Consider the following 51,608-nt stretch of genomic DNA (forward strand, 5'->3'; position numbering starts at 1 on the left):
AGTTAGGAGAGAGATGAACCCATCTCCTCCTTTGGGAGCATGCTCACCACTAGTCAAGTAGAGAAGAACTGAGCAGTGGAGACAAGCTCATGGCAGCAAGTGGTCAGGGATTTGGAGTCAGGCTGAGGGGTTTCTGGTAAATGGAGGGGCTCTGGGCCTCATAAGTCCTTCTTTGTTTTAGCTTACACCCACAGTGTAAGCTATATTTCATGGGCAGCATTGTTTTACTGTTGTCTCTCAATCTGAAATTGTGACTGGATTTTATTACTATATTTATTTCAGTGTAAGGGTCAAGAGAGGAAGAGGTCTATTAAAAACAAAAAAAACCCAGTTATTTTCTTTTCCTTCCTTTCTTCCTTCCTTCCTTCCTTCCTTTTCCTTCCTTCCTTCCTTCCCTTTTCTTCTTTTTCTTCTTCTCCTATTTAGTAGGAATAATAATACATTTTTGGTATTACTATAGACACTGTGGCTAGATATTTCTCTCAGGTCAGTTTCAACTGGGACTAGGGTAGTGCAAGTTAATTATTTTTCCAATACATAAGCTGGCATCTGACTCTATTGCAGATGCCTAGTTGGATTACTTTATTAGAGGGGAAAAAAGAGACCCCTGTGGAAATGAACATAACAACATAACGGATAGAGCTGTAGGGAGCATGCTAAGTAATTCTGAGGGGTGATGCCCCCCTACAAACACACCTCAATGGAGCACTCATGCAGAGAGCTGATAATGACAACATAGCTGTCAACAACAGCAATTTCATTAGAAAAAAATGTCTACTAATCTGCTTATCCCTTATTAACAGATCCTGCAATACCACATGGTGGGGAAGGTGCTTTTGTTTAAAGCTGGGAACAAAGAATTCAATATTCCCCACAGGCTTTTCAGTGTGTCTTCCCCTCCGAAGACGATGTATTTATTGCTGCTTGCTTCTTGGGGACCAAAACAGCCATAAAGCTGACCACGTGTTGCAAGTAGAGAAAACTGTGCAACTGCCAGGCTGCCAGTCCCCTCACAGTCCTTTTGTCATCTCTCACAGTGGCCCTTTTTCTTTTGGGACATTGGCCCTTTTGCACTGCTGCCCTGCATACAAAGTTAGAGTCCATGGGTCTGTGTTACATCTGTTCTGATCCTTCCCCAGCTGCCATCAAAAAGCTACTCCTGTTTCTCCATACCTTGCCTGTACCTGTAAAAGGCTGGTGTTGTCTTCATATAGCTGAAGTTATTACAGATCCATGGAAATGTCGGATGCAGCTCAACATAGACTATAGGGCCCTGGCTCCCAAAGTGGTAGAAAGAGAGCACTCCTCCTCACAGCGTTATCACAGTGTGACTGCCAGACAGAAGAGATGGTGTTTTGTTACATCACAGACACATGGCACACAAAAAACCCCAATGGTTGACCATCTTTAAAGGAAAATTCAGTTGGGTGGAAGATGTACTGAAAACACCAAGGCTTCCTCGGCACTGCAGCTCAGTCGCAAGTTCAGTCAAGATTTGATTCTCTTACTGCTAGTCTTCACATTCTTGCTCAGAGTGAAAACAGACCTTAGATTGACTGAGATGTGAAGTCCAGAAGAATCAAGGATTCTCTGGACACAAGCAAACTAGGTATAGTCTGTGAGAGGCATACCAGAAGACATAGTGTCTGCTCTCAGGACATCTTTGGGTCTGCCCAAACAAGGGATGGCAAGCTGCCCACCCCATGCTTAAGCCTCTCTCTGACCATACCATGGATGCTGGGCACTTGGTACAACTGAATTAAAGTCAGCAGGGTCACTGAAAATGTGTAGACTACAGAGTCACTGAAATTTTGCTGTGAATTCAGTACAATAAAATCACACTTGCTGCCCTCTGTTGTTATTTTCTTTTTAAATTTTTTTTCAGTGAAATACCCATGTGGAAAAATACCAGTGCTGGCAAAAAAAAATTCAACTGCACAAGGGAGAATAGTAGGTGGTTTAATCTGTCCTCCAGGTGAATGTCCATGGCAAGTGAGTCTTCAAAAATTTTTCATTGCTTTTATTTTTTTAACTTCCTTACAAAACTGCTATCTTAAATTCATTGTTTTAAATCTGTTATGTTACAAATTCATTAAAAGTACGGTGTCTGGATAAGAGAATTCCCTCTTCATCCATAGCCAGCAGATACACCTGTTTCAGTCAAGCATTTCAGCTTTGTTTTGGAGTGCTTGGTTTCATTGGAGTAGAGTAATAACACAGCCACCTCTGTCGTCTGATACCTTAGTCCTTAACGTTACTGCTGGCAGAAATTATAGTTGCAGCTTGCAAGGTTATACGCTTGGCCATAACAGGAAAGGTCCATACTACAAGATGGAGACAAAGTCAACTTAGGAAGACTCCCTCTCATAAATTCTCAATAAAGTCAGCACAGTATTCTCATACACAGTTGCATACAGTGTCAGAAAAAAGCAATATGAAACCCATCACTACTGAGATTCAGATCAAGCACGTTTGATGTAAGACATAAATTTGCTTTATGTTGGCAGGCCCTTATAATGCATGATAATAAAGAAAAGTGTGGTGGTACCCTGCTTTCCCCGGAATGGGTGGTCACTGCAGCTCACTGTTTGGACTATATTCACCTTAACCAGCTTCGTGTGAGACTGGGTATGTATTCTCCTCTCCTCATCCTGTCAAAGTGGTGGCAGCTTCTCATCCTGATAAAACCAGAGTTAAAGGCTTTGGTAGTATTAGGGAATTGTCCTTCACAGGTGTCAGACCAGAAGCACCCTATCTCCTTAAACTTACAAGGAATCAATGAGCTCCCTGATATGACCTGCGATTAATAAATAACTTTTCCAGGTGAACACAAAATAAATGAAGATGAGAAAACTGAGCAAGAAAGTGGAGTTTCCAGGATGATCATTCATGAAGGATACACGATTGGACAAGTCAATAATGATATTGCCCTTTTGAGCCTGGAAACACCAATGAATCTCACCGACTATGTGGTGCCAATATGTTTGCCTGAGAAACGGTTTGCTGTGTATGAACTGTCCTCTATCAAGTTCTCCACAGTAAGTGGATGGGGACGCCTATTAGATGGAGGTGCCACCTCTTCTGTTCTGATGAGAGTTGATTTGCCACGTGTAAAGACACAAGAATGTGAAAAGGAGACCAATTTAAATATCACAGAGAACATGTTCTGTGCAGGAGACCTGTCTGGAGCTAAGGACTCCTGCAAGGGAGACAGTGGTGGTCCTCATGCTACGAAATACAAGAACACTTGGTTTCTGACTGGCATTGTCAGCTGGGGAAAGGGCTGTGCTGTTGAAGGCAGCTATGGGGTTTATACAAGGGTGTCCAAATACATCAACTGGTTGAAGAAGCACATGGACTAAAGATGTTGAGCCAGAGCATTTCCAGAGCGTGCTATTGTCCCCCAATCGCTCTGTGCCATTTTCCTGTGGAAGCATTCCTTCATTATCTTAGATATGTGATACCCGTGATACCCACACCACTATTAATGATTTGAAGCAAGCCCAATGCCTACTTGAATACATAAAATACATTCCTTATCAATATTGTTAGTAAACTTGTATCTTATCAAGCAGGCACAGAAGAACCATAACAAATCAAACTCAAAGTCCCTCTTGTTCTGCATCCATTTCTGCTGAAGGACACAGCTAGATGCTGAAAGATTGTCAGCAATACATCATAATCCTTCCTCCAGCTATCCTTTCAGCTTCTGGTAATCAGTGAAGTACAGACTTCCTGAGCCAGAAGTTGCATTAGACTGAACAGTCATGAATGAACCTGCTGTCTGTAATTGTATGCAATCTCCTTTGAACACATTCATGTGTCTGGCTTTCACAACTTCCTATGCTATGGATCCTGTAATATAATTATGAAATAGCAGAAAAAGTAGAAAAAATGTTTCTCTTAGATTGTGTTAAAGTACCTTTCTCCAACAGTTGCAGTGGCAACGAGATTTGAGAGATAGGAACCTTAGACATTCTCCAGAACAAGAAAGCTGGAAAAAGGTTGATTCCACATTTACGGGTTTGCTATGAAAAGTTTATTTCAGTCTTCTTGCATCAAGCATTATTGCTGTAAGGCTATAAAATGCAATATTTAACCCTATATTTATGGGTGGTGAAGAATACCATTGATTTAATCTTATCTTTGCCTTGCTTGTTGATACATAGAGCACAAATGAAAGGGAACATTTGTTTCATTTGTTGTCCAGTATAATCTAAACTGTATTCTCTATACTGAGATCTAAAGTCAGAATAAAATAATTGTCTGACTATATGAAAAACACTGACCAAATACCATTCACTAAAATCTTAAGGCATAAATGGTAGAACTTGAAACACTCTGAAAACACTATCAACTATAAAATTTAAAAATATACCTTCTAATCTAAGCATGAAACCTATGAAAAGGTAAGGGAGATAAAAATGTTTAGGAGATTAGAAAATGGTTTAGCAATCTTATTCAAAACTTATACCCAAGATCATTTAAATAATGTGGAATATCAACTCAATCACAAAAGCTTATCAGAGAGTAGGACAATCACAGTTGATCTTACTCTATTATTAAGGAAAAACATTGATATCATCTGGCACATAAACCATGCAATACTAAACATCCTATAACCTGTTTTACTGACACAGAAGAATGGTATACTGTTCATTTAAATAGTGAACTGAACTGGGAAAAGCAGCAAATTTCAGAGACCTGAGAAACAAGAGCTCTTACAGTATGCAAACATATCCTTACTCCGAAAAGAATTCCCATCCCAGGGAGGAAAGTGACTAGGAGTAGTGGCCAGCAAATAAAGCCTCATGTTCATTTAGACGAGTCACTCAGCATTGCAAAATCATCCCTGAAGACCCTTGAAGATAAAACAGTTTGGGTTTTCCATGGTCCATAAAGCGATTTCTCCTCTGTAACATTCCAGTGTAAATACTAACATTTATGAACAAATCATCATCTTGCAGAAAAACAGGTAAAACGCTGAAAGAAGTCAGTAGTAATAATAGCTGCACAAAGCAACTTTTTCAAAACAAAGCTGGGGTTTAGATATATTTTTAATATAACAGCCTGTTTAAGCAAGCCAAGAAGATGAAGGAGACCTGGCAGCTGGCTCTGGAAGCACCCAAGACAGGGGCTTCACAGCACACTATGAACTCCCCCACAAGATAGGGGAGATTGAGGCCAGCTCCCAGCGAGCAGCATGCCGAGGTCACCGATCCAAAGTGCGGAACCATCGGCTTACAGAGCTGGGATGTGAAACTCGCGGGTGGGAGCTGCCAAGGGTGTTGGGCTGTTTTGAGGTAAGATCCCGGCGTAGCCCAGAGCCGGGCCAGGAAAAAAAAAGGCTGCGGCCTTGGGCTTTGAAAAAAAATAAAGAAAAAAACGGAAAAGAAAAAAAAGTCTCATCCCCCCGAGTGAGAAATCCCGCCGCGGCTTTCCCCCTGCCCCGGCGCTTCCGCTATTTCTGGGCAGGGAAAAGCAACGCCGCTTCAGTCTCACCCCGCCCTAGGGGGTGAAGACTTCGGCTCCCGTCCCGTCCCGTCCCGTCAGTCCCTCCCGTGCCCCGTCCCCGCGGGGCCATCAGCGGGGCGCTCCGCGCTGCCATGGCCGCCCGCCTGCTGCTCCTCCTGCTCTGCGCCGCGCTGCCCGGCCAGCTCCGCGCTCAGGAAGGCGGTAAGGCGGCACCTTTCTCATTTTTTTGGGATGGGGGAATCCCTCTTCGGAACAGTCTTCGGGGATGGGGAGGAGCTGCCGGGCCGAGAGACGGTGAAAGGTCGATGCTGCGGGCCGGGGGCGCGCACTAGGAAAGCGCCGGCAGCAGCCGAGAGGTGCGCTTCGGGAACAGGGAGCTGCTGTGGGCATCTCGGGGTGCCAGACCCCAGGGATGCTGAGTCCCGCTGCCGTCTCCGGAGCCTTTCCTGGGCTACTTCGTCTTCCCTTTTTTCCCCCGGAAAGTGGGATTGTTGTCCCTCCCCGCCGTTTGCAACTGGAGTACAGCTGCCCTCACACTCTGGCATGCTCATGTGTGTGAAGGGAAGCCTGGCCAAGCCTTGGTTGGGTGTTTTTGGCCATGAAGGTGACTCCTCTGTTTGTGCCACCACCATGCTCAATGCCAAAGTCCAGGGCAGCATCAAGAAGTGGCCTTTCAAAAGTTGTTAACTCTGCCTTCGGTGATTCAGGCCACTTACAGTTTAAAACAAGTCTTTAGCATATTTCTGGAACATCCTACTTCAGTTGTCCAGTACCTGTTGCTCCTTGGTGTCTCTGAAGAAGGAAGCATGATAGAAAGCTTGGGAAAGAGAATGACCAACCTCAGAAGACTGATAAGCTAGTTCAAGTTTATAAAAACATCCTCTTATGCGGGTAGTGTGAAAGCAAAGGAATATAGAGGCGATAACCCCACCAGCTGTGTCCTGTCACTTTCTTGTTACTGCAGAGAGGGATTTAAGGGCAAATAAGAAAGCAGGTGAATGAACTAACAGTCACTGAGCTGCAAGTTACAAGCACTTTCTGCAAGCCTTCCTTGAGAGGAGCTGTTTTAAAGTAAGCAGGGCTTGAAATTAAGGATGGGATTGCTTAATATAAATAACACAAACGGAATTTGTCTCCATTTGGCTGATCCACCAATTTCAGTGAAAGCAGAATAAGTCACCTCTCTGTTCACTTGGAGGATATTTGGGTATATGATTACTATCAGCTATTTATTTATTATTGAATTAGGCTACATGAAGAACGCTCCTGAAGGTATGTGCAAGCTGTGCACTGAGCATAAGGCGTTGTCCTTGAGTCCCATCTGTAGCACAGTCTTCCACACTGTGGTTGGAAAGTATTTTATTCTACCATATTCCAGATGGTAGAACTTGATTAAAAGCCAACTTCCAAACTCTTCACACTTGCCTAGAACATATGCTTTTTACAGAGTAATTGGCAACTTATTTCACCCAGTGTTGGTTTTGTTTTTCCTGCTTGGTAATATGTCACTGGAGAATAGTGCTATTGCTCACATAGCCACATGCCTGAGATGAGTCCAACACCTATGACCCTCCAGTTCAAATCAACAGCTACCTGCATCTTTAACTTGAAAGCAGCAGGTCTTAGGCTTCTGTCAAACCAAGCTTTTAAGAAATAAAAACAACTCAGCAAACCGACTTCAGGCTGTACTTTTCTCCTAAAGCTGATGTTCATTTACTTCTGCCTTTGTTAAATCTTAGAAGGCAGCTGCCTTATCAGTACACATATCAGTAAAGCAGGAACATTTCTACAGGCACTTGAGAGGTGCTCTTAAGAGGGGCAGAGGATCCCAGTGCAGCACAGTGGGATTTAGGGTGGTGAAGGGTAATAGAACTCATACATGGGCTCTTCCCATCTGTTACTAACTAGATACATTGCTTTATCTTGAGTTTGTGTGGCATTTAGTTTCTGCGTCACAAGCCCCTAGATCAGGCGGTTATGTTGCCTGATGGTCAGCTTTAAAACGAAATTGAGGAATGCAATCTCCCTGGCCTTCAGGGAAAGTCATTCTGTTCAAGACTGAGTCTTGAGCAGGAGCAACAGAAATGTAAGCCCCCGCCCGATGGCAACCTGCATGTTCTTATTTTTGAGAATAAAAAGAGTAGGAGAGAATTTTGGGGACCTACATTTTGTCCTGGGGCTACTGATTCTCAGAGAGAGGTTACTCTGAGATCCTGGAATGTATCAGCCTGTGTGAGGACTAACTTTACAGGTAATGTTATGTACTGGTAGAGGGGTGAAAGAGTCTGTTTTGGTTTTGTTTCTGACTCACTTATTTCTAATGACTCTTTACCACCACTAAATGTTACCCATCTGTATCATTTTTCTCTTTTATCTAGTATTCATCAAGAAAGAAAATGCTGACAAGTTCTTGGAAAGAACAAAACGTGCTAACTCTTTTTTAGAGGAACTGAAGAAAGGGAATATTGAAAGAGAATGCGTTGAGGAGCGCTGCTCAAAAGAAGAAGCAAGAGAAGCTTTTGAAGACAATGAGAAAACTGTAAGGATGAAATAATATGAAACATAGATCTGTACATTTAATGTTTAAAAATTACCATTCAAGTCTTTTGAGCTGGACATCAAAACTCACAAGTTATTCACAGTCACTTAACACAAAGAAAAAATAGTGGTTGATTGTGGTTGGAATTGCTAAGGCATAGATGTCTGCCAGCACATCTTAAAGCCTCAATCCTTTTACTTGTTCTGATCTGTTTAATTGCCACTGAGAAGTATTTGACCTTTAAAGGCTTTGATGCTACCTGTCAGTGTTGGAAATATGTTCACCCTATCTGGTTGGCATAGCCGAGTGCCATGACTATGGTCAAGACAATCCATTGGAAGTCTGAGAAGGCAAATGCTGACATGGAACTTCATGGGGGAATTTAACTGAACTTATCTCAAGCGGTTTTGCAGTGCTTATCATCTTGTGGCTCTCTTTATCTGAATTGAGAGAATGTATACTGTGGACAGTTCTTAAATGCCTTACTGTTAATTGGAATGAAGTTTGTATGTGTGACTTTTGTGTCACCTACCTTACTCCAATGGCTTACTTAAGACAGAAATGTGATCTGTTCCCAAGCTCAAGGGAAAGTTAAAGCAATGGGGCAGCTGTGGAGACTGGAGTCAGTAGAATAGGTGGTATTTTAAAACTTGAAGTGACTTAGTAGTGGAGGAGAATAGGGAACATCGACTGTAGCTATGTGGCTGTTAAAAACAACCCTGAAAATGGAGTTAAGGCCAGATTCATTTCCCTTTAGCATTACTTGATGGCCAGAATGTTCTTGGAGTGGCACTGAGATGTCATGGGTGCATTACCAGTGTACTTCAGAGCGTAAATGTTGACTTACCTATGGCAGAACCAGCACAGCCTGTTCTACCTGGTGACCAGATGTCACTGGAAAGGACTGTCTTGGACAGGCAGCATACCTGGATTCCTCAGTGCAGAGGGAAAGGAGAACACAAATCAGACAAAATGTTTTTAAATGTCAGGATTTATGAGGTTTTGGTTGATGGGAGTATGGGGTGGGGATGGAGACTGAAAATTTGGCATTATGGGAAAATAAGTAAATTCAGTCAAAACTGATAGAAAAACACAGTTATGCAAGAAATGAAGTGGCTTATCCTGAGTGAATCACACTGTGGTTTCTCTAAGGAGTTCCAGACATTTCTGAAAAATGCATGAGACTTGTTTCTGTAGAGCTGGGCAATATGGTTTTAAGTTATTAAATGTCAATAGCAGGCTGCAAGTCATGTACCGTGCAATATTTCTTTTAACAATTCTTAGCTGCAAATATCCTGTGTATGAAAGGTCTAATATTTTTCTGAGGAATTTAGTAATTCTCATTCAACTCTTTCTGTTTCCTTTTATTCCCCATTTTCCACACCTACCTTTAGGAGGAATTCTGGAACATCTATGTAGGTAAGAAACACTTTGTGTTTGTTTAGTGGATTAAACTTCCTCACTGCAAGGATTGAAAGGATGCACCTCTTAAGTAACCCCTTCCTGCTCCCTTGCTTCATCTCTTTTCACTCCAGCAAACCCTCACACTGTGTTTCCTCTGAAAAAGGAATCTGACATACTGAGTGCTGTTGCTTGAACCCAGTCATTTCATTTGCAGACAGGGTTCAGCTGCCTCCAGTTGCTGGGCTGATCTTTGTCCTCTCAAAAAAAAATAGTGGCTCTTTGCACACTAAGGACAATCACAAGTAGAAACTGTCCGTGTGGCTCTGCCAAACAGTTTTCCTCCAGAGAGTCAGCCCCAGATGGGAGAATTCAGGATACAAAGAGTTACAGATGAGAGTGTCGCTTAAATGCCATAACCAACACTAAGTTGTGAAACTGTATCTCACAGTCACTTACCTGTTTCCTGTCACCTTCCATACCAGAGTGGTATTGATTCCTATATTATAGAGCATTTTGTGGGATGTGTTTTCTACAGAACGGTTTGGAATTCAAGGAAGTTATGGCAGTAGATCAGCAAATACTACCTAACAATCTTTTCAGGTTTTTTTCTAAAGGTGTGAGTTGTATTTATTATTTAGTGTTTGTAAGCACTATGCAAGGACAGATTTTTAATGTATTAGTGCTTTGTAACATGTTCTCCAGAAAGTATGTGTCCGGCTTGCATTTAGGAGGAGTATTTCAAAAATATTGGCCAAAGACAGCTCAACTTTGTCTTTTGGAATCTGCAGAGAGTTGAAAACAGTTACCACAAAGAAGATGCAGATTTTCACAATCCTTTAAGCAGGGGAAGAACTCTACAACCTACAGGCTGAAATTTCAAGGAAAGCCTGCGTCAAAGTTGCAGTAAACTGGATTGGAATATTTCAAACCATTTTCTCATGAGAATACAAGCAGCAGAACATCAGTGCCAGAGCTCTTAGCGGAAATGCCAATTTCATACATTTTAAACCACAGTTCACAAATGCTTTATGGGTGTTCAGAAGTATTGAAAACCACAGCTACCCTGAGCCAAGTTACTAGAACAATTTGTTCTAGCTTCCTTTTTTAGTAGGGGAATTTGTGCAACATTGACATAAAACTCACTACTCTGGCACTTCAGAGGAGGCAATAACTAGAACCTGTGATGCAGGCCTTGAGTCTGTCCTTCTTTTGGTTAATATTGGTCTTGCCTTCCCTCTTTTGAGGATGGACATCAGTTTTCAATGCCTCTGTGGCTGGAGCATTTGGAGATCTGTTGGTTTTGGGCACATGCAGGTACAGAAGGGATGATGATGTGTGAGTGCAGTCTGCAAAGCCCATCAGTTGTTCCCTGTGGCAAGTAGGGCTGTAGCAGCTGAGGTCACAGTCCAGAAACACCATGCAGGCAGCAAGCTGGATCCTTAGGATGAGTAGTTTCTTGCATATTGTCTCCTCAATGATCACTGATGTTTCAGCTACTCCAAAGGGGGGGGGCAGAACAGGTGGTAAAACACAGAAATTCAAAGAACAAATCTAAAGCAACAAATTATTAAGCAAGTGTCACTCTTCTGGATATCCTGCTTTTCTTATCAAACAGTGCAGCCCAGGGAACACATGTCATGAGGGAACACTAAATGGGAAAGACCATGTCAGCAAGCACCAGTGCAGGAGTAAGATACCTTTGTGGGGATGGGAGAAAGGGCTGCTCCACGGAATGTGTCTTCAAACACAGTGCAGCCTTCCTGTCCTCCAGGTAACTGAATTTGTGACATAATTGTGGCTGGGGCCCTGGAGTCAGGTCAGCCAGTATTGTCTAGGTCATGGAAAGGAAGAAAGGCTGCAGAACTACCTTTCAAATGTGGGACATGCCAGCGCAGATGTGGGCAGTGTGAGGTAAGAGCTGATATTTTGAGGCTCAAGCTCACACCTTACCAGATACAACAGGAAAATTTTGGTGCTTCTAAGCAGCACAAAACATGAATTTTGCAGGGCTTTGTAAACTGTTGAGGTTTTATTATCTTCTGATTAATATGCTGGTGGCTCTGTCTTTAAATGGAGAGCTCTACAGGCAAAAGACATTCACAAGGGATAAGGTGACCTTAAGGAAATAAAAGTTTAGGCTTTCTAGGCAGTAGTTGCAATGTAGAAATGTCCCATCTGCTTTTACAGGCTTCATTGTAAGTTATATATGCTCTTGACTACGATGTATTACTTTATCTTTCTACAAAAAAGCTTCTGTATGCACTGTCAACACCAAAAACAGATTGCAAAAGTGAGGATATGTGTATGAATCATTGCAGGTTTGGAATGATTGCAGTTAGACTGCAGTTAGATGATTTGTTCCATCTGGAATGTGGCAACTCACAGGACCTGTATTTTAAAAGGAAGGATAAAAGGTGGCTTCTTAAAACTGACACCCCTTCAGAGTTCACTGAAAATACTTGCACTCTTACAACAATTTGGTGTTTGGTTTGTTTTTGTAGATGGGAACCAGTGCAGCCCAAATCCTTGTCACTATGGTGGCCATTGTAAAGATGGAATTGGTTCCTACACTTGCACATGCTTGGATGGTTATCAAGGCAAGAACTGTGAATTTGGTAAGTTTCTACTTTAGAGAACTGTGGCAGTGAGTTTCCCAGGTAGCTGAAAAGTAGGGAGTTAATTCTTTCTTAACTCTTAATTATGATGGAGCCTGTCTACATGAACTGGAATCCCCAGAACATGTGGATAAAACTAAAAAGCATATGATTCTTATAACTCATGTCAAAAAGCCTTTATTCCAAGCTCAGAAGTACAGCCTCCCTGCTTAGCTCGCACAGAAAAAAACTAAGAAAACAGATTTCAGCAGACAATGCAGAGACTTCTTCAGGTTTGCAAGGAAGCATATTTTGCATAAAAATCCTTCCCAAGGCTCGCTTCTGTGGCATACAGCTGCTCCCCTGACAATGTCCCACCAATGGAGGTGCAGGGTGTATCAGCAGCCCAGAAGTAAGAGTGGTGCAGAACTGATGTTCAGGCCCGAGACTGAGGGGAGTGATGAGGAGTTGAGATTTTTAGGGCAGGAGGGAGGAATCATGTGAGGGTTTACTAGTGTCTTCTCTATTAGTGTTTTATTCATTTTTCCCCTGACAATTTGTCTCTGCTTTTCTAAGCTCACCATGACATGGCCACTGGGCCCACTTGGACTTGGCAAGTACGTTTTGTATGATGGATGTGGCTGCCTTGTAAGGCACAAGCTGGTGTTCACCACTCATGTTATTCCTAAGATGTACTTCAGATATTTTGCAGATGTAGAGACAGATCCTGTTTAAGTGTGCATTTTGTTTTGGTGAAGTTTGAGATCTTCTGTGAAGTCAGTGTTTATTTACAGTTTTTCTCCAACCGTCTCTTTTCTAGTCATACCAAAGTTCTGCAAAATAAACAATGGTGACTGTGAGCATTTCTGCAGCATCAAAAAAGATGGACAGAAGGATGTATTGTGTTCCTGTGCAGATGGGTATGTTCTAGCAGAGGATGGCAAACACTGTGTTTCAACAGGTATGAAGCCACATGATAAACCAATAACAATTATGGTGAGACTTTTTTCACAGTCAAGGGATGTCTTGGTTCACAGTTGAAGAATGTCTTTTGAAACATCGATATTCTACATGAGATAGATTTAACAGTGAGTCCAACTGATTTGTATTTCCAAAGCCTTCCATTTGTGAGGTGATGTGATGGACTTGATCAATATTTGACTGTTTTGGAACCCTTTGTAAGGTGTGTTTCACAGAATTACTACAGTAAATTCTGCTGTTGACAGGAGAAAAGTGATTGCAGTAATAAGTATGCCATATAAAATCTCTGCTTGCAAAAACTTACTACTTTGCTAGAAACTGACGATGTTAGATAATTATCATTGGTACTATTAACATTTGTTCATTTTTGGTTTATTTCAGTAGTCCTGGACAGAGGGGTCAAACATGGGCTCATGATGATGGTTTTAATATCCTTTATAACTAATAACACATTGCTGCTGTAAGCCATATTATTTCACTCATTTTCCTTAGTGTTTCCAAGGAGTTTTCTCTTGTGGGGTTTGTGTCCATCTCCAATTTTGACATTCTTCTCTTCACAGTAAAATACCCCTGTGGAAAAGTTTTTGTGAGAAGAAAGAAAAGGTCGGTTCTTTTACCTGGTGGTTATAGCAATGTAACAAGTGATCAAGAAGGCCCTCCCGCAAACGAAACAAGCTCAGAGGACGACGTTGTTATTACTACAGAAAGCCCAACCCCCCAGACTGTCAACAGAACAAGTAGCAAGAATCCATATGTTGATACCAGGATAGTAGGTGGGGATGAATGCCGTCTCGGTGAATGTCCATGGCAGGTGAGTCTGGTGTGTGTGCCCTGCATGTGAGCAGAGTGTTTTTCTGAGAGAAGGTGTGCAGTGGCTCCTTTCACCTGGCTGCCTTCTGAATGTTACCCATGTACTGCCAGTGGTAGTGAGATGTAGCTGAATTGTGTGAACTGGGCACTTAGATGTGCTGTTCTGCAACTTGAGGCCTTAAAGTGTCAAAATGAAAGGCTTTGTGCCGTTTTAGATGGAGCTGCCTAACCTATTCCCACACAGGGCTTTTGAGTCATGATGGTCTGCCAGACCATTTTTGCAGGTTACAGTCTGGTTCTGTTTGAGAGCATCCACTTAGGGAACACACCCAGGAGCATGTCAGATAAAGCGAGTGTTTTACTTTGGAAATACACTTCTGTGTTTTACTTTTGAGTTTGGGTCGGCCAAAATGAATTCCAAATACGTTCCAAAACGTATTTGGGAATAGTAAGGGGGAGACAAACAGGAACAGAACTTGGACAGAAATTCTTGGGGGTGGTAAGTCCGAGGGATGGGGTGATTTGGGGGCTGCACTCTGCCTGCTCAGTCAGTCAGTGTCTAAAAGACAGTACTAAGTACTATGAGTGCGGTAACATGGAATCCAAACATGTACTTCACATAAAGACAGTCGAGACTCTGTAGCAGTACAAGCTGATCTGTAGCCTCTTCACCCATGGATATAGTATTAAGAAAGACCTGGAGGGCCCCATAGGTGTTGCAGTAAGAAGCGAATGTGTGGTGTGCAGAGAAATCAGTTACCTGTTTATAGTTCATTCACATTAAATTGCACTTCTTAATTTTGCACTTACCTTTTTTCTTTCACAGGCTGTGCTGCTAAATGAGGAAGGAGAAGAGTTTTGTGGTGGAACTATTCTGAATGAAAATTCTATACTTACTGCAGCTCATTGCATGAACCAATCTAAAGAAATCAAAGTTGTTGTTGGTAAGTGGTTATTTATTTTACTCCTGCAATGTTTGAGCATGTGTTGCAGCTTCACCTTCTGTGCTCTAAATGTCATGCGAGATGTACTCATTATTTTATGTGTTATGGTTTGTTACTTTTTTGTTGTTATTTTGCTTTTTCTAATTTCTTGTTACCGTGGGAATCCTCCTTTTGAACAACAGGGACAGCAGATGTGGAAAATTATAATGGTGCATCCCTTTCTTTACCAATTAGTTGGAAGTGATTAAAAACAAATGTTTTATAAATGATGGCTATCAATGTTTTCAGCAGAGCAGTGCTTTTTCAGAAAGCTTGTCATTTCTGACACATCTGAATCATCCATCCTTCAATCATCACATTTGTTCCTGCAGGAACACTCAGGAAATCTATGACACATTCAGTAGAGGGCAAAGGAACAAACTCAGGTTATGGTTGCTTCACTTCTGAGCTGGGACACTAGATCAACACAACTTTGTCTTTTCACTGTTTTAGTCTTGACCCAGACCATGTTCTCGTCTCTAAGTCAGGGCCAAGCTCCTTTAAGAGATTCCATTGGTTTAGCTGGCTCAGTTTGTGCCTTTATGTAAACTGGTACAAAAACTCAGGACCAAAACTGATCCAGTTGCTGCTAATAAATATTGCCTACGTTTACTTGTATTGTATAAATGCTTAGGCTAAGTGTTAGGAATGGGTATACTAGTCTCTTTCTCTATCAAGGTTGTTCTTAATTTCTTATACTATCTCCACATTAATGACTCTTTTAATAATCTTGTACAGGTGAAGTGGACAGAGAGAAGAAAGAACAGTCTGAAACGATGCATACTGTGGACAAAATAGTTGTTCACCCTAAATATGTTGCTGCGACTTATGATAATGACATAGCCTTAATAAAGCTGAAGGAACCTATCACATTTTCGGAGTACGTTATCGCAGCGTGCCTTCCCAAAGCAGACTTTGCTAATGAAGTTCTGATGAACCAAAGATCTGGGATGGTTAGTGGCTTTGGGCGTGAATTTGAAGGTGGACGACTATCCAAAAAACTGAAAGTGCTTGAAGTCCCCTATGTTAATAGGAACACTTGCAAGCAATCGACTAACTTTGCAATAACAGAGAACATGTTCTGTGCTGGTTATGACACAGAGCAAAAAGATGCTTGTCAAGGAGACAGTGGAGGCCCCCATGTAACCAGATATAAGGATACTTATTTTGTTACTGGAATTGTTAGCTGGGGAGAAGGATGTGCAAAGAAAGGCAAATATGGTGTCTATACCAAATTGTCCAGGTTCTTGCGTTGGGTAAAAATGGCCTTGAATTTGTAGTGGTGGTGTGTCTCCTGATCCTTCTGATAGCTTCCTAGGTGCAGTTTTTGTAACAGAAACTTTTTTTTTTCCACATCTGCTAAATTTATTTTGAGAGCTGATTCCTTAAAGTTATGGTGCTGCTTCTATTTGTATTATCCCTGGCTTTAAATCACATATATGTGGATTGTGAGTAGTGTTTTGAATTTGTTGAATGGCAGAATTTCCCCAAACAAAATGGTTGCTCAGTGGGGTCTGTTGTTTGCTTTAGTTATTTTTATATTGCCATTTTGGTTCTTGTCTGTTGACTCAAGTGCTTCCACCAGGGGCTCATAAACATATTCTAAACAATCACTAGCCATGATGAAAGTGGGCAGGACAGGACTTCAATTAATCCTCGTATTGACACCATCCGGCTCAGCAGGGAGTTTGTTATTACTGGAACTATTTAGATTGTCCCTTTGGATGTATTCAGAAGAGTAAGGGAGCAAGGGAGCTTGCATGGTAAAAGCTGAGACACAAGTAAATATTCAATGTGTGATTGAATAATAACCACATGTTCCACAGAATGGCCTACTCAGGTCACAGCAGCTAATTAAAATAGCGGTTTGCTTTATATGGATTATAGTTCACCTTAGTTTAATGTAAACATTGCTGCTCATCAGAAAAAAAATTTATGTGCATGTTCATTGTTTGCTGTATTGTGTTGTGGATTGTGTATGGCTGAGGATTGGAAATCTGTTTTTCTGGGTGTTTCTGTCAGGTACAATATTGATGTACACCAGCATTTGAAATAAAACATTCTTTCGTCTTCGTTCCTTTTTTTTTTAACAAACCCAGACCTCTCAGCCTGTTACAGTTCATCATGTGCTCTACACCCTAACCATCCTGGTGGCCTTTCCAAGGCTCCTCCAATCTGTGATGTTCCCCTGTTCTCTGAGGAACACTGAACTTCACCAGACACCTGCCACTTATCTCTTAGGGTTTGAGCTGGTACTGGCTGGTTTTGTATAGCTGGTGCTGTGAGCAAACCAGGCTGACAAACTGGAAATACAACTCTGCAAAGCAGCGAGGTATTTCTGCAGTCAGCAGTGATTGTGGGCAGGAAGGTTAGTGAGCAGGTCAGTTACCCCATCTTGATGGTCTTGACCTGCATAACCCCTCAGTGGGCTAACTTCAGTGTTTACTCAGCAATGTTTGTTCCCTGGGTTCTTCTGTCCACTGGATTACTGTTCCTCTCCCTTGTCCCACTGGAGCCTACCCCTGTGCTCCAGGGTGAAACTTGCCTCTTCAAAAGAAAACCTCAGACCTAGATGCTACCAAAATTCTGTTTACATACTCTTGCTAAAGGCTTTTTTGTACTTTGTTGAAGCTTGAGGACTGAAGCAAAATGCAAACTGGGCTGTATGAGGTGTTGAGGCAGCTGAAGGCAGGACTTCCCTCTGGCAATGGTGGCAGTAGCTGGTGGGTGTATGTATGTTCTTGTTGAGCCAAGTGAGAGCAGACACAGAACAGGCAAGAGAGTGACAAAAGTCCACGTTTGTGTAATTATTTGTCATTATATTTGTGCTTTGTGGACTAGGGGACATGAGTGAAAACTGGGCAGCTTTGCTGTCTTGCCCTCCTTGCTCCCATTTGTCAGCTGCAGTGTAATGATACCCAGGTCTAAGGCTCATGGGTAATACCATTTTGGACTGAAAGAACAGTGTCAGTGTGAAATATGGGATCAGTAGGTTGATAAGCAGGGCTTTCAAATGCACAACACAAACAATGGGCCATTCTTCATGTTCTCAAGAGATGTGATAATTAAATAATCCTTCATATCCATTTATAAGGTACTGGGTGACAAAATGAACCCCACAAGATGTAACAATGAGGGGAGAACAAGAACCCTACCCCATCACTCATTGTGGTTGTCTAATGATCATCACATCTCCACTTGATGAAGCATCCCACCTGTCTTTCAAGTTGGACCCTGAGGTGCTTCTCTTCTCATCCAGTTTATGAATCATACTGCAGACATGATGCCTGCCTTGTTTAATTTTGCTGTAAAAGTCATTTGGGTATTACAGAGGTCTGGTTGGAGACAATGGAACAAACACCTGAGTCATCACCATTACAAGTGCTGTGAGTTAGAGGTAGATTTTGACATCCCAAAGGTGACGTGGGAGAGGTACTTAATGGGACATGGGTTGCCCTGACTGTCTTCAGAATGTTTCATGGAAAATTTTCTCATACAAGCACGTAGAAAGCAATTTTGAGTGCACTTGTTTGCATTTAATTTTAATCTATAAACAAGAAGTAGCTGGCAATACAAAGATGGAAGATGACTTTAATAAAAGTAACTGTAAAAATGACAGAGCTGATTAATGAGAATATATATATTTAAAAAAGAAAAAGAAAATAAATGTATTAATGTATTTTTAAAAGAGAGGCTATTTCTAAAAACCCCATAAAGCCCCAAAGTGTTTAAGGCAGTGTCTTAACTCTCTCAAGGTCAAGAAAGGGCAGGAGGATTGATTAAAACTGTGAGCTCTTTCACGACCTCCAGAAGGAAGCACAGAAATACCTAGATCTGTATAAAGAATTGTAACCATCTTGGCATAAAACTAGAAAAGCTAAGGAGTAAGCACATTAAGATAAACATGATGTGAAAATCAATAGCTGATCTAAGTACAGAGATAATGGAAAAAAGCCCAAGAATGTTAGTCTGTGCCCAATGGAGAAGTCTTTCTTCCTTAAAGTACCAGATTACTTGAGTCCACCAGGAGAAAAGAAACTGAGTTGCACTAGTCAGGAAAAAAAATCACATCAATTACCTCCAAGGACAGAATAACAGGCTGGGCGACTGCAAAAGATGCAGTCCACCTCAGATCTCTCCATTAAGGGAGGCTTCTAACACCGTTTTATATAATGCTTTTATTGCAACAGAAAGACAAACACTGTTCTGGATGAAACTACTGTAAGTTTGGTGCAAATCTGGTTGAGAAACTGCGCTACTTGACTGAAAGACTATATGGAGTGCAGAGCTCCACAGAGGTGAGCCTGAGGACCTCTGACGCTGATATTTTACACAGTGACATGCAAGACAAAAGAGAGTGTTTACTCACTGTATTTAGCTCATTCCGGACTGGAAGGATGACCATAACTTGAGATGAGAGTTCAGGCAATCTTGTGAGACTGGAACAGTGATTCTATGTAAATAGGAGCCAATTATGTAAACACAAAACCAAAATTTCACCTTTGGTCTCACAACACACAACCACAAAAATTTATAAAATATGTAATAAAAATAAGACATCTTCTCCATTTTAATGAGGACAAGAAATAATGAGATCCCATCACTCCAAGGGACACTCAGATTAGATATTAGGAAACACTTTCTAGACATTGTAAGGCTAATTAAGGAGTAGATTAAGCTGCGTGGGTGAGCTGTGGAATGTCATTGTGAATCTGTAAGAACAGGTTAGACAGCATCTGTTAGGACCAGTTTACTTGCTCTCACACTGTTAGAGCCAGGAAGAGCTCTCACATTCTGCCTGTGATCTTGCAATACCTGAGCTAAGGTAAGTAGCATGAACTATATACAGATGGAAAAGGAATACTGCAAGGATCTATCAAGAGTACAATACTTCATTTATTGCTGATGCTTTAGTTGCTTATTTTTGCCTCTTATCCACACTTATGTTCATCTTTCCCTTAGTATGATGGCTGTTCTGGAAATTACAGATTATGCCTTGATTTGCCCTCAAAGAGCTGTCAGTTATAGCTGGGAAACACAGCATAAGATGTAGAATGATGCTGGTATACCTAATGTTGACGGCTTACCATTTTTAAAATAATTGTAGTTACAATTGCTATGGTTATTGAGGCCTTTGGCAGGAATTTCACCATATTTCCCGAAGTGGTGGGGTGTTTGATTCATGTTTGCAAGCGAGCTTTTATGAGCTACTCTTGTTTTTATGAAGTCACCATGAATCTATACATTTGACTCCTTTGCAGTCATACCAAGTGCATGAAAGGTCAACTCGGGAACTGTGAGCAGTTCTGCAAAACTGAAGATGAAGGAGTCATATGTTTATGTGCTGCTGGCTATGCCCTGGACAATGACAAAACCTGTGTTTCTGTAGGTAGGAAGCCAGAATTAAAGTTCATTCTATGGGACACACATCACATCTGCACCACGTTTGGGAAGTGCTGGTGTGTTGCGGTGCTGTTGTAGCATAAAAAATAATGTTAATTGTTCAGACCTTTCACATTGCTTGAGGTGTTGATAACAAATTTAATAAGATCTTAGTTAAAGGTCATAATTTAAGTAATATCAAATTGTTCAACTGTGAGGGACGTGTGGCAGCAGAAATAGCTCAGGTAACTGTTCTATGCAAGTAGGTGCATTCTCTCAGGTGACTGCAGAACCCGTGTCCCAGCAGGGACAAAGCCATATGAGATATGAGTGATTACAATGGGCCCAGATTCCTCTTCTCCCACAGACTGAAACAGATCCTTCATGCTTTGGAGGATTTTGTTAGAAAGCAATAAGTTAGATTTTTGGTTGGTGAAAACTGATGTCTATTTAACAGACCTGAGTTGTGCTGAACATCTACAGATACAAATGAATAGGAACCCAAAAAACTTCATCCTTTACAATATATAGTTTGCAAGGACTCATCATTTCAGTGGTAGTAACATAATGTGACTGCAGTTGTATCTCACTTGTTTCTTCTCAAATATCACCTGTTTCATCACCTTTCATATCACATATCACCACCTTTCTCTTTTCTTCTAATAACAGGTTTTCTGCAGTTACATACAGTAACCTAAACACATTAATAAATACTGACATTGAATTTAAATCCATCAGTTTTGCCTCTATTCAAATTGAACATTAACAGTTATTAGTCTCAGTCTATTCTTCTGTCTGTCTGGTGATATTTGTTATAATGCCTTTTGTAATTTAATACCAAGATATTGTCATGAGTTGATGATTCCAGACATGGAAGACTTTACTCTATTTTTCAATTACAAAAGATTTAATAACAGCAGGTACCTGAAAATAATTATACCAATAATAGAAGATAGGTAACTTGTTGTAATGAAGCCCAAAACTTTATATCAAAGTTTTCATTAAGAGCATTATTCTGCTTGCAAAGTTCTGATTTTCTACTTGCTTGGCATTTTGGCAGCCCTTTAAAACTCCTCCAAAATGGGTATAAATTGCTACAGCTTCAGGATATAGGACTGGTCTATTTTATTTGTACAGTACAATACCTACACAAAGTGCAAGGAACGTTGGTTCCTTCTTTTATCCAAAGGATTTATCCCTTCTTGAATTCCCGTAGGATCTCCATTGAAGCCTCAGATTATAGTTTATCCCTAAAATATATATTGAGAGAGCCAAATCTAATATATGAACTGTGGCCATGCTCAGATGTGTCCCAGGGACTACAGGGAGGCCATTGCCCAGGGCTTGCACTTGCTGACCTATCCCTTCATTGCTATCCATGTCTCCTCCACACAGCCCTGCATTACCACTTGCTCAAGCTCTTCAGCACTCCTGGTTTATTCATAACCAAGTATAAAAGGCCTGGATCATCTTGGAAGATGGACTTTGGAACTTGAATAGGCTTTTTTGCCATCTTTTTTCAATATGGACAGATTTCTTTCCCCTGTCATAAATGCAGAAGTCAGCCCCCAAAAGCAGTCCGGCAGTGTGGCAGTTGCACACATCCACAGAGTCCATGTCTCACATGGCTTGGGAGTCAAGTTTATGGCAGAAGCCACTTCCACCACCCACTTCCATCTGTTTAGGCCATGGGCGGAAGCTGTCAGGTGTAGACTTTCCACTGGTGCTGCTGAGGTCAGATCAGGACTTCCCTCCGGTCTGAATTCCAGGTAAAGTCTGAACACTTCTCTTCATTACCCACTTCAGACTGTGTCAGTGTTACAGGAGTTTGCCTGAAAAATCCACTGCTTAGGTTTTGCTGAGAACCATTTTTATCCTGAAGTTCAGCATAGGGCAATGAGGAGATGTTATCAGAGAAAATTGGAGAAAAAATAAATCCTTATCCAAATGGCACAGACTCCAAAGTGATTTTTCTTCATTTTTAACAAGGGACCAGAATATTCCTCATCTCAGAGCAAAATCAAACACCTTACTAACCCCCCTTATCCATCCTTTAAGCTATCAATTAGGAGCTGAAGTGCTACAGTGTCCTCTGTGCGTGTGCTCTGCCATCTTCTGGTCAGTTTTATTGGTTGCACTTTTGGTAGGGAAAAAGATATTAAAATAAAAGTGGGGGGAAGGGGATAAAGAAACACGAAGGTGGATGTAAAGAAAGAATGTATTTTAATAAATGAAATATTAACAACAATTGCTATTTTTAACAACATACGCACAGAAATAGAGAATGTCAGAGCTTGCACCTACACAGATCATAGAATCATAGAAGGGTTTGGGTTTGAATGGACATTCAAAGATGACGTAGTACAGCACCACCTGCCATGGTTAGGGACACTTTCCACTAGACCAGGTTGTTGAAAGTCCCATCCAGCCGGGCCTTGAACACTGCTACGGGTGTGGAAAATGTTGGAGTAGTTACAAGGTGTATTTTGTTTTCACTGCCAGGATGGCAGGAGACTTGCACATCCTTGTGGCTATGCTCACGGCCTTGTTGTGAATGCAGCATCCGCAGGAGAGAATCAGAGCTCTCTGGGATTACATTCCTTCCCCCTGTTCGCTCCTCCATTGCACATTTTCCTGCAATCTCTAACAAAACCACAAAGACAGCACTGATGCTCTTTTGAAACAGCTGCACGTTCCTCCTGCTTTTAGAAGTGCTGATGCATGTTGGATTTGGCAAGAAAAACTTTTGGTTTTTGTCTGCAGGTGGTGAACAGACCTGGCTGATGGCAGTCCAGGTGTTTTGCTGAATCATAACCCATTTTAACTGTACTAAGCATTAACCCTTTGCAGAGTATGTGTTTCCTTTCTGCTGGCTGGAGAAAGTGCATCTGACATTTTTGTAGCTTCTCTGCACACAAAGACCTGTGCTGCCTATAAGCATGCATGCTGATAACCACGTTTCACATGAGGAGAATGGAAATGGCATTAGCTCATGTCACTCATGGCTAGCTCTTGACCGAGACTACACAGTCACCTGTTTGGGATAGTCTGGTGTCTAGTCAGGGCTGAGGGATGTGCTCCCATTTTGTTGTTCTAAACAGTTGTCTGCAAGGGAGCATTTCTTCTGTAATTTGAAAAAGCTCTCCCTTGTTCCTGAATCTGCTGCTTCCACTTGCATATTGTCTATGCAAAGAATAGCCTCAATCTCCACAACATATTTGCCCCAAAGATCAGCCCTCTGACAGAGGAATTACTGAGTTAAGCCATGGTAAAACCTGACCTCTGCCCTCTCCATCTCTCTGGAGCTGACAACAATTGCTGTGATTTGCCTGCAGCTTCTCCATGGTCCTTCTCTGTGGGGAGAGACCAGCCAGGCAGTAGGCAGTCAGTCCTCATCCCCTCCTTTTCCTTATGAGAAAAGATGTTGCTTTGGGGATCTGTCAACACTCAGGGCACAGGGCAGTTTATCTCTTCAGTTTGTCAGGCAGGAGATGAGTGACCTGTGTGGAAAACGACAATGTGGAGTAAAAGGAGGTGGCTTGCTGTAGCCATGGGAGGTTTAGCAAAAGGTGTAACAGGGCTGTGGAGTTCAGCAACATTTTGTCTGTGCCATATGGGATGGACAGGTGTTGCCCAAGGTGGGCTGCAGCGGAGCTACAGTCAATCACACCTGCTCTTACCTCCTCACCCTGCTGGTCAGGACTCTGGGTAACCTGGAGCAAGGACAGAGCACAGAGGAAGCCAGTAGGGTGCTGAGGACTGTGCCACAGGCAAAATGGGGAAGGAGGGGAGGCAGAGGCAAGAAAGTCACCAGGTCTACCAGCAGCACAGATGGCTCGGAGCAGAGGGGCTTGGAGGGGCCCCTGCTACCACCCCACTTCCAGTGAGTTGGTGGTTACTAACCACCAGCACCACAGTCCAGTTCTCCTTGAACCATCTTCAGTATCCACAACACACAATTAACTGCTGTGTCTGTGTGCCCCTCAGAAGGAGGGAGAAATGTGGCTGCAAGCTCAGCCATCAGCTTTCGTTATTTGCTTAGTGCAGAGGTGATGCTTTCTGGTAAATAATAGCTGTCCCCTTTCACTAGCTGAGGTACGCATTTCCAAAAAGCATGTGACCAGTTACTCAGGACAGCTGCCCTTGACCTCTCATGCTGCAGCAGGGCTGATGGCCAGCCAGGGTCCAGTAGCATGAGGTGGGTGGCATTGGCAGGTCCCCATCACTGCCTGGGCAGCTGGCCTGCAAACCCACTTTCCCTGGCTTACTGCACTGGGCAGGAAATTACTTCCATGGGAACTGGTTGCTAGAGCAGGAACAACTCCCTCAGTTACTCCATCCTGAGGAACTGCTAATTTCATATCTGACACTGTCTGCAGGCTTCATCCTGGAACCAGGAACCCTCCAAGCTAGGGGCAATCCTTAAGCAAGGCTACAGGAAATAGGGTGTGAGTCTCCTTAATGAAACACATCACCATGTGCTCACTGTGGTAATTAAAGGAATGGAAGAAGAAATCCCAGTAACACTTCATAAGGAAAGATGTGCAGAAAGGACTGCCCTTTTAAAACCCTCCACAGTCATACAAAAATTAAAATATAAAGCCTGTTGCATTGATACCAATACAGAAAAAGCAAAGTCAGTGCCATATTACTGAGTACACTGTGTTCTATTCAGAAGGACAGAGCTTCTCAGTCAAGGGATACTTTTTTAAAAAAATACACAGAGTCAGAAAAAAAATGACCATGTAAACTAAGATCTGGTGAGAATACAGCTTCTGAAGCTCTGTGTTGTTAATATTAACCCAATTTGAATAATTAACTTATATTTAAATTGTTCCTTAATTGTTTTGCAAAATGTAAACAGTTTCTAAAACTTGTGTTTTAGGAAGTCCTGTGCTGACATCAAGTGGTGACATATTTTTCAAGCCAAAGGGAGCCAGACTTGCTAGGCACAGGATGATATTATTACCAGTGAGTAGGTAAAGGCAAGTAGTCACATGTCACTGGCAGGTGCTTCCATGGGGATGGACAGACAGAAGAGTTTGGAGAAGCAACACAACCACTGCTGTGCAAGGCAAGAAGGGAGGGGTGAGGTGAGCTGAGGTGAGCTGAGCTGAGCTGAGCTGAGCTGAGCTGAGCCTCCACAGCAGCTCCTGGGCACAGGAGGTACTAGCTGAGCCTCCCAGCACCCACCAGATGTGACCACTGGCAATGGCCCTCCCTTTCTCTAGCCAAGAAACTTCTGGTTGGGACAGGTACGATGAGGCTTGGTGGCCTCAGAGGAGCGAGGAGACAATGCAGGGTCCATTTACTAAAGAAAACTCGACACACAGTTAACCAAAGAGGATGGAAGGCTGTACTAAGTAGTTCTGCAGAAATATCAAGGTGGAAAAAACAAACCTGTAAGGTTATGAACTGACCGTGAATAAAATCAAGCTTGATATTAGAAGAGTTTTAACTCCAAGTGAACTTCTGGAGCAACAACCCTGTGGAAATTGTACAGGACACAATGCAGTTTTAAAACTGAGGTTGATTATTTGCTGAAGACATTAGAGTCTGTGATGTAAGTTGTAACATCAGCCAGGGACTGGCCTTGGTGAGGCATGTGGTCTGCTTCCCTCACTTGCCTCAGTACTCACTGAATCTTGTTTTAAAAGTTGAAATTGATGGGAAGTGAAGTTTTATTTGGGGATTTACCCATGGATGTGCAGATGAGTTATACTTTGTTAAAGGAACTGCATACTCAGATAATAGCTGGGGATTTATGACATGAAAACACACAATGGTCTCTATGATTAAAAAAACCCACTCTGTCTCAACAGCTGTTGCTCTGAATGTAGAAATCATTTCCTGTTCTTCCCAGAAGCCTGTCTGTGCTGGGAGCCAAAAGACTCCCTGCAGTACCATTGCCATTACACACCAATGGGTTTATCCTTCCTCTTGTCCAGGGCTGGGAAGCAGGGTCGCCCCAGCCACTGGGTGCATAGCTCGGCAGCCCAGGGAGTGCTTTGGTCCTCTCTGTGTTTACACCTCCTTTCACAGACTCTGTGTGTTTGTGTGTCTCTGTGGGACTGGGATCCTGACATTAGGAAAAGTTTCACATGCTCTCCTTCATGGCTGGGCATTACAAACCTAACAGTGAAAAAGAAAAATGCCATATCCACTCAGATGCATTCCTGGGGGGAAAATACCATGCTTGGGTGCTGGGTTGTTCCAGAAGCTGGTGGGATTTGCCCATTGTGGCTAAGCCTTGGCAAATGTTTTGTGGGGACAGTGTATGAAAAAGCCATGTCATAAACTTGCTCCCTGTGGTCATCGTCCGGCTTGTGCTTTGATATGGCACAAAGAAATGTTCATATTGTTCATCTCCACCCACGCTGTGTTATGGTAAGTGAAGGCTGGGGCATAGGAGGAATATCCAGATCTTGGAGCAGCTCTCAGCCGCGCTGGCAAAGGTCTACACTGTCAGCCAGGGCACTAAGAGAAGGGGCACTGTTGCACCATTAAGCAGGGGGTTGGTTTTTGTTTGGTTTTTGATGTTTTTTTTCATGTGTTGACATTACAGCCAGGATTTGCCCTTAGAGCTTTTGTTTTCTCATGAGCAGCTGGACTTTAAACTTCATCTCTCCTGTAGCTGTTTTGCCTAAGAGCTGCAGAAATGCAGGCAGGCGCCATTAGGCTCAGAGGGTAACAATGACAAGGTGCTCTTGGATAATATTGTTCCTTCTCTCTCCCCTTTTTCATCAGACAGAGCAGACAGGTATGGCCTTTGTTTTGTTCTGCCTTTAATTCTAATTTGCGTTACCACTCCTCTAAAAACACCAGTAATTTTGTACTTTGTATCATGTTTACTTTGCAGCACGGGGTGACATCCCTGAAGAATGTCTCTTGATAATTTTCCTTATATTTCTCCTGTTTATTTCATGCACCTAAGTGAAAAATGCAGTAGGTTACTGAGCAATGTAATTTTAAAGTACCATCATTTATGCCAGGGTAATATTTTGTCTTTTCTTACAATTTTAAAGTACCCCAGATATTAAAGAAAACTTTGTTTTCTATTTCTAGTTGTTGGTGACATAAATATAAGAGAATTGTATGAAAGAGGCTGGTATGCATTCTTGTTATAGCTTGAAGAAACTTGTATTAATCCTTCATGTTTTGTCAAAAATAAGGAGGAGTCGGGCAAGGAAGAAAAAGATGGTGACCTCTTAAGAAGGTCAAAACGCCTCTGGTAGCAGTAGAAGTGCACTGCCAGCTGTGCTGGATGTGGCAGAGCCACTGCACAGCAGAAAAATATGTTGGGGGTCAGATAACCCTTTAAAATATAAATCATGGTCATGAAGCTTTTTCTTTCTTTAATATCATGTGCAAGCCAATTGCTTATGGGATAATCTTCAAAAAGATAAACATCTGTATGCAGTTTCAGAATAATTTTGTTACTGGTCTCACTTTTTCCGATTCTGTGATCATTAATTATTTAAATCTGGCGGTGTTGGGCCCCCAAATGCTGTATAAACGAAAAAAACAAAACAACCCAAGCATTCCCTGACCCAACACCTTTACTTTCCAAGTACAGAAGAATTGACAAACACCTGCAGACACACACAGCCACATACTGCCTAATGTGGGGGCAACAGTCTCCAGCACTTTGCCAGCTGCCCAGCGGGCAAGCGGTTTTTGTTGCATATATCATTGCAAAGAGGAGTTTTAAGATCTGATCACTCTCATGTCTTTGAGCCCTCCTCCTCTTTACTCAAATAAAAAAGATTATGGTATCTTCCACATAAAGGGTCGTATGTTATATAGCCCTCTTCAACACGAGCATTGCTGAGGGGTAGCTTTTATTTATTCTCCTTAAGAGAGAATTAATTGAGAACTCAGCCACGTCACAGCTTTGCTTCTCAGCAAATAAATTACCATGAACTAAGACTGAAGAGTGTCAGTTTGGATCCACCATCATAAGCTAACACAACTAATATTCACTTCTGCTGATGAGTTTGAAAGCCCTATGCAGTCTCACAAAATAGTCTCTGCCTTCATGTTAATGTGTTTCCCCTTTGCCTGGCTGTCCTGCAGCATTGCTGCTCTGTGTGGCTCATGCAGTAAAAAAATGTGTCAGGAAGGGCCTCAAATTCTCTCTGCTTGGGAGCAAGTCAGGCATTTCCTAAAAGTAAAAGGTCACAACTTCTCTGCTGAATTTGGGTTAAGAAAGTAGAGCTCTTTAGGTATGTAAGTTCATGGCTGAAACCATGGATGAGCCAAAATTAATTCTTTTTTAGAAAAGGAGATAAAAGTATTCAAGGAAATGAATCTAAGTACTTACATCAAAAAAACCTTACATTTTGTCATACAATGTTCCAGTGTTTATATCAGCTGACGAGGCAAACAATGTTATCAAGAGACAGAGGCGTGCCAGTTCCCACCTTCTGGAGGAGATCCTCCAAGGCAGCTTGGAAAGGGAATGCCTTGAAGAGAGATGTACACATGAAGAAGCAAGAGAAGTATTTGAAAATGATGAAATGCTTGTAAGTATTTTGTTTTCCTGTGTGCATAATAAAAATTTCTGCCTTGATCTTTTTCTTACTAAACACAGCTTCACAGACTGCTTCATTTGTTTGGGTTTCTCTCCCTGTAAAATCTTTGCACTTCCCACTTCAGTAGGTAGAAAGTAGTTGTCTTCCACGGTCAAAATGGAAGTGAGAAGGTCAGCTCTGACTTTTCAAGTCTCCTCCTGAAAGTTATGCGTCCTGCACCTTATGTTGTGAAATCACATGGTTGTTGTCCCATCCTGACCACACACAGAAATACTTCCTGCATGGATGAATAGGGAGCTTCTGGCCAAACTCAAACACAGGAAGGAAGCCTAGAGAGAGTGGAAGCAAGGACAGGTAGCTGCTTGGGAGGAATGCAGAGAAACTGTGAGCAGACAGGAATCAGGAAAGCCAAACCCCTGAGTGAATTAAACCTGACCAGGGATGTCAAGGGCAACAAGAAAAGTATATAGGTATGTTGGTGATAAAAAGAAGAGTGGGAAAAATATGGGCCCTCTCCAGAAGGAAACAGGAGAACTAGTTACTGGGACATGGAGAAGGCTGATGTACTTAATGACATTTTTACCCCAGTCTTCAATGGTAAGTGCTCCAGCCACGACCCAAGTCACAGAAGTCAGAAACAGGGACTGGGAGAATAAAGAACCACCCATTGTTGGAGAATATGCAGTGGTAGGAAAGGGGTAAGGTTTTAAACTGCAAGAGGGTATATTTAAATTGGATATTAGGAAGAAATTCTTTACTATGAGGGTGGTGAGGCACTGGAACACATTGCCCAGAAAAGTTGTGGATGCCCCATCCCTGGGGGTGTTCAAAGCCAGGCTGGATGGGGCTTTGAGAAACCTGATCTAGTAGAAGTTGTCCCTGCCCATGGCAGGGGGAACTAGATGATCTTTAAGGTCCCTTCCAATGCAATTCTGTGATTCTGTGATAGAGATGGAGGGAAGCAATGCACCAGCAAGTAGTTAGACCTATAGAAAGAGGTTCATTTGCTCAATAGCTGCAGATTCCCTTGTACAAGAAGCCCTCCTGACATGTACAGGTGGATGCTGTGCTCTTTAATGGGAATCTTGATGGAGATTTTGTTTTCAGGGCAAGCAAAGGAAACAGCTGTATGGCTGCCCATGCATAGCCATGGTGCTTCGAGGAAGGGAATGGTAGGGAGTGGTATCCCTTCGGAAAAAGCAGCATTAGAGTCAGCTGCAGTAGCAAGGGAAATGCAGGGCACGTGGTAGTGACTAGTGCTGACGACCTGTAGCTCTGCTCTGTGCTGACCTTTCTGCCTCCAGCAGCACCTCCTGGGGGCCAAGCAGTATGGGACAGGATGGGGTCACTTCCCAGGCTGCTGCATGCCAGGGAGACAATAGCCAGCCAGTTTTTCCAGGAAGCTGATAAAGGATTCAACTGTTCCTCTCTGGCCTGTGAAGTGTTTATTCTTCTTTATAGCTTATTAAGAAACAATAAAATAAGCAGGAGGCAAACCCCCCTCCCATCTCATGCATATTTTGCTAGTAGGGCAGAATTTGTAATTGTGCAACTGTGCAAACATCAAGCTGCAGTATATATTCTCTCATAGCATGTTTTTCTTTAATCAAAATATTTATGGGTTATGACATTATTTAAGAATTAAAATCTAATTTTCTTTTCTTTTTTTTCCCCCCAGAAAATGTTTTGGGATATCTACTACGGTAAGCTGGCCCCTTGATTTTTCTCCTTCATAGTACTGTTACATTGTGAACAGTATGATCTTATCCAGTGCTGGTTTTCTAAGAGTTTTTAGCAGTTTATTCTACAAGGAACATCCAGTCACTATTTGTCATGGAAAAGTCTTGATGTAAAAGGTTTTAAAAAGAGTAGTAAATAGGAAAAAAATTTAGCTACAAAAAAAGAATAAAAGTTGAAGTGAGCCAGTGTTATCATAGTAAATAGGCTACTTCTTTTCCTGAACTTAAAGCTGTTCTGAATCAACCTGGGCCATGAGAACATGTGTTTTGCTGATACAACAGAGCAGCACAGCTTTACCAGCAATATCTCCCAGACCTAGCAACTAAGCCTGAGTGAGATAAATAGGTGTTAAAAGCTACTGGGCTACCTACAAACTCTGGATGCTGGCACTGCATCATCCCCTGGCAGCTGTTGAGGCAAGAAACAAATCTGCAGAAACTGAGGGTCTGATGTAACTAGATGCCTCCTGAACAAGGAGCCTGTGGCACCAGCTTATGGTGACTATGCCAAATTCCCTCTCTTTTCTGCATGGCTCATTCCAAGCTTTTCTCTTGCTTTCACCTTAGCTTTTATTAATTTCTAATCTTAGGTTTAGACAGTAGATAAGGAGTGGCAAAACCAGCAGTCAGTATTAATTTTCTGCAGAAGCCACTAAAACATTGAGTCCAGGGAATCATTACACAGAAGAATCCCATCAGTGCTATATAAATTTTATGAAGAATGATGCTAAATATCTGGCATGTTATTACTTCTGTGAGGGTGGGATTAACTTCTAACTTCAGTCATTGCATGTTTGTACTAAGTATGTCATGCAGGCTTCCCCTCTTCTCTAGAAAGAGAGAAGGGCAGTCAGTTCAGAATGGTCCATGCAAACAAGCTTAGCCACAATCAGGACACATTACTGGCTTCAGCCTGAGGGATGGCTTCCTTGCTGTAATTAAAAGCCATATGTTCTGTCTTCTTCCTACAGAACAGCAGTGTGTGCTTCCTTCTTTGTGATGTCTTCTCTAACATTTTAGAGTGTTGCCTTTGAAGAGTGGCTTCTCTCCTCCTCCTTACTAAGCAAACACATTCTTCCATCCTGTCTTCCAATAATCTTGTTTTCTAGACTTCTGGTATCTGTTTTGCTTTTCCCACAAAGTCCAGAGTACAGTGGGTAAATCTGCATTGTGAATAAGAGTGTTGGGGAGAAAGGCTGAGCACCCACCCAACTGCTGGGTCACCCTTTGGCTCTGTTTTGTACTACTCCACCTTTGTCCTTCAAGTCAAAGCTGATGTAGTAGCATCTTGCTGGATGTCAGGGCACTTCAGCTGAGGTCATACTTGTCCCTGACCCTCTTTTATTAACATTATAAACTTAGCCATTGACAATCACTCTTAAAACATTACTTTTTTAACAGTTTTGTCCATGCCTTATAGCAGTGTATGTTTTCCTAACTCACTTAATGACAATGTCATCTGAGACATTTCTATTCTATGATGTTCTCTGATTCCCCCTAGATTCCTTATCCTATAATATGATTAGATTTAAATGGTTTGGATTATTTGATCTTGAAAAATGTATGTTGGTTGTTACTTAACACCTTTTTATTTTGCTGGGTGCTTACAGTTTAATCATTCCAGTAGCTGATTTCTCTATAATTATCTGTGTCTCCTCTTTCCTCCTTTAATAAAGGTAGGTGCTAGATTTACTGTATCCCCAGCATGCCTTTCAGAGGCTTGAAACCATCTAACTGCTTCAGGCTGCAGGCATAACCCTTTCCTAGCTCCAGCTACCCATGACTGCTCCTGGAAGTCCTCACTCCTCATCTCTGCCTGCTCAGCTGTGGAGACGAGACCCACCTAACCCACCCAAAAAACCCTCCCAGGAGGCCTAAATTGTGCTGGGGTGTGCTGGTGGCATCTGGCTGCAGATGGGCTGAAGGTGATAGCTCTTTCAGCCAGTATTTCAGTGCATTTAACACTCAAAGATATGCATGCCCATAACCTGAGAAGATGGTGATTGGTGCTTTTTTTTACAGTAATAGGTAGAGTTTTCATCTTTCTGTCCCTGATGTCACACTAGGGCAGCCCACTGACTGAGGCTAACCTCTCTGATGAAGTGTTAAATTTTAGAAAGTTTAGGCTTTTCTGGCTCGCTCACTGACAGTTTATGTCTACAATAAGCAGTTTTTATTTGGAGTATGTTTCCAAACTCTTTGGGAATCTTTCCAGTAGGCAACTTGAAGGGAAACTGGCAGCTTTGCCCAGTGCTTCACTTGTAGTGAACGGGACATCCTCTGGTTTCAGCATTTGGTTCATCAGAAAGACTAAACTTGCTAGTGTCTGAGCTGCTGTATAATAATTGTACAGATATATAAGAGGTTTCCTCCTATTTTGATGTTGCTTGCTGTATGCTTGTTATAGAATTTTGATGCCAACTTTTTCTATCCAGTGCATATCAACCTAACATGGGAGACCTAAAACACCAGTCTCATACTACATTTTTAACGAACACATGGAACTGTAACTCAGTTCTTTTCCCTGAAGCAGAGCATCCATCCTCCAGAACCAGACTCTGCCTCTGGGCACCTCCCAGCCTCTCTGTCATGGGCTGCAAGAGTGCCTCTGGAAGCAGATGGGCTAAAGTTACCCCTGAGGAGCAGTTTGGTGAGACTTAGCCCATTTCCTTCCAAACCACTTTCACAACATTTTTCTGTTGTTACTTACCACCTTTTTATTTTGCTGGGTGCTTACAGTTTAATCATTCCAGTAGAATGAGAAGCTCATGTGCTGGGAAGGGGGCTATGTAATTCGGGGTCAGTGGTGGTGGTGATTCAACCCTATCCATTTCTTCAGAGGGCAGGAGGTGCTCCTCGAGCCCCTGCCAGAACAATGGCGTGTGTGAGGACAGCATTCGTGGCTACACCTGCACTTGTGCTGAGGGCTACGAGGGAGAGAACTGTGCTTTCGGTAAGGCATCCCCCCCCTTCTAGAGAAGCCCTATCTTCTCCTTTCAGAGGGGGTTCCCATGAAACCATACGCAGGTGTCCCATTATGCCAGTCATCATGTTTTTGGTTAAAACACACAGTTCTTGGTAAAGCAGGAGTGATATGTGCTGCCCGGCTACAAAACATTACAGCATCCCAAGGCTATGCAGTCTGTCCCTGCCCCGAGTCTCCCTTCTCTAGAGATGCAGCAAAAGGGCTGAAGCAAGTCCACCTCATGGGTGGGCTGTAAAGGCAGCCCTGCCACTGCCACCTGTGCTACATGGCTGCTTGCCCTGCTGTGGTCCCAGGCGGCGTGTGGCCTGAAGAACCAGGGCTGCAGCGCTGGAGTGGCTGGCTGCCCAGGCAGCCCAGTGCCTCTGAGGCCACTCACACCCACAAGCTGGTCCCTTGGGACAGAGGGGCTCCAGAAGACAAACTGTTTCCAGTGGAACTGAAAGGCATAAAGCAAAACAGATGCTTTCTGGCACATGAAACATGCTGGGCCATATCCTACATTTCTACATCTGCCAGGTTCTACTTTCCAGCCCTTACATCAGTATTTCTGCTGGTTCAGAGGTCCCCTGGGGTGGGAGACGCCCTGGCTGCAGCAAGGCAGGGTAATTTTCTGTATAAGGGGTGTGATTGTGACCAGCTTCTGGGAGAGCACAGAAGGTGACACAGTTTGGACCAGTGCTGGGAACTGGATCTGTTCAGTGTGAGCCTTAAGGAGCCATGTTATATGAGGTTTTTTGCTACTTCTCCACATATGAGCTAGATCAAACACCTGTTGCTTTGTGCTAGAGCTTCAAGTGTTTGTTCAGCTATGGAAAGTTGACTGAACGTGTTTCTAAGTTTATACTTCCTTTCTTTTTTTCTTATCTTTGGCAGCTGATAATTTAAGTTTCTTAGAATGAGTGTGCAAAATAAGAGCTATGCATTTGTTCTTTCTGAAAAACAGAAACCTTGGCCGCCTTCTTCCTCAAGCGACAGTTGCCTTCTTAGCATGTGCAACAGTCCCCCTCCCTGCAGATACTGTGTTTTGTTTAAAAAAACCATGGCATCCTTCCACGGGTTGACATGAAAGGCCCAGGGCTAATGCTCCCCAGAACTTAAGAAGTGCAGAGAATCGGTTCAGGGAGATGCTGGGGGAACACAGCTTGCAATGAGTCTGTGGATGTTGCACTCGCTCTCTCAAATTTCTGCTTAACAAGGGAAAAATAGTGTGTTGGGAAATATTACCAAGCCAGAATCCCTACCTGTCTCCACACAAAGTGAATAAAAATAAAATGTAAAGAGGACTCAAGCTATGAAAGAATACTCGGGGTGAACTGTTCCCAATGTTTTTCCTCCCCTTGTTCTGTTTAGCTAAAAATGAATGTCACCATGAAGCAAAGGAAGGATGTCACCACTTCTGCTACCCAGGAATTAATTCCTACCACTGTTCCTGTGCTGATGGCTATGAGCTTGGGCAGGACACAAAACAGTGCATTGCATTAGGTAGGTGCGAGCATGGAAGTACAGGAGCAACCTGTTCAGGGCTGGGATGGGCAGGCCACCACCTCATACCCAGATATGATCAACCTGCTCTGAGACTCAAGCAACGAGAATATTACTGGGTAGAAAAAGGAGAAATCTAGGGACCACCACCTAAGATGCCAAAGTAACAGTAAAAGAAGTGATATTTGATCGAAACATTTAAATATGAGTCTGCAGAGAGAACTGGCATCATCTTACATATCACTCACCAGACCAGGTTTTCCACTCCTAAGTTTTGTAAAGAGTAAGTCCACTGAACACTGGTTTGTTTGGGAATGAGGTTCAATTGATTCCCATCAGGCATCTGATGATCTGATAAGTGAAGGTTAACATTTGCTGCCATATTAATTAGTTTAAAGCAGTAGCTCTTTTCACCTTTTCAGTCTCATACTAGGTATCTCATTCAATATCACCCCCTTATAAAGTCGGCCTACCAAAAACACAGAAGTATATTTAGACCCATGTCCGTATTAGCAAGTGGGGCAGCCAAATAGGAGTTCAGCTGTAGAGCCACTCTTTTGGTGATGAAAGCCTGATGCCCACACTCAGTGCACACTTCAGGTGGGCTTTACATCAAACTAGCTTTAGTTCAGTCCTGTGGACTAAGCACCAATTAGCTATGAGAGTATGTTATGTGTGCTCCTGGAGGGTGTCTTCTGGTTTAGCTTCACCAGAACACAATCCAGTCTGTGTGACCCAAAAGCAAACCACAAGGTGAACTGAAAGTGACAAATGCAGATAACTGGGTGATCCAGTTGTAGAGCACTCATGTTGTTTGAACCATAACAGAAAGGTATGGTTCAAAGGTCATTCCTAGAGTGACAGCTTTAACAAAGAAAACCTCAGATTTACCTTATCTGGACTGGGCCACAGCTATCAGGTATTTGGCACAATTCGAATACAGGACATAAAACTGAAAAAGCAAGCTGTGCTGATGCTTGGCTGGAGAGGAAGCCTCATTTCCTTAGCTACAGACACAGTGAAATCCGGTCACTACAATGACCCAAAATGTTCAGCCCCTTGCTAAACCGACTACAAATGCCAAGCAAATTATTCCAATTCTCATCAGCTGAGAAATTTGTCATTCTCCTTTTTCTTTGTTCAAAAACAAAATCCAAAAGTCAAGGTGGAAGCAATAAGGCATTTGCAGGTATTAGCTATCTTGAAATGGTACAGTACAAGATTTTGAATTTTTTTTAATTCATTTGCTAGATGAATGTGCATGTGGCAGACTTCAAGACAGTGATAATCTGATAAGTGAAACCAGGAAGAAAAATGACGAGCGATTTCCCTGGCAGGTATTTCTAGCAATTCATGAAACCCAGCACTCAATCTCACATGGACAGTGCTATCTATTGCCTTTTTGCATTTTCTTAGGTGCTACTGCTAAACTCAGAAGGGAAAGGCTTCTGTGGAGGAGTGCTGCTAAAAAGTAACTTCGTATTGACCACAGCAGAGTGTGCTCTTCTGCACAACCATTTTGAAATCAGGGTTGGTGCTGGTAAGTGACCCAACACATCTTCTCTTGTTGCAGCACATTTTAGTATTGACAAGATAAATTTAAAAAAAACTTACTCAACTTATTGCTGCATAAAAATATTGTAAAAGGAAACAAATATGCTGTCATTTCATTTAAGCACCTCAGTCAAGTATCTGAGCTAGAACTACAGCTGCCCCATACCTCCTTTACAAGCCAAGCAGAGACAAGTGCCTCTTGGACATAATGCAGAACTCAGCACATAGCGATAAGCTAAACATGGTGGATTCAGAGGTGGCTTTTGTTTCATGCCAAAATTTACTTCAGTGTTGGGTTTTTGTCCTTACTGCTGAAATTATGCATGCTTCTACGCAGCATTAAAAAGCCGTCAAGGTATTATTCCTACTTTCCCTTTACTGCAGCGGTTTTGAGAAACAGCACCTTCAGTTTCTCTGCCGCACGTGTTCCTCAGCACGACCAGGCAGTCTTGCATGCAGCTTACAGGTCTCTGATAAACTATTCCTAAGAGCAGTTGAAATGCCATTGCTTCACAGGGCCTAATGGAACGAGTGGAACTGAGAAGATAATGCAAGTTAGCGAGAAGCACATACACATCCGGTATGATGAAGACACTGGTGAGAACAACGTTGCATTGCTACAACTTCAAGAGCATGTTAAGTGCAACAACTACCAGCTTCCTGTATGCACCCCTGAAAGAGACTTTGCAGAACACGTTTTAATTCCAAAATTGGCTGGTACAGTTAGTGGCTGGAGCATGGAAGGTGATGAACTTAAAGTTGATGAGCTGCAGGTTTTGTACCTTCCTGCTGAGGACTGCAAACAAATACTCAACATCAGCCTCACAAACAGGCAGTTTTGTGGGCACCTCCAGAAGGCCGTAGACAAACGACTGGCTGGAGGAAGCTTTTTAGCTACCGAGTATAAGGGCACTTGGTTTCTGACTGGTATCCTGGGATCCTGGCCACTAGAAGACACTGACTGGGAAACACTTCTATTCACCAACACCGCAAGGTATATGATATGGGTTAAACAAAAAATGAAATAAGACACAAACACAACCAACTCTCAAGCACCAAACGCCTACCAATCATTGCAAGGAAACATACGGATGCAGCCAGTACACCCATTTGACTGTATCACAATTCACAGCAATGGAAGTTGCAATGATGGCACGTATTTAACTCCAAGTTATACAGAAAAGCCTGTTTGTCTTTCCTTCCTCTGCTGACACACAGTACTGTGGAAGTCATGATGCAGTAAACCTAGTTATTTTATGAAAAACTGATTTAACTTTAAATTTCTTAGAACTGTTCATCCTAAGACTCCAAACACTTTGATGTTTTTCTGGGATTTTAAATAGTGCTAGAAGGCAATGAGTCTTTTCAATTCTTGGTACCCTGAGGTTTACTTCAGCAAATTCATACTCTTATTTCAAGATTCATACAAGTAAAACTTACAAAGACCAGGGGAACTTCTTTTACATGTCTGTGTTAATGACTGTGTAAGGACTTGACACTTTCATCATGTTTAAAAGTGCTTCCCCTCATACATGGTACCCGTGTTTTCCCTTATGAACAATGTTCATGTCAGTTAGAGGATAAAATAAAACCCAACTGTAAAAGACAGGAAAAGAAAAGTTTAATTTCCTTTTAAAATAATTTTAAAACCCCAAAACTACCATCTCATCAGTTTGGACAAAGTTACATTGTACCAATCCCAAACAAGCAAACCAGCCGACCCCCCAAGGTAATAACACTTAAAATACTGGATCCAGTGGTAGTGTTTTCCCCAGAAGCAAATTAAAACAGACTATGGGTAAGTTAGCTACATCATCTTTTGTTCAGCATTATAGAAATAAAACAAATATCACCAGAACAAAAAAAAAACCCAAACCCATCTGTGGGCACCTACAGACAAATTGCCCACATTTACTTGAACCTGTAAGTATTACTGACACAGTAAAGCTTTTGGTGTCAAGCACTTCTCTAGTTTTTAGAGAAAGCTTGAAGAGAATATTTAATACCAGCAAGATTATCAAAGAGACTTAAAAAAAATGGAAACCATGTAAGGAAACATTATTTCCATTCTGAAGAATGGATTAACACGAGTAATAAAGGCTGACACTTCTCTCTGAAAGATAAATGCAAAAATAGTAACACAAAGTACTTTATAAAAACTTTTAAGTAATTTGTGAGTAATTTGGAATGCTTTGCTTTATTTCTTCATGAAATACTTGGAATTATCTAGAAAGCCTGTGGAAATTATTATTTAAAAGTTAGCATTTCATTCCAACGCACTTTGTAACACTGGCAGTCTTGGTCCTTCTGGGAAAGGAGCCACAAACAGTTCCTGGTATTCCAGTTCTGGACATGAACCAGGCAATTTACAGTGTCCTTGGGGTGATTAGGAGCAGTCCCACTGGACAAGCCGAGTACCTGGGAAGCACTTGCATGGATAAGATGCAATACTCAACACACCGTTGACAGTGGAGGAAATGGGTTCTGCTTACTGACCACAAGCTTCTGATGCTGGTGGGATATGTAGCCTTTAATGTGACCCTGGCAGAAGGAGAAAAAGGGAGCATTAGTACGGGTAGCTGGTAACACAAGGCCTGTAACCTAGTCAAATACCTATAACCTAACCATAGCAGTGTGTGTATGCTCAATCACCGCTGCACTACTGAACCTAATATCTATAAGGGTCCAATTTATGTCAACTCAGAGAGTAAGCAGAAAGTTGGAACCATCCCTGTGTTTGGGTACAACCTACCCTCTCAGTTTGAGAGCCTCTTGTCAGGGCACCCTATTGGTCTGCTTACATTATCTTGAAGAGACACAGTTTTACAGAAGTGTTTCTAAATTTACTCTTTGTTCACTTTAAAATGAGGATTTTAATCAATTAGTATTCCACACCTAATAAAGTAAATTACACAGTACTTCTTTTTCAAACATTGTGCTGCAACACTGAAAGAAATCTTCCAGTGACCTACACCACATCACATAATCTGTTTCAGAAAGAGAGATGTGTTTCGTTTTTTTGCTGACATCGCAGTGCTGCTCCAAAACCTCTGATTTAATACAAATCTTTACATTTCAAGCCTTTATCTGTTCATAAGTAGTTGAAATCCCCTTAGAGTAAAAGACAAAATGTGGAACAAACCCAAAGAAATCTGACTTTATTTTTTTCTAATGTTAGAAGGTCAAGAGTCTCCTACTTCAAATGCAGAACAAATCCTTTTTGGTCCCAGTTAAAATGTTTGTATTTTTAAATCAATATTTATGCATATATAGAAAAAATGGCAGTACCAGATTTGTAATGTAAAATTCAATTTTAACTGATTCCTGCAAAAAAAAAGGCAGGAACTAGAGGAAGTCCTCAGGGTAAATGAAAACATTTGACTTTGAGCACAAGCGAATCAACTGTTTTACACAAGAAAATGTGGGATTACTGATGTGGTGTTTGTAATAAACTTTTATTCTCTGTCCAATATTTTTTACTGCCTCATGTCTGGAAGGACCACACAACAAGTGGTCAGCACATACCATGTATATAAGGTTAGCTAAAATGCACTGGACTTCATCAATATCAACATCCTCTACTTGCATGAACTTCAGGGCAATCAGAAAGGCATCTAGAGATAGCTGATGGGTTTTGAGTAGTAAATATCTGAAAGACACAACAGAACAAATGTGTGATTGAAAAATACTTAAAAATTCTGGTTCTTAAAAAATAGCCTTTCTACAATAAATTCACTTCAAGAGGAAGTCAGGTCTCTCAGAGGGAACTAAGGACCAAATATAACCAAATATAGGTTTTGTTATGCTTACACTTTCTTAAAGAGATTTCTGTATGTGATGATTTTCAGCTTCTCAAGGATAAGAAAGATTCCACATCGAATAAAGAAGGTCTCATGCTTTGTCAGAGCATCATTCAGTAGGAGAAGATTGCCTTCACTGCAAGGATGAATAAATGAAAAAATAAGGTCTCACCCAAACGAGAAAAGAAATTCTCTGACTTGGTAGGAATATGCATCCCCTGCCTTCCTCAATGATCCCAAATAAATACCTTTTACTTAATACTTTTTGAACACAAAGCAATAAAACAGGCATCATACCTCACAGACTTTGTTACTTCAGCAAACTGCATAAGGTCATACTTTTTTAAGAGCTGAACTGTTGGCATATGGCCCTGAAAAATAAATGGTTTCCAAGTTTTCCAGGGTAAAGTCAAATGCATTTTAAATAGAATCTAATAAGCTACAAAAAATTTGTGAAGAGAAAAAGACAAATGTTTAGCCACTTTTTTATGCTACAGAATAAGCAAATAAAAGTATTTGTAAGACAACCTCCTTGTCCCTGTCAAACACTTTGTAGCTCAACTCACAATAACTACTGATTTATCATGATTTAGGGAGCCTTCATACTTAGCATTAAGAAACAGCTATCAAATGTGTAAAATCAAGATCCCATGCCATGAGGCCTACGCAGATTCAAATTTTATGTCATGACTGTATGATCTAATCTGCAAACAGAAGAACTGTGGAAATACCAAGCATTCCCAAGGGAATACAAACAGTGCTGCAGCACTGTCAAATGCCAGCTCAGTCTGTAGCAGATTTTATTCTCTCTGCCTCCATGTGGAAATAAAAATGTCCTCTCAAAAAACAAGCACCACCACCAACCTCCTTTCCCCCCTCCAAAAAAAAAAAGAGAGAGAGAGAGAGGAAATGTTAAATTTAAAGAAACAAAATTAATTCTCCTTGCTGAATCAGGTAAGACTGAACCATCTACACTATCAAAAGGAAACTTTGGTTTTTCCCTGTGCACAACAAAGATCAGATTGCACATTGACTTGGTCAGACTTTAAATTTAGTTACATCACGCTATGCTGTTGGTAACTCCTTTCCTGGATGGAGGATTAGCTGAGAGCAGACCTCAGCTGCATGTTTACTTGAGAGCTGCTAGGAATTAAAAAAAAACAACATCCAAACTATTTTAGTACAGTTTAAGGTTAGTGTTAATGTTTAGGCTCTGATTTAAAAAAAGTAACTGTGCAAACAGTGACCTTTATCTAGTTTCTTTAGTGGCTCTTGTACATTAGAACTGCTCCAGAAAAGCCACAGTAATTCTAAGCACTACCAAACCCACCAGTTTAAGGTACCCAGTCAGGACTGTGACAGTTTTTAGGAGGACTGTTAGTTTTCCTTTATCAACCCTACCATTGATTGATCTGAAAGTAACCAATAACAAAGTCAATAAATAAAAAACGGAAAAGAGAAGCCAATTATCATACCCATTATGCTTCCCCTTTACCCACTGGACACAGCAAGGGACTGGAAAGAGAGCATTGAATGGAAAAGGGAGAGTAGTCACAAATAGACTGTGGAACTCAAAAGAGGCAGGTGATAACATTACCCATGGGTAACTTTCATAACAGGGCTGGGAAGAGGAAACTCTAAAGTCTAATTCTTGTCCCCTCGGTTACACTGAATTAATTGTTAGCATAATTGCACTAATTCAGGGATAGACAAATATTAACACAGCACATGGGAAAGGACAGGAACAAGAAACAGATGTGTTTCATTCTTTTAACAGAAATACAAAATGATCAGATACTAACCAGTCTTCAGTGATTTTTCCAAAACCAAAATGCTCTACCTCATGACCCTTCTGACATGGGCAAATATACGAAGTGCAAATAGAAAACTCAAAGATAGGCTGTGGCAAACCCCTCTCAACAGTCCTCACCCATCTGTTTGCACATCCTCCTTTCTTCCACTAGGTGAAAGATCAATTTATCCTAGTGAATTCACATATTCCCGTGTGAATGTGCTCGTCTGTGCAGCTGATCACCAGAGATGCACACTGCTACATGACAGAAGTTACACCGCTAAGTGCTTCTCCAAAGAACTCAAAGATATCTTTCTTACAGAAGTATCATCAGATTGTACCTTCAGGAGGGGTGGGAGGAACGGGTTGGTTTTGTTAAGGTGGGCTGGGGAGGGATTTGTTTGTTTGTTTGGCTGTGTTTCCACCCTCCATTTCTCCTTTTCTGTTTTGCTGTAAATGAAAGCTCAACGTTTTTTGTCCTCAAACAACAAAGTGTGCATGTGCTGGCTCTTACAGGGGTAAAACATAGCCTCTGAATTCCAGTAAGGGAAAACCAAGAACAATACTGAGCATCAGGTTTATTACCTGTGTGTGTCCCCTTCCTCCCCTTATCTAGAAGAGTAACATCTACTCACCAACAACATTTTTACCGGCAGCAGGTAGATCAAAATCATTCTTTTATTCTTCTGGCTTGATCGGTGACAGTGCTCAAAGGCAAATGACAGATACTCTTCAGCTGCAGACACAAATGCAAGCACCAGTAACATGAGTCAACAGCAAAAACGGATTAAAACTGTAACTCAAATTCTGTGCTCAATTTCCACCTCTAGCTTGAACATGACATTTGAAATTACATAAAAAATAATCACACTAATCAAAATACATGAAGAAAGATTGGAGATTCACACAAAATACAGAGTATTACCAGAAAAGTAAGTTCTCCTTCATAAAGTCAAAGAAAACTTGCCAAGGTCTGGATGTCAGACATAACAGCTACAAGTAATATTGGAATTTTCAGCTCATTTCTGTAATATTATTGTGCTCCTATTACAGGAGCAGAGAATCTCAAGAAGTGCTGATGATACAGCACTCTATTTTCTAAATTCAGATTAGGTTCTTCAGTGGGTGAAAGCTGCATGCAATGCACACATCTGCTGAACTGCAGAAATGTGCCAGCAAGACCACACAGCATAACACCACGAAAATCTCTCAGCAATTTCCAATAACAGATAAAAATGATAAGCCTGACAGGCAGAAGACAGTGTTAAGAGTAAGAAAACCAGCTCCAGAAGAGATTTTGGTCAGAGGCTTCAGTTAATGATGAAGTTGTACACCTTACCTCTAGAACCATTTCTATTAGTGAAATCTACTAGAAATTTATGAAAAGCAGTTTCTACATCTTCCAAAATCAAAGCACTGAGCAACTAATATCTGCATTACAGTTTGCTGAAGATTTCCTACATGGCACACAGCAACATGAAGAGGACAAAAGAGCTGCAAAGCCTCCTTTGTGAAACCTTTTACAAACCTATTCTTCTGGATGCTCATACATTTTGTAATGCACACACATAATGCATAAGACTACAGGGAATCTCACTGAACTTCATGCAAATATTTTAAAACTGGACATATACTACAATTAGAAGTGTCACATAATCTCATCTCTGTTCTGAGTCAGTCTGTGGGCCTTGTACCTTTCAGCATGACTTTCCTTTAATCCATGCAAACACAACTGCATCTTCTACTCATGTTTTGAGTCACATACAACATCAGATTTCACACCAAGCAGAAAGACTTCCTATGTGTCTTACTGGCACACAGTACCTTGCTTAAAGTCACTGTCAAACATGGCTTTGCGTCCAACATAATATTTGTATGTGACTCGCTGTGCCATACTATATTCGTCCTTCAGATTTGAGCTGTCAATTGCTCTAATTAAGGGCTTACATAGATGGAGTTTGTTGATCTGTTAAAAAAAAAAACACATTTTGCTTAGAGAGTGTAGATAAATAGCATCATATAAAAAGGGGTGGGTTTGACTTAGAGTATGAAATACAGAACACATCTTACCAGACTTGAACCCTACCTTAAAATAAATTTTAAACAGCTGATTAACAAGAAACAACATGCCCCACTTTTTGGAGTCTTCAATGCCTGCTCGACTGTCAAAAGCAAAAAGAAAAAATCTACTAGTACGGAACCCTTTAAGAAAATAACTATTTTGTCTTTATAGTAAATTCACTTAATAGATATTTTATGGATTTTTAGCATAAACATAGGTGTCTGAAAATAAAAGTCACTGCCACATTCCTTAAACTTTTTATAGACATACCAGCATTGTTAAAACAGAACATGTGTTTCCATATAAATACCTCTGCTACATTTTTTCTCAATGCCATGAAAAGGTGTCATGCAAAGTACTATCCATCTGCATGAGGGCTCTTACTCTAGTCTGCAGGTAACACATACACTAGCACAGCAGTGACTTATAATATTTGAGATGAAAGGTTGGGAAAAAAAGCATTTTTACACTTCAGAAGTGTTAAAACTGCAAAGACTGGAGACCAAAGTTTTCATCTTTTATTAGGCTTTTCCATCTAAGCCTAATGGAGCAAATTTCACAATTGAACAGGGCACAAAAGCACTAATCACCTTTTCTGAGAAACAGGGACATAATCAGTCCCTCTCAACAACATCTGCTGGGAATGCAGCCTGAAGTGAGGGCTCTCCATTTCTAGTCAATAGTCAAGAGAGAACAGACTAAAAATTACAGGAAACAAGACTCAGAAGTCTTTATTCTTACCCATACATGGCCTTAGTAAGTGGGAAAAGCTAAAGTAAAGTTCATTAAGCTCTTAACAATTTCGTAGGGCAAGTTCTATAGAGGGTCTTTCACTTACGTGTCACTGGCACAGACTCGGAAACAGCTCATCAGTAGTTCTGCTGCTTTTTCCAACATGTCACCAACCTTGCTCTTCCCTTTCTTCACAAGCTGTTGATCTGCCTAGAATTACACAGCAAGAAACAATATGTAATTCTACATCCTTGTTTGCTGGGTTGCAAACAATTTGGTTCCTTAATATAGCATTTTATAAAGTATTATAGCAATAGATTTGTCATGCCTGCTATCTCCCAAATCTAGAAGGCAACCAGGCTCACAGAATAAAAGGAAACACTTGGAGAGGCTCCTGAACATGTCCCAAATCTAATGCACAGGGGGACAGTCCTTTGAAAATACGCAAGTCTCAGAAACCTAAATTCAGGTTCAATACCTGAACTGGAGCATTAAAACTTCAACTCAAGTTTACAAAGACCAAGAGCCTGGAAAAAAATTACGGAGTTTGAGTTTTAGAATTCCTTATTCAGTTTCTCTCCACGGCCATGAAGACTAGATTTTATTTCTAAACCATATGCAAAATTTTCCAGTAGTAACACACAATACTGAGACCTGAGACTTCCAGAAGAAACATAGAACCTGTTACAGCAGCAAGAGAAAAAAAAAGAATTCAGTTGTCAATGCATGGAAAAGATCCATGCACTGACTAATGCAGAACTTCAACAGAAAAAACATAGCAAGTAGGTATTTATTACTTTTTAAAACGTTTTATTATAGTGCTTGCATTCTCACTAGCTGAAACATAAAGAAAAGAAATGGAAATGCATCCTCTGCTACAGAAGTCTTCTCTGCATCCACATTCTTTGAATATACTACAGTTAGAAGACAGAGTCCAAATACTTCCAGTATGACTGATTCAACATTCCCCTTTCTCATGTATCTCAGATATATGGATTTGTCTCATTCAGACTGAGACAAATTGTTACAGAGCAGTCACACACACAAAAAATATTCTCTGTGAAAGCATGCCACATGTGTGGTTTCGTGGGTAAGAGTGATAAGAGCACAAGAGAGTTCTGAGTGGATATTATCATAAAAACTCTAACCTAACTTGAACTTTAGCTTCACCTCTTCAGGTAAAGTGACTAGGAGCAAATCACAACTCTGCCACTTACCTTGGCCTAGCAGTTCTCAGTAGACCTCTACACAAGCTACTTCAATTCACCAGCACAAGAAAAATAATGTAAATTTGGGGATTATTTGCATGTCAGCAGTTGTATAGCTCAGAAAGGGCTCCAATGAGCATCAAAAGCAGCTCGAAAAGGGGAAAGGAGCAGAAACTCCCCTCTTCAGATGTGGTGAATGGTTAGATTAGCTCAGTTGTCTGTGATATCTGCATTCGTATAAATATTTCCACCAAATCCCACGGATAACACGTGGAAATAGTGAATTGTGACATATGCTACTCAATAAAGAAAGTACTCAATCCCTTCTTAAGTTCTAAGCAATTGCTAGGAGTTGCATGCAGGTCCTCAGAACCCCTCTAGTTCAAGCTGCAAATGAGAGATGGACAGACTGAGCAACCTCATTTTTCAATAGGACTGGATGAATTTAGTTTGTCAACAATATCCTAAATAATGAGTTAAAGAACAAAATTAGGCTGTGCAATAAAGTCTAGAAAAATTTCCATTGTAGAAATACCAAACAGGTAAAAGCAATGAGGTTGTTAGTCAGATCTACTTACATTATTAGCAAAAATTCGAAGATCAAGGGCTACAGCATACATAATAGGTAAGGCCCTGAAAAAGTAAAACACAATATACTTAGTATATGCAAATCATACAATAAGTAAAACATGAGAAAAAAGCAATTTTTTTGTTAGTTGATCATAAAATCAGAAAGTATACATTAATCTTTAAATAAAGATGGATGCATTTTTTAAAAGGAAAGTTCTTCAAGTTCTCAGCATTTTATTAATCTACACTGCAATTATTATTTCTAAAGCCTATTCTCATGTGACTTTTTAAAATACCAACTCCCTTTGAACAATCTCTTCACGTGTTCACTTAGGGACCATTCTACCTAATTAGGTGCAGATGTTTAGTTTTCACACTTTTGAACATAAAAACTCAAACATGCAGCAAAAGCAATTAGGTTGGATTTAAGCATCACTAGGGATAAATAAAAATTATAGCCATAATTTTATTTGACTACTACAGTATCAGACGGAAAAGACGAGTCTAGTTTCTAGTAGCTTTCTATGATGTACTCACCAATTTTCTTCTTTATGTGCCTGAAATGCTCGCAGGAAAGATGTAATATATTCAGGAGAATTTAAAATGCCATGACATGAAGCACATATTTAAGAAACAGCAGTGGAATAGTACCATATATTACTACATGAAAGACTAGAAACCAAAAAAGTATCAAGTAGTTGAGGAGTCAGGATGCAAAGACACATTATGGAAGAACGTGAGCACAGCCAAGCATTCCTTCATGTGGCAGCAGCAGCAAGAAACACTGGCCAGAGATAAGATAGAAGCTTCTTTATCATTATTTTCCCCTCTAGCCAAGTACAAAGTGCAAGGTATATTAATGATTTGAGGGTCTTCTATACTCTGGGAGAAATTAATTTTCTATTTGAGAGCCAAGTGACAGACTCCTTCTTAGCGCTACAGAAAGTTGAAAGAAGAGCGTATCTGGATTTCCTCGCTTAGGGACCTAAGCAGCTGAAGTAGAAGCAAATCACATTCTATTAGATTTTTAGAAGGCATAAGGAGAACTTTTTCTACAAGAAGACAGAGTTAATCTGAAAACAATATACAAGAGTTATGGAAAAGGATATTGGACAATAACTGTCTGGCATTTGTATGCTTCTATAAAATCATGGTTTCCAACAGCATAAGTACACCTGTCAAAGAAAAGGTGCATTAGTGCATCAGAAAATACATGTAAAACAAATATTTCTTTTTGTCTCTTAATAGGCATAAAGTTTTATAGTTTATTTAAGAGACACAGAAATGTGATTAGAATGTTCCTAACAAAATGGCACAAGTATTTTAACAGAGCACTAAGCTTGATAATTGTAGAAAACTGATCCAAGAGATGGGTGAGGATTTGCTTTATTAAGCTAATGCTTACTGAAATGGTCAACAAGATTAGATAAAAAACAAAAATCCAAGACTGTTGAAAGAGAACTAAAGACTGTGTTAATGCAATTTTTTTTTAAATAAAAGTCTCACAGAATTACTTAGGTACTACAGCTGTCTTAAGAGTACTTTTATGACTAAAATTCCCTTTTAAAAATGTTTCTCTTATTTATTTCATTGAAAATTCTTATGCAGCTAGTGCATACAGAGCAAGGGAAACACTGAAACCAAAGCTGTGCCAAAGGCTATATGCAGATGACTGCCAGGTTCACAGAGCAAACTTTATACGGAGAGGAGAAAGTCTTTATTTCCTGCAGCTCTTGTATTATTTTTAAGAATAATAAATACCAAGTTTCCAGATGTAAGCCCTTTAAAATAGGTAAGTAAACTTAAGGATATCTCCTTCCCCATCCCTGCTGGATGCCTCACAACTGACTTTACATTCCAGGCCCATCTTTACCTTAAGTGGGCTGAAAACATTTCATCATATGGTGGCTCCAAAACTTGTTGACACTTCTCCTCTGGAGATGGAAGCTAAGTATAGAATAAAACAAAACATTAAAGGAATATCCAATGCACCAGAAACAGAGTGTCATATGGATATTTTGTTGTGGCAGTTTTCACAGAATCACAGAACTGTTAGGGTTGGAAGGGACCTCTGGAGACCATCTGGTATCATGGCATCTATCAGAATCTTAAGTTATATTAAAAATCACATTCAGTGCAATGAATTGCTACTGTGCATTCTGTCTCCAGAACCTGATCAGAGCCAGCCTTAAGTAAAAGCATTTGAAATGCACAGATCACAAACACCAGACCCTTCCTTTCCAGTGCTTTTTTTCTCTATAGTCACTTCCACTCTGTCATGTTAATTACTAATGTAGACCTGGTGAGAAAGGACTTTCAAGACTGTACCTATCCAGAACACTAAGAACCATTCATGAAACAAAATAATTAAAAAAAAAAGAAATATAGAATATTCCTGTAAGAAGAAAAGAGAAGCAAAACTACAAGGGGATCCTGCTCTGGTCTATGAAACAGGTTTCTGAGATTTATCTCCAAGTGAAAGGAACCCACATAGAAAGCTAGGAAAACTGAAAGCAGAGCAAAAGAAAGATCAAAACTAGATTCTCACCTGTAGTCTTGGGTTTGCTACATGTGGATGTTTAAATGATACTAATTCTGCACAAAATTGTCCATCTCTGCTGTCAATGGCTTCTTGTACCTACCAAGTAAACAGCCTCATTACAGAATAAAATCCAGCAACACGCACACAATATATTTACACAACTACAGAAGCCACCTTCTTGTTACCACTGTTCATCCTCATTCATATCAACTCAAATCTGAGTTTTTAAAAAGTTTAAAACTGAATGAGTAATTTTGTATTTTCAATACACCTGTTTTCAAAAAGGTTCCAGAGAAAAGACAAGGTGAACACTATTGTGTTTTTTTCCTTATTTGTAGGCCGCAAGCAAACCAGAGGATCCCCACACAACGTACATGGGCTTAGCATTGTGAAACAGCACTTGTGAGCCATATTCCAGTTGGACTCATGGGCATCAAACACAGATGTGAAGTTACAATCTTTGAGTAATGCTTTAAAATAAAGTCAGGCAGACTTAAGATGTAGATATCATTCAAAAGCAATATCTGATATTAGACTGGCATCTATACAGAACACTTCTGAAATCTGTTAAGACTGTCAATGTTATATTCTGTGGGAGAATGGTTTAATTCTGCTTCCTGCTAAAGATAACTCCTTGTAAACATTAGTCTGCCTGAACAGTTTATTGTGACATCAAAGTGGAAATTTCTTTACTTGTGGAAGTAGTTTTAGATATTACTTCTTCTGAGTTCATTTCCCACTGCTCGTGCTTTATTTGTCATATTTTTGTGTCCCAATATGGAAAAAAATTTTTTTTGCTGTATGGAAATATATATCAAATGGAAAAAAATGGGAAAAAATTATAGACTAAAATATCAGCAAAAGAGGGAAAATCCGCTGCTTGAACTCTTGCAAAAATTGGCAGTGATTTTTTCCTTCAGGAAAAGGAAGAGCTAATTTTGTAGGGTTTAAATAGTTTTTTCCTATTAAATATTCAATGTACTGTCCACTGGACAAGATGCTGACTTTTCAGAGCAGATCCTTGTCCAGAGTGATCTCAAGATGCTCCATTTTTGGAGACTAAAACCCAAACAATTGCTCTCTTTTTCTGCCCTTCACTTAACTGACTTGACTGATGTCAGGTGCAGTAAGATAACAATGATGAGAATGCAATGGTCCCGAAAGAACCAGCAGGAGTGGACACTGAAAGCTTGACACTGACAATTAAGTCCAGATGGTGTCCCTGTGATTCTGCTCCCGGTTCTCCATCCTCCCTGCCGTACATTCGGTGTCTCCGCATTTCTGATCTTAAATCCCTGTTTCTCGAATCCCTGAGCTGCTCCTGTTCCTGCACTCTCTCACCATCCCTCGTGTCGAGGCAGGGATAAGTTACCTCGCTATCCATTACACCAGAAACCATCACACCTTTCGGGCATTCCAGGTACAGGCCCTCGGCACTCAGACGGCGTGTGTGAAGAAATATATTTCTTCACCACATCGCTCGTTCTATTTCTAAAACAAGACAACCCATTTACAGTAACGCATTTACACCCACATACTCAGCGCCCGCTAATTAATTTAAAAAAAAAAATCAGAAAAAATCTGGCTTACTTGCTGCAAATACTGATTTATGGTGATGTGCGCCATTGAACCGTAAGCAGGCAAGGCAAGAGTCCCAACTCCCTGTCACCCTCCGGGTCCCCGGCTCGGCGCTTCCCGGAACTCCCCTCCCGCTTCCGGCACCCGTCGAGGCGGGTCACGTGACAGCCGCCCGACTCCACCCCCCAATCGCAGCTCTCACGCTCTGCCCCGCCCACAGCGTGGCGGGGGGGCGCGGCTTGGCCCCGGTAGCCAATGGGAAAGCGCGGTGGGCGGGGCAGAGGGGGCACGTCAGTGATAAGCCTCGTGCGCTGGGACGCGCAGTGCGTTCAGCGGTGCGTGGGTGGTGTTTATTTCTGTGGGCAGCGGCAGGGCCTCCCTGCTCGCCCATGTTGCGTTGGCTCGTAAAGGTGGCGGGCGATGCCCTTCCGTGAGCCCCGTGTGACAGGACCCCATTGGCAGGAGACCCCAATGCCCGGTAGAACGCGGGGGCTGGAGCGCCCTCCCATCCCTCCTCGCTGGCTGCGCTGCCGGGAGCCGAGCTGCCCGCGGGGAGCGCTACGTGGGGGTTTCGCTGAACTTGGGTCAAAAAAGTTGAATGGAGCTTTTAACTCTTGAAAAGGCGGCTCCTAAAGGCACTAACGCTATGGAGGCGTGTAAGACAAGGACACGCTCCATGCCCGGGCAGGCTGGACTCGGTTGTCTGAGCTGGGCTGGAGGGAGCCGGTGAGCAGGGTTGCTTGGACGGGATGCGCGGCTGCTCTTTTGGTCCTGCTCCGGCTGCCCCTCGGCGGCTACCAGCAGGCATACCCGGGAGAAGAAGCAGGGGGCTCCGAAGGGCTGCGAGGCGATGGCGAGAGG

At 41.5% G+C, this 51,608-nt stretch overlaps 4 protein-coding genes across 5 annotated transcripts in view; 3 read left to right on the forward strand and 1 right to left on the reverse strand.

The window, feature by feature from the left end:
* The window catches only part of F7 (coagulation factor VII), a 9,925-nt gene extending 4,647 nt beyond the window's left edge, over positions 1–5,278 (forward strand). Inside the window, exons 4-6 of one of the 2 annotated variants that reach the window (XM_027646505.1) lie at positions 1,886–1,992; positions 2,508–2,628; positions 2,824–5,278. In XM_027646505.1, the coding sequence (XP_027502306.1) occupies positions 1,886–1,992; positions 2,508–2,628; positions 2,824–3,362 (767 nt within the window). In that variant the 3' untranslated portion in view covers positions 3,363–5,278. The remainder of the gene's footprint in view (positions 1–1,885; positions 1,993–2,507; positions 2,629–2,823) is intronic. The other variant, XM_027646501.1, reaches the window with a different exon arrangement.
* A 234-nt stretch (positions 5,279–5,512) lies between these two features.
* Positions 5,513–16,859, forward strand: F10 (coagulation factor X). The gene is made up of 8 exons (XM_027645770.1): positions 5,513–5,676; positions 7,854–8,014; positions 9,409–9,433; positions 11,920–12,033; positions 12,833–12,973; positions 13,554–13,804; positions 14,630–14,747; positions 15,525–16,859. Exons 1-8 carry the CDS (start codon positions 5,607–5,609, stop codon positions 16,064–16,066), a joined length of 1,422 nt encoding a protein of 473 aa, XP_027501571.1. The 5' UTR covers positions 5,513–5,606; the 3' UTR covers positions 16,067–16,859.
* Positions 16,860–26,759: 9,900 nt separating this feature from the next.
* On the forward strand, positions 26,760–38,322 carry PROZ (protein Z, vitamin K dependent plasma glycoprotein). Its single transcript, XM_027640325.1, has 8 exons — positions 26,760–26,928; positions 28,530–28,693; positions 30,381–30,405; positions 33,281–33,394; positions 34,778–34,909; positions 36,161–36,246; positions 36,326–36,449; positions 36,980–38,322. Exons 1-8 carry the CDS (start codon positions 26,862–26,864, stop codon positions 37,489–37,491), a joined length of 1,224 nt encoding a protein of 407 aa, XP_027496126.1. The 5' UTR covers positions 26,760–26,861; the 3' UTR covers positions 37,492–38,322.
* Positions 38,323–38,411: 89 nt separating this feature from the next.
* Positions 38,412–50,917, reverse strand: PCID2 (PCI domain containing 2). Its single transcript, XM_027640337.1, has 14 exons — positions 50,760–50,917; positions 49,176–49,265; positions 48,501–48,574; positions 47,737–47,802; positions 47,165–47,206; positions 46,636–46,690; positions 44,956–45,059; positions 44,142–44,217; positions 43,880–44,021; positions 42,691–42,791; positions 40,561–40,634; positions 40,274–40,399; positions 39,989–40,112; positions 38,412–39,004 (listed from the first exon to the last, which is right to left on the reverse strand). Exons 1-14 carry the CDS (start codon positions 50,793–50,795, stop codon positions 38,915–38,917), a joined length of 1,200 nt encoding a protein of 399 aa, XP_027496138.1. The 5' UTR covers positions 50,796–50,917; the 3' UTR covers positions 38,412–38,914.
* Between the last annotated feature and the right edge of the window lie 691 nt (positions 50,918–51,608).

The sequence above is a fragment of the Corapipo altera genome, unplaced genomic scaffold (assembly GCF_003945725.1).
Source record: "Corapipo altera isolate COAL_440 unplaced genomic scaffold, ASM394572v1 0, whole genome shotgun sequence".
Taxonomy (NCBI): Eukaryota; Metazoa; Chordata; class Aves; order Passeriformes; family Pipridae; genus Corapipo; species Corapipo altera.

Coding starts and splice junctions, on each gene's coding strand:
- F10 (XM_027645770.1), top strand. CDS start 5,607: ATGGCCGCCCGCCTGCTGCTCCTCCTGCTCTGCGCCGCGCTGCCCGGC. Junction 8,015..9,408: donor TTGAAGACAATGAGAAAACT/GTAAGGATGAAA, acceptor ACCTACCTTTAG/GAGGAATTCTGGAACATCTA. Junction 9,434..11,919: donor ATTCTGGAACATCTATGTAG/GTAAGAAACACT, acceptor TTGTTTTTGTAG/ATGGGAACCAGTGCAGCCCA.
- PROZ (XM_027640325.1), top strand. CDS start 26,862: ATGACAAGGTGCTCTTGGATAATATTGTTCCTTCTCTCTCCCCTTTTT. Junction 34,910..36,160: donor AAAACAGTGCATTGCATTAG/GTAGGTGCGAGC, acceptor TTCATTTGCTAG/ATGAATGTGCATGTGGCAGA. Junction 36,247..36,325: donor ACGAGCGATTTCCCTGGCAG/GTATTTCTAGCA, acceptor GCATTTTCTTAG/GTGCTACTGCTAAACTCAGA.
- PCID2 (XM_027640337.1), bottom strand. CDS start 50,795: ATGGCGCACATCACCATAAATCAGTATTTGCAGCAA. Junction 42,792..43,879: donor TGACAGTGACTTTAAGCAAG/GTACTGTGTGCC, acceptor TTGTGTCTGCAG/CTGAAGAGTATCTGTCATTT. Junction 40,113..40,273: donor AGAAATCTCTTTAAGAAAGT/GTAAGCATAACA, acceptor TGTGTCTTTCAG/ATATTTACTACTCAAAACCC.